At 37.4% G+C, this 72,089-nt stretch overlaps 1 protein-coding gene and 1 long non-coding RNA gene across 5 annotated transcripts; one reads left to right on the plus strand and one right to left on the minus strand.

The window, feature by feature from the left end:
• The first annotated feature begins 16,039 nt into the window (after positions 1-16,039).
• On the plus strand, positions 16,040-18,558 carry LOC110928167. Its single transcript, XR_002586180.2, has 3 exons — positions 16,040-16,159; positions 16,840-16,908; positions 18,331-18,558. It is a non-coding gene; the product is annotated as an uncharacterized LOC110928167 (long non-coding RNA).
• A 13,825-nt stretch (positions 18,559-32,383) lies between these two features.
• Positions 32,384-35,558, minus strand: LOC110930317. Of its 4 annotated transcripts, XM_035987692.1 has the most exons (10): positions 35,349-35,558; positions 35,163-35,239; positions 34,074-34,117; positions 33,922-33,962; positions 33,432-33,479; positions 33,140-33,195; positions 32,964-33,063; positions 32,815-32,875; positions 32,654-32,725; positions 32,384-32,582 (listed from the first exon to the last, which is right to left on the minus strand). In XM_035987692.1, exons 1-7 carry the CDS (start codon positions 35,442-35,444, stop codon positions 33,051-33,053), a joined length of 375 nt encoding a protein of 124 aa, XP_035843585.1. In that variant the 5' UTR covers positions 35,445-35,558; the 3' UTR covers positions 32,384-32,582; positions 32,654-32,725; positions 32,815-32,875; positions 32,964-33,050. The 4 variants fall into 4 exon arrangements, 1 of the variants encoding a protein (XP_035843585.1); XR_004888793.1 differs by lacking the exon at positions 35,349-35,558 and having other exon boundaries at positions 33,428-33,479; positions 33,617-33,962; positions 35,163-35,329; XR_002587746.2 differs by lacking the exon at positions 35,349-35,558 and having other exon boundaries at positions 32,964-33,195; positions 33,617-33,962; positions 35,163-35,330.
• Positions 35,559-72,089: the final 36,531 nt, after the last annotated feature.

Raw genomic sequence — 72,089 nt, forward strand, 5'->3', positions numbered from 1 at the left:
GTCGCTCACTACTGCAAAGAGGCATTCCGAACTGCACACTATGTTTTCCCATGCGAACCTCAGCACTTGGTCTCCTGTGATCGTTCGGAGGGGCTTACTTCAACCCATTTAGTAAAGTAGTCGATGGCGACAAAGTAGAAATCTTACTCCTCCGGTGGAGACGGGGAAAGGACCTACGATTCAATTCCCCATTTCTGGAATGGCCAAGCCGAGGTTACAGGTACGAGATTGTTTTTGGCACGATGACTCACAGGAGCGTGGCGTTGGCAGTCTCGCATGACTGGAGCTCGTTACTGCGCTGATGCATTCCTGTCACACCCCGATTTCCACGTGTCTCACCAGTGGGCCCGGTGGGGGATTACCGTGACGATGTTGGCAACAATATAGTCAAACCACACAATTATATAATGCACAGCGGAAGCTTAAAGATAAATATATACTTCAACCTCTGGTTGTAATATCAAATGTATTACAGAAGTCGAATATATCCACAGCGGATCAAAATAATAATAAAATATTGTTCCATCAGATACTGCAATCAAGCTTGCGAGACTTATCACGACGCTAGGGAGCTAATACCAGCCAATTTACGTTTAGGTACCTGCACTTAATCTTTTTGGGGAAAATACGTCAGTTTACACTGTAAATACATTCACCGACTCCTTTGAAAAGAGTTGGGAAAATTGATTTGAATGCACAAGGCACAAATATTTGACACGTTGATTAAAATGCCCAAGGCAAAATTTATATCTTTTATACTTGGGACAATTTTGTTAATAAAAAATCTTGTAATCCGATTTAATGGTTGTCCAACATTTAGGGGCCGGTGATTATACAATACAAGCCGACAAGATTAATCGACACCCACAAATATAATCTCACAAGAAGAATACTCTCACGAGTGAAGTATACGTTATAACATATGCAACAGGGAGGTGTTTGCCTACACCTTGTGCTTACGTCGTGGCCATTCACTTTTTAAAATGAGCCAAGGATATCCAGGACACGGTCATTAACCCCCAATGTTATTTGTTATCAATCAATACAGATTAAAACGGGATTATGCAATTTAATCATCTCCGATTAAAAGGTTTCTACACCCGACCAAAGCGGTATATTTAAAATACCGTATCCCAAGCCCGTATAAGGGAAAAATAAGTTAAAAGTATTTACCTTTGCAATGTATATTCCTTAATCAATTAAATCACCGATATCTTTTACTGGGGCTCCTTAATTCTGGAACGAAGATTTTCAAAATAACCTATTAGAATCCTAACGGGTCTTTATATTAGCCGTAGCCTAGACCGGTTGGTTTCAAAAGATTAGATACGGTTTAAATCGCGCGGAAAGGCGAAAACCGTGAATGGAATGTGATTCTGACCCAACAAGTCTGGAGACTTGTTTTATATGGGTTTAATATTCACATTCTGGATTTCGGGGTCGAAATGATATGGTTGACCCGTATCGACTAATTTATGTAAACTAGTTACATAAGCCGAACCGTGCACAGCAATAGGCGTAACGGGTAACCGCGAGAGTCCTACGCTTGCCTCCTAAGTCAATATACCTTAAAGAGGTTGCGGTATCATTAGGATACCTTCCGTGATGCCCGTAACGAGTTTAAGTTAACATTATGCCCCGTAGGGGTTTTTTCGGTCATTTTAAAGACTTTTAAAGAGCTTTTCGAGTTCTACAGGAAATCTGAGTTTCCCGAACAGTTTATAAAGTCTAAAATACTTTATTTATTATTTAAAATTAGTAGCAACTGGAATCGGGTCAAAAGACCTTGTAGAACTCCATTTTATGGCCAAAAAGGGCATATTCGGTATTTACCGAACCATAGCCATAACCGCAGGTTATGAGCGAGGTAAAATTTATTAAAATCTTTAAATTCCAAAATATTATTTTAATACAGTGGGTAGAAGTTTTGGTGACGAAATCTTGGTTTAGATAGGTGTTATGCTAATTGCGCCGTTTATCACAATAGTTTATTTTTATTGCGCTATTTAGCATAAACTCCTATTCTAGACCTCGGATTGACGTGAGACTTTAAGGACATGCTTATAATTTAGTGAGCAAGGTTTTGGTCCGTTCACGTGTCCGAAATACTCGTTTTATTTTAAAAAGGGCGTTACGGTCAACTTTTAGGCGATTAACGGAAATGCGTAAAAGACTCGGACAAACGATGAACCGGTCACAGAGGGTTATACCATCACGTGACCTGGTCCTAAGAGAGTCCTAAGGCATATCTATATCTCACTAAAACGGGTCAGAACTGAAGTCAATGCAAAAGTCAAACTTTTGCGACATTCGGCTCCGAACCGGGTTAATATAGCAAATGGTCGATTCAAACGAGCGCAAACAAGTTTATATACTTAATATCATGTTTTATGATCATCAAAACAGGTTCCATAGTATATACATTACAGATTATGCAAGATTCGCCAAAACGACATTCTGTTGACTTTTTGGGTGCACGTTTGACTCGACATTTGACATAGTTAGAGTGGTGATCAGTGGGAACCCTTTTAGAGGTTTATTACCCACATAATTACCAACAAATAACCATTCTTGATTCGACAATTCACTGAATCATTTGTGAGTTATCGCTAAGTCGACCGTTAGTTACGACGGATCGACTTTTAAGCTAAAACTAAGTTAAAGCTCAAATGGGAAAGGAGTGGAACACTTACTGAGGTCCTATGCACCAAGTGTGACCACTTGAGAGGAAGTTGGAGCTCCAGAAATGACCAAATGATGCAGATGATGGGGTGTGAACTTATGGTTGCAACTTAGGCTTTATATAGTGGTTTCAAGCACCACAATTTATTGACAACAAAGTCTAGCACACACCACAACTGATCAACACTTGTCCTTAGTGTTAGGGGTCGTTTAGGGGTCATTTGGAGGTGTTTTAAATGCAGATCATGGCTCTTGGAAGGCTGAACAGCCAAGTTAAGCATGTTTCTGCATCTGGGGCGCCTGACGCGGCCCGCATGGGGGAATTCATGCTTTTGTACGCGGGCCGCCTGAGTTTTAAAAATCAGGCGAGAAAAAGAGGAGGCTCGCGGCCCGCCTCAACTTACCTTGAAACCTTACGCGGGTCGCGTTAGGTTATGTTTTCAGGATTTTTAAATCCTTTGTAATCATGATCAGAATCTTGCCAAATCTTTCGCAATGATTACCGAATCTTTGTAATTAATAACCTGACCTTTCGGAACCGAAGGGGTAACTTTGAGAATTGGCCCTCGGTTATTTACGATTAAGGGCCTCGCGTTATTTATGTGAATTATTAAGTCCTCTGGTTATTTTCAATATTATCTGAAAGGTCTTAACTTTTATTATTGACGCTTTTAACCCCTCGTACACGGATTTGATCATAACTTTCTCGTTTTAAAACGGAACTTCGCGAGATTTATATATCATATTCTAGTGAGCGTATTTTATTGTTACCAAGCCTCGGGTTCGTTAAATGGTCACTCAGAGGTATAATTAACATGTTGGCACAGTTAACCCCTGTAGCTTGGTAATTTCTCACTTTCTTCTGCGTTCCGCTTCCGTACGATCCGTGATTTATTCGTTTGAAGGTACGAGCATCGTTTAGGGATACTATACAGTATATTTATCTTTGTTTGACATTTATAACCCTCGAATTTATATACTTTCAAGGTTTGTCAACATTAGTCCTTTATTTAATATTAATGCCACGTGTAAACAAATGACACGTGTTAACACATTATTGGACACAAAATTTCGAGGTGTTACATTCTCACCCCCTTAAAATAAATCTCGACCCGAGATTTGCTCAAGTAAATAAGGGTATTTTTTTTTTCATTGTGTCTTCAACTTTCCACGTATATTCGGGACCTCTATGGGCATCCCATTTGACCTTTACAATCGGTACATGCTTTCTTCGAAGCTTTTTCACCTGTCGATCTTCAATTGACAAAGGCTTCTCTAAAAATTTCAAGCTCTCATCTATATGCACATCCGTATGAGGTATCACCAATGATTCATCGGCGAAATACTTCTTTAGATTGCAGATGTGGAACACCTTGTGAATTCCATTGAGCTCTTCTGGTAAGTTCAGCTTGTAGGCAACCAGTCCGATACGTTCGATAATCCTCAAAAGGTCCTATGTATCTCGGGCTTAGCTTGCCTTTCTTACCGAAACGCATCACCCCCTTCCAGGGTGATACTTTAAGCAGCACTTTATCACCTTACTTTGAAGTGAAAAGCTTTACGCTTTTGGGTCCGCGAAATTCTTCTGCCTATTTCGGGAAGCTTTGAGACGGTCACGAATCTGAACAATCTTGTTCGTCGTTTCGAACACTATCTCTGGTCCGGATAAGTGGACCTCTCCCGCTTCCGCCCAACGAACAGGCGATCAACACTTCCTACCGTATAATGCCTTGAAAGGCGCAGCCTTTATGCTGGTATGGTAGCCATTGTTGTGGGAGAATTTGATTAGGGGTAGGTTCTTATCCCAACTACCACCTAAATCTATAGCACACGCGCGTAGCATGTCTTCTAACGTTTGAATGGTACGCTCACTCTGACCGTCCGTCTGTGGATGGTAAACCGTACTGAAGTTCAAACGCGTGCCCAAAGATTTGCTGGAAGCTCTTCCAGAAATGTGACGTGTATCTAGTATCCCTATCGGAGATAATAGACACAGATATGCCGTGTAAGGCTACAATCTTATCAACATATAATTGGGCTATGGTGCCGGAGTTGTAAGTCTCCTTTATGGGTAAGGAATGAGCTGATTTAGTCAGCCTATCGACTATAACCCATATTGTGTCGTTTCCTTTCCTGGTTTTGGGTGACTTGGCAATAAAATCCGTAGTCACCATCTCAGCTATGACTTGCGCATAAGTCGAGCATTTGGTAACATGAGTGGCTACAGACTTTATTAAGCCTGTCCACCAGTAATTTGCCTTTAGATTTTGGCATCTTATGGCAGTTCTTGATTGTTGCTTAATTAGGGTTGCGGTCATTAATATATAGATAATATGAACCGTCTTTCTTATAAAACCTTCAGAATACTGAGTCAGGCTATATGAGACTATATCTTAAAACTTATTTAATCAAGGGTTTCGATTGTTTTATAAGCAATGTGGAGCTTTTCACAATACTCCAGTCCATAGAGGGATGTTAATATTTATTAACTCTACCTGCCTCCCAGGAGGTAAGCAGGGGAACTTATGAGGATGTAGTCAAGATACGAGGAGGTTATAAAGATTTCCATATCTCAGACTCCAGTTCACCCATCATTGCTCGTGTCAATTAAGTGACATATTTATGTTATGAGTCCTCATATTCCGTTACTAGGGAATATTTATTTAGATAACTATATTATGGATATCTTCCTTGAATACTACTAGTCGACTCTAGTACAATATAACCATTGGGATATCTCAGGGGTTCCATGTATTAAACCTCCATACTGATCAGGCATGGAAGTAATCTATGGAACACACTAGAATACGCCAATCCTCATATGGCACTTTTATCAAACATAGTTTGGCATTCGCAGGCGATAGAAGAGAGAAAAATGAAGGAAGAAAATAAAAATAACATATGTTGTTGTACTCTATGCGAAGAAAGAGGACTCTTAGATTTTTCGGAAGGATTCCTTGTCGATACTAGAAGAATAGGTTACTAAGGTTTTCTCGATGATTTATACCTTGTGGCTAATATAAAAGTTCTCTAAGATTACTGTTTATGAAGAATTTACTGGTATCCGAACCAAAATAAACTCTTAGTATTTAAATTACTGATAAAATGCCAAGTAATATACCTGTTGCCATTATTTATGGACTAGCTCAGGCATTTTAGGCGTCTTCAATTTTAGGCTTTAATTCCTCCGCCGCATTTCCTTTGACATTTTTTAGGGCACGTAGTCTTGATGTGACCTTTCTCATTACAGCCGAAACAGACAGCATTCTTCATGTCCTTGCAGTCCAACGTTTTATGTCCCTTAGACTTGCAGATTCCACAAGTCCTGGGCTGTGATTTAGATTTTGGTTCGAACCTGCATTTCCCATAATGGCACTTCTTGCAGGTCTCACATTCTGGTTTCTGGTCGGACTTTTGTTTGTTCTTTTTCTTGGAACTCTGGGAGTTGTCTACGTCCCTTTTCCTTTTTAGTTCATCCTTTGCATCAGAGGCATGAACAAGATCCTCCTTAGGAGTAAGGAAAGGTGGTCCTAGGTAAAACTTGGACCGAGCCACAAGGGGCTCCTTTAACTTTTTCACAGCCTTCTTTACAGCTTTTCTAACGGCTGCGTCTATCATGGTCTGAAGAACATCCTTGGAAATTCTAAGGCTTACAATTTCAGCATCATTAGCATGCGTCGCGTCATCAATGGCGCGATTGACTGTTGTCTTATCCGAGTTTGCCATACTCGATGTGGGTTCCTAATACCAATAAAACAATTTCTTAGTCGCAATCCAACAACTGCTATTCTTCATCCTGATGGCCTTAACATATACTAACCATGGCATTTATAGACCATATTGGTTAATATAGTACTAACATTCTCAATGAATGTTATTAAATATATATTCATTATGTTTAGCCTAGGTCACGAGGGACCATCAACGGCATTTAAGGTTTGGGCCTAATTCATCATCTTGTTGACAGGGGATCAAAATGTCACATCCGTCTTTGTTATATTGATGAATTTTGGATAGCTCGAAAGCTTGCCATAAGGATATTAGAAAAGAGCGATTCCTAATAGATACAGACATCAATCTAGGATTCGTTGGAGTGTTTTCTTAAGTATTAACGACAAATTTTTCACCTCGGATTAAACGATAGGAGTCCTATCAGACGGAGACAATAATTCTCAACAATCATTATTCATTATAGAGTTATATGTGCCAGTGGTAATTAATTTCTGCATACTGTTTGATAAGGAAGGTACCTGCTATATATATATCATACTGCATTATCCCCTGGGCGTTCATCCTGAAGATTCATGCGTTTATTTTCCTGGCCTCTCCCGGCTTCTTTATAAGCTCTGGGCAGCTGGTTTTGATGTGCCCTTCCTCGTTGCAATTGTAACATGTGGCGTTCTTTAACCCCTTGCAATCTAAGGTTTTGTGACCCTTGGTCTTGCAAATTCCACACAATTTAGCACGTGGGTTGATTGTACATTTTCCAAAATGTTGCTTTTTGCAGTTACTGCATTTGGGTTTGTTATCAGGCGGACTCGAGTTCTTTCCAAACTCAGAATCTTTCCCACGCTCCGAGCTTCCCTTCTTCTTCTTGTTAGTTTGATGAGAGTTCTCCTCCTCTCTTTCTCTTCTTCTCTCGTTAGAAGCCTTAACAGACTTAAATCTGATTGCATCTAAGGTGAGAGATAGGGATAAGTCCACCGCGGACCTATATGTGGTTGGCCTAGATGCTTTAACATTTCCTTTTATCTCTGGTGCTAGGCCTCCAATGAAACGCGCTATGCGTTTAGGTTCAGGGGTGACTAAATAAGGGACTAGGCGGGACATAGTGTTGAAACTTGTCACGTATGCCTGACAGTTCAAATTTTCCATGACCAACGTCAGGAAGTCCGATTCTATCCTTTCTACCTCATGCTGAGGGCAATAGTTTTCTTTGACTAATGCAACAATTTGCCCCCAAGATAAGTTGTAGAGTAGAACCTTCCCCGTGGCTTGGAGTAATGACCTCCACCATGCCAACGCTTCTCCTTTAAATGATTGTGAAACAAATTTCACAACATCTTGCTCCGCACAACCGCTGATGTCAACAACAGCGTCCATTTCATCAAGCCATGTCATGCAATCGATGGCCCCATTTTCTCCTGTAAAGTCTCTGGGCTTGCAGGAGACAAAATATTTATATGAACAGGTCTTAACTGATGCCTCTTGATGAAACACAACTTGTCTAGACGGAATACTCCCTTGATTTGACAAGTCATGGACATCGTCCTCCCTTGACTCATGCGTTTTAGGAGTGGGCTTATTACAAGCCATAGATAGAGTCTTGGAGTGGGTATCATTTGGTTCATCATACTGTCGATCAAGAGCTCGAGTAACAGCATAATCTATTATTGCCTGCAGTTCTGCTCCAGTTACATTAATTCTGGTAGCATCATTGTTGCCCTTTAAGTGACTGTTAGCTTCATCTAATCCAGCCATGTAGCTTGATTGCTACATAAATATTAACAATGATTTATTCAGAGATTATTATGGAATCATCATCTTTGCCGATTTATCAACCATGGTAATATAAACCATATTGGTTAACTTGTTAGTTATATTTAATTAGTATTTTCCATTTTAATTTATCCTAGTTATAAAACATTAAGGATATTGAAGTGGCGCATAAGGCCTAGTCACAAGGACAATTCTAAATTTTTGTAAGCCATGATTTCAGAGAATCGAGGCATTTAAGGTTTGAATCACGTTCATTACCTTCTCTTGACAGGGAGTTGTAGACTTCAACTGTCTTTTGTCTTTTTAGGACAATAGGTATAGCCCGTGGGCATTTCCCTTCTGAGGGATGGTTATAATATGATCATCTTCTCAGATGCTATTAGTCGAGATCGTATGGATCCTACCGACCATTATGCTTGGACCTGGTCCAACACTTTCAGACAGGAGGTCACAGACCACCACTGTCGTTGTCTTATCGGACAACAAGTTTAGCCCGTAGGCACTTCATCACTATTGGATGTTTATAACGTGATCATTCTATAGGATGACACAAGCCATGATCTCAAGATCACTAGACTAGATAAGAAAATTGGAAGAATCCAATATAAGGATGACTGCTGTGATTTTATCGAATCACATTTGTCAGGAGTGCTAACACGTTTTTAGGTGTTAACAAGGATTTGAATCCCTTGGGTAGGTTTCACCCTCTTGGCCGCGTAGGCTAGATTTCACCTTTTAAGATTCCTTTTAAAAATGCCTACTGGCAGGGAAGGAAGGATATTTATTTTTATTTAGGATTTTATCATAAATCCTAATTTACAATTTAATATTATCACAAATGGTCTAGTCGCGTAGACAAGTTTTATAAGCCATGATTGTCTGGGATCGAGGCATTTAGTAGTAGCACAAAAGGCTTAGTCACACGGACAAGTTTAATTTATAAGCCATGATCGTCTGGGATCGAGGCATTTAGTAATAGCACAAAAGGCTTAGTCTCGTGGACAAGTTTAATTTATAAGCCATGATCGTCTGGGATCGAGGCATTTAATAATAGCACAAAAGGCTTAGTCTCGTGGACAAGTTTAATTTATAAGCCATGATCGTCTGGGATCGAGGCATTTAATAATAGCACAAAAGGCTTAGTCTCGTGGACAAGTTTAATTTATAAGCCATGATCGTCTGGGATCGAGGCATTTAATAATAGCACAAAAGGCTTAGTCACACGGACATATATAATTTATATGTTATGATTTCAGAGAATCAAAGTATTTGAGGTTTGAACCTAGTTCATTACCTTTTTCTGACAGGGAGTCATAGACCACCACTGCCTTTTGTCTTATATGAAAATTTGCATGGCCCATAAGGACTGAAGGATAATTATGTCCTTATAGGGACTAATAAGAAAACGATTTTCAGTAAGAGGAGTTTCTTCTTCATTATTATTTTTGACTGCATTCTCCTTGGGTGTTCGTTTCATTTTTGTCGCGGTACGAAGCTCAGCATCTCAGGACCCCGAGTGTGGAGAACTCCTATTACGGCTTCTTCTCTTGGCGACGTATCCAATATATATAAAAATAATTGGAAGCAATAAATTTCAGATTAGAGTCGGGAGTAATCCTATGTTAAGTCTAGACTCAAGTATGTGCAATTGTGTCACTGAGATTAAACACATTAGGATAGTGTTTAATTCACTCAATGTTGGCTCTGATACCAACCTGTCACACCCCGATTTCCACGTGTCTCACCAGTGGGCCCGGTGGGGGATTACCGTGACGATGTTGGCAACAATATAGTCAAACCACACAATTATATAATGCACAGCGGAAACTTAAAGATAAATATATACTTCAACCTCTGGTTGTAATATCAAATGTATTACAGAAGTCGAATATATCCACAGCGGATCAAAATAATAATAATGAAATATTGTTCATTCAGATACGGCATCGAGTCTGCGAGACTATTCGTGATGCTTTGGAAGCTAATACCAGCACATTTCGTATAGTACCTGCACTTAATCTTTTTGGGGAAAATACGTCAGTTTGCACTGGTAAATACATTCAACCGACTCTTTTGAAAAGAGTTTAGGAAAATTAATTTAGATGCACCAGGCACAAAATATCTTGACACATTGATTAAAATGCACAGAGGCAAAATTAATCTTTTATACTTGGGACAATTTTGTTAATAAAAATCTTGTATCCGATTTACATGGTTGTCCAACATTTAGGGCCGGTGATTATACAATACAAGCCGGACAAGATTAATCGACACACCACAAATATAATCTCACAAGAAGAATACTCTCACGAGTGAGTATACGTTATACATATGCAACAGGAGGTGTTTTGCCTACACCTTGTGCTTACGTCGTGGCCATTCACTTTTTAAAATGAGCCAAGGATATCCAGGACACGGTCATTAACCCCCAATGTTATTTGTTATCAATCAATACAGATTAAAACGGGATTATGCAATTTAATCATCTCCGATTAAAAGGTTTCTACACCCGACCAAGCGGTATATTTAAAATACCGTATCCCAAGCCCGTATAAGGGAAAATAAGTTAAAAGTATTTACCTTTGCAATGTATATTCCTTAATCAATTAAATCACCGATATCTTTTACTGGGGCTCCTTATTCTGGAACGAAGATTTTCAAAATAACCTATTAGAATCCTAACGGGTCTTTATATTAGCCGTAGCCTAGACCGGTTGGTTTCAAAAGATAGATACGGTTAAATCGCGCGGAAAGGCGAAAACCGTGAATGGAATGTGATTCTGACCCAACAAGTCTGGAGACTTGTTTTATATGGTTTTAATATTCACATTCTGGATTTCGGGGTCGAAATGATATGGTTTGACCCGTATCGACTAATTTATGTAAACTAGTTACATAAGCCGAACCGTGCACGCAATAGGCGTAACGGGTAACCGCGAGAGTCCTACGCTTGCCTCCTAAGTCAATATACCTTAAAGAGGTTGCGGTATCATTAGGATACCTTCCGTGATGCCCGTAACGAGTTTAAGTTAACATTATGCCCCGTAGGGGTTTTTCGGTCATTTTAAAGACTTTTAAAGAGCTTTTCGAGTTCTACAGGAAATCTGAGTTTCCCGAACAGTTTATAAAGTCTAAAATACTTTATTTATTATTTAAAATTAGTAGCAACTGGAATCGGGTCAAAAGGCCTTGTAGAACTCATTTTATGGCCAAAAAGGGCATATTCGGTATTTACCGAACCATAGCCATAACCGCAGGTTATGAGCGAGGTAAAATTTATTAAAAATCTTTAAAATTCCCAAAATATTATTTTAATACAGTGGGTAGAAGTTTTGGTGACGAAATCTTGGTTTAGATAGGTGTTATGCTAATTGCGCCGTTTATCACAATAGTTTATTTTTATTGCGCTATTTAGCATAACTCCTATTCTAGACCTCGGATTGACGTGAGACTTTAAGGACATGCTTATAATTTAGTGAGCAAGGTTATGGTCCGTTCACGTGTCCGAAATACTCGTTTTATTTTAAAAAGGGCGTTACGGTCAACTTTTAGGCGATTAACGGAAATGCGTAAAAGACTCGGACAAACGATGAACCGGTCACAGAGGGTTATACCATCACGTGACCTGGTCCTAAGAGAGTCCTAAGGCATATCTATATCTCACTAAAACGGGTCAGAACTGAAGTCAATGCAAAAGTCAAACTTTTGCGACATTCGGCTCCGAACCGGGTTAATATAGCAAATGGTCGATTCAAACGAGCGCAAACAAGTTTATATACTTAATATCATGTTTTATGATCATCAAAACAGGTTCCATAGTATATACATTACAGATTATGCAAGATTCGCCAAAACGACATTCTGTTGACTTTTTGGGTGCACGTTTGACTCGACATTTGACATAGTTAGAGTGGTGATCAGTGGGAACCCTTTTAGAGGTTTATTACCCACATAATTACCAACAAATAACCATTCTTGATTCGACAATTCACTGAATCATTTGTGAGTTATCGCTAAGTCGACCGTTAGTTACGACGGATCGACTTTTAAGCTAAAACTAAGTTAAAGCTCAAATGGGAAAGGAGTGGAACACTTACTGAGGTCCTATGCACCAAGTGTGACCACTTGAGAGGAAGTTGGAGCTCCAGAAATGACCAAATGATGCAGATGATGGGGTGTGAACTTATGGTTGCAACTTAGGCTTTATATAGTGGTTTCAAGCACCACAATTTATTGACAACAAAGTCTAGCACACACCACAACTGATCAACACTTGTCCTTAGTGTTAGGGGTCGTTTAGGGGTCATTTGGAGGTGTTTAAATGCAGATCATGGCTCTTGGAAGGCTGAACAGCTAAGTTAAGCATGTTTCTGCATCTGGGCGCCTGACGCGGCCCGCATGGGGGAATTCATGCTTTTGTACGCGGGCCGCCTGAGTTTTAAAAATCAGGCGAGAAAAAGAGGAGGCTCGCGGCCCGCCTCAACTTACCTTGAAACCTTACGCGGGTCGCGTTAGGTTATGTTTTCAGGATTTTTAAATCCTTTGTAATCATGATCAGAATCTTGCCAAATCTTTCGCAATGATTACCGAATCTTTGTAATTAATAACCTGACCTTTCGGAACCGAAGGGGTAACTTTGCGAATTGGCCCTCGGTTATTTACGATTAAGGGCCTCGCGTTATTTATGTGAATTATTAAGTCCTCTGGTTATTTTCAATATTATCTGAAAGGTCTTAACTTTTATTATTGACGCTTTTAACCCCTCGTACACGGATTTGATCATAACTTTCTCGTTTTAAAACGGAACTTCGCGAGATTTATATATCATATTCTAGTGAGCGTATTTTATTGTTACCAAGCCTCGGGTTCGTTAAATGGTCACTCAGAGGTATAATTAAACATGTTGGCACAGTTAACCCCTGTAGCTTGTAATTTCTCACTTTCTTCTGCGTTCCGCTTCCGTACGATCCGTGATTTATTCGTTTGAAGGTACGAGCATCGTTTAGGGATACTATACAGTATATTTATCTTTGTTTGACATTTATAACCCTCGAATTTATATACTTTCAAGGTTTGTCAACATTAGTCCTTTATTTAATATTAATGCCACGTGTAAACAAATGACACGTGTTAACACATCATTGGACACAAAATTTCGAGGTGTTACATGATTTAATTTCTTCATAGATGACATACTTAACAAGTACATAACTAAAGTGATTGTCTCAATTTCTGTCCAAAGCTGATTTGTTACAACCACTTTGCACATATGCTTAAATGATTACACTTCTGGCCAAAGCTGTTTTGTCTTCGTTTAAGTAGAATTTTAACTAAGTCTATTATTTTGATGTTAGTAATAGACAATATCACAGCTTCATAATGTAAAATGGTCATTATTTATGCCTGCCTCAGTTTAACGTGCCCTTAGATCACATTAGGACTTCTTCCTTAGTATCATAACTTGCTCATCTTATTTCCACTATCAGCGCCCAATTGCGGGATTCCACCTTTGACCGGTGATAACTATGCTGCATGGAAGGATGCTCTCATGGTTACACTTGGATTGCTGGATTTTGATTATGCTCTAAGAGAGAATAAGCCAACGGACCTTACCACTCAAATTACTGCTGCTGAGCAGTTAACTCATGAAAAGTGGACTAGGTGTAACCGCATGTCTCTCATGTTTATGAAGCAGTCCATAAGCAATGCAATCAGGGGAGCCATTCCTGATTCTGAAGATGCTAAAACCTACTTGGAACATGTGGAGGCGCAGTTCAAAGGGACATCTAAAGCACACTCTAGTACCCTTATCCTCAAGCTGGTGACAACTAAGTATGATGGGAGGAACGGCATTCGCGAGCACATCATGATGATGAATGATATGGCGAATAAGCTGAAGGGGCTGGAAATGGATATCAGTGATGGTTTCCTTGTTCATTTTATCATTACTTCGCTTCCTTCGTCCTTTGAAGCATTTAAGATCAACTACAACACTCAGAAGGAAAAATGGACGATGAGTGAGCTGGTCGCCATGTGCGTACAGGAGGAAGAGCGCATGAGGATGGATCGCACTACTGATGTTGCCAACTTCACCACCTCTAACTCTAAGAAAAGGAAGAACAATCATCAGAGGAAGGATGCTTCAAAAGTCCAAAGGCCTAATCCTAATACAAGTGCACCTTCCAGCTCTAAGAACTCCTTAGGCAGTATCCGCTGCAAGTTCTGTAAAAAGACAGGACACATGCAGAAGGAATGCCCTGACTTTAAGGAGTGGCTGGCTAAGAAAGGTAACGATTATTTTATGATACTTGAGTCCTATAATTTAAGTGTTCTTGCTAATTCTTGGTGGTTTGATTCTGGTTCTATGGTTCATGTTACCAATTCAACTCAGGGATTCCTTTCAATCCGGAAGCTGGAAAGAAACCAAAGAACGCTTAAGGTTGGGGATGATCGAGAATTAGAAGTGAAGGCCATTGGAACATTACAATTAGTTATGAAAACTGGTTTATGTATTAAACTTTATGATACCTTATATGTTCCTGAGGTAACTCGGAACCTTGTATCAGGACCAAAGTTAGACATGGACGGTTTTATTGTTTCCCATGGTCATCGCAAACTCTCTATCCTCTATGATTCTTTTCTTTATGGTACTGGTGTTCTGGATGGTGGTCTCTATAGATTAGAACTAGATGATGGCTTTTCCAAATCTTTGTTGTCATATAACATTAATGAATCACTCACAAAGATGGAAGAGAAACGAGACTTAGAGACTTCATCCATGTTGTGGCATCAGTGTTTAGGCCACATTTCAAAAGAACGATTAAATCGTCTAGTAAAGGATGAAGTCTTACCTCCTCTTGATTTCTCTGATTTTGGAACATGTGTCAAATGTCTTAAAGGTAAAATGACATTAGCGAATAAGAAAGGTGCCACTAGGAGCTCTAATTTATTAGAACTCATTCACACTGACATTAGTGGTCCCTACCAAATCGCTGGCATAACAGGACATACTTCATTTATCACTTTCATTGATGATTATTCTCGTTACATGTACTTGTATCTTATTAAGGAGAAATCTGAATCTCTTACAACTTTTAAAGATTATAAGGCTGAAGTTGAAAAGCAATTAGATCGTCAGATTAAAGTTGTGAGATCAGATAGAGGCGGTGAATATTATGGAAGACATACTGATGTGGGTCAAGCTCCTGGTCCATTTTATGAGTTTTGTAAAGGCCATGGGATTGTAAACCAATACACCATGCCTGGTACACCTCAGTAGAACGGTGTCGCTGAAAGAAGAAACCGTACCCTCATGAACATGGTGCGCAGTATGTTAGCCAACACTAATTTACCATTATTCCTCTGGACTGAAGCGTTAAAAGCAGCTGTTGTAACACCCCGAAAACGGGTTTGGTAATCAAACCCCGTTAGTACTAAAAGACGGGTAAAGTACCATTAGTAGTAAAATTTACCCGGTGAATATTAGGAATTTTAAGTAAGTAAACCTAATATTTAATAAAAGATAAATAAAGGTCCATGGATAAATAGAGTTTACAAAAGGTCTGAGCTAACGGGACCTAAAATAAACTTAGTCGTAAATATCCCCGAAACCCGCTAAGTTAACTAGAAATGTTTAGTTTAGTTAATAAGAGGGAATGTGTATTTTCAGGGAAATCGATAACCCAGTTAGTTAAAAATCTTGAGGTGATATATAATAAGGTTAAAACACCTAAACTATAAGTTAAATAGAGTAAAGGGACTAAATTAGCAAAAACTTGAAACATGGAAGTTTTATTAGTAAATAAAACACCAAACACACACATGAGTGTGTGTTTGGGTCGTACAGAAGAAAGGGGCGACCAGGGAGTGTCCTCCAAACCCTAGATTTCACATAAAACTCACAAATTGAAGCCCTTAATTTGCTCTAAATCGAGTTTCAAACACGGATTAGTGATCACCTTGTTGCGGGGATCAAAAGGTATGTAAAATTTTGGTATTTTGATTCATGTTCAGTTTTAGGTTAATTGAGAAAATCAAAAATTGAGCATGCATGATTGTTGTATTGATGAAATTTGAAGCAAAGTGATGTCTAGAGACAACCCCTAGATGCAAACTTTTAGAATTGTGCCACAAACTAGTGGTTAGCCAATTACCCAAGTATGAGCCAAGTGGGTTTTGTATATTATGATGAACACTTGAATTAGAGTGTTAAATTGATGAATAATTGATGTTATGGTACTAGTACTAGGTGTAATTCACGAACACTAGACATGAAGGGTTGATTTGATGTAAATCTTGGTGAAAATAACTAGTTATGAACTAGTTAGTAAATATGTAAAACTATGCACTTTAGGTGTTTGATAAAATGCCAAGGAGAAAGCCAAATGTTGAAATTTAGAACGAAACGCTTATTTGAATAGTGTGGCTAGTTAAATGAAATACGAAACAATAAGAGTTCTAATCATCATGTTGATTTAGACTTAATATTGTAAACCATGTGATTGAAAGTAGTTAACCTTGATAAACTAAGTTAACTAATCATGAAGTCGAATAATAGCTTCGACATAGAAAATAAGTGAGGGGGAATAGTCGTGATTGTTAATGACTAACTTAACCGCCTTGTAAATGATGACAATAGTTTAACGCTTGACAAGCTAGGTGGGAGCTTGTGGATGAAGCGGGTCAAACGAATCAAGAACGGAAGGAAAAGCATGGCATGGATGCGAGGTAAGTATAGCTTACACTAGTCTTAAATTGTGGAATATTTTCTCATCATATAAAAATTTCGAATGAAATATCTAAACAATTGGAATATGATGTTCCGTCGTATAGTCGAACGGAACAAGATAATCAAAGATGAAAGAAACCGTAATAATGGTTAAAAAGAAGTAAATTGATAAATGGTCAATTCGGCCAAACGGGTCAAAGGGTGTAGACAACACCTTTTGACTATATAAACTGATGATTCTTTTGTCGAGTTATATGCTTACAGGAATAGATATCAAATGGATATTCGCATCGTTCTTAATTAGCGAATATAAAGCAAGGTATTAAAACCGGGTTAATAAGTTGATCCGAGCCAGGTATGTAAAATTGATCAACTCATCATTTAGAACTTGGAGTTCTATGGGAGTTAGGCAAAGAAAAATGGGACATTCGGTTATCTTAAAAGGTAAACCGAAGGATTTAGATTATAGACAGAGTGTTTTGAAAACTAGATTTGGTAGCCCTTCATTGTAAAAGAAGGGTTAAAAACGACCAAAACGCCCTCATAAGCAAAATTAAGCAAACAACCCTTAGAAGTCGCTTGAAAACGAGTTTTATAATCAAGTTAATACTTAGAACAAGTATAAAAGTGAAAGATGTAAATTCTTGGCCAAAAGACTTTATATGAGTCTTTGTCGTAAAATAATAATCCGAGGGGTAAAACTCGGATTATATAGATCGCCACATTTAATCCATCACAATTATAGTTGTGATGGAAGATCATTGATAAATAATGTGGAAATAAGATGCTAGGAATAATCGAGTGTGAATTATGCGTAAAAGTGTTTAAAATGCCCTTAACGGGTCAATTAAACATCTAAGTAAAAACGGGTTTAAGAATGTATATAAACCCGTGATTTGAATCTAATATGATAACAACATGGAAATGATGAGAATTTAGAATCAAACAACATGTTTGTTTGATAAAATCACGAACGGGTCAAAGTTTGGTAAAAAGGGTATTAAGCCGAAAACTTAAAAGACTTAGATTTTGTTAATCCGGATGTTGGATTTTAACCCCATATGATGGAGAATCAAATTACAAACACGTAGGAAGAAACGGTAGGCCAAACGGAAAAGCGGATTAAAAGTTATGAAGGTTTCCGTTTTAGAAAACGGCAAACTTGGAAAATCCTGCAGAGGCCACCGTAAGTTACGGTGGCTACCGTAACTTACGGTAGCCTATATATCTTTACGCCATGAACCCCCTGTTTTACGGTGGAAGAATCAACATTCAGGGGCTACCGTAAATTACGGTAGCCACCGTAATTTACGGTGGACCCTGAACAAAAATATATTTTTAATTAGTTTCGCTTCGTGGACTCGTTTAGACATGTTTTTAAACCCCTAATGATTAAAGCATTTCATGTTTATGAAATGTAGGTACTTTTGGATGCCGGAAGACGATCAAGCTCAACGAGGAACCGAACACGATAAAGATACACGCTTCCGCACTTTGCATCGTCATTAATTTTAAACGACGAATCTGATCACGTTATGTCAAATGACTTTTAATTTGTAAAAGTTTTCTTTAATCCCGTATTTCCAATGTATGTAATCATTAATTACATGAATGTTTTCGCAAAATATACGTTAAACCTTGATTTATAAGAACTGGTGTTACAGCTGTTCATTTACTCAATAGAGTTCCTTCTAAGTCTGTCCCTAAAACTCCTTATGAACTTTGGACAGGAAGGAAACCGAGTCTTAAATATATGAAAGTATGGGGCTGCATTGCTAAAGCAAAACTTTACAATCCTTTCCTAAGGAAACTTGACCCTAAAACAGTTACCTGTTTCTTTATCGGGTATCCTGAGAACTCAAAGGGTTATCGTTTTTATTGTCCTTCCCATGTCACCCGTATTGTTGAAACCAAGCGTGCTGCGTTCCTGGAGGATTTCAAGGTCACTGGGAGCAGTACCAACCCTTACTGTAACACCCCGAAAACGGGTTTGGTAATTAAACCCCGTTAATACTAGGAACGGGTAAAGTACCGTTAGTGGTAAAACTAACCCGGTGAAAAATTAGGATTTTAATAAATAATTTTATGTTAATAAAATTAGAAAGAGAATAAACGCTTTGAGAAAACAAAGCGTATATAAAGCCCGACGGGTTAACGGGACTTAGAAATACTACGGGTTATGACTTCCCCAAACCCATTAAGTAACTAGGGATATCAACCTAGTTGGTTAAGTGTTGTTAAAACAATAAAAGAAACAAGAAATAGATAACCCTTTAAATAACTTGGGTAAATTGAGGGACTAAACCTGGGCAAATGAGATAAGCTTTTATCAAAACAAAATAAATAAATAAAACACACACATACGTGTGTGTATGTCTGCGATTTTAACCAGAGCCAGGAAGGCTCTCTTGCTCAAAACCCTAAAGTGCCAAGAATCACCAAATTGAAGGGCAGAACTAGCTCAAATCAGATGCATGAACACGAATTCATGATCACCTAGTCATGGGGATTACAAGGTATGTCGAATTTTACGATTTGGTGACACTTTGAGATTATGATGAATAATCAAAATCGAAATTCTGGAATGAATGTTGAATCCATGAGTGTTGTTGTGATTATATCTTAGTCTAGAAACAAACCCTAGTAGAAAGCTTGATGAATTGTTGTCAAAACTAGGGATTTGATAATTAACCTATTTTGTGCTAAGTGGGTTTTAATTATGTAGTGAAGATGATGGTTTACACATGTTTAAAATCATCATAGTTGCTAGTAGAAACAAGATACTTGAACAATTTGTAAGTTTGAGTGTTTAACATACATGACTTGAGATGGGTTTTTATGATATGATGATGTTAGTGTCAAACTTGTGATTAGAATCATCATATTAGTTAGTAAGACAAAGTACTTGAACCATTTAGGTGTTTGGGTACATAAATCATATTTACCATGAAATGGGTTGTTATATGATATAGAGGAATTGATGTTAAGATCGTGATATAGATACTTGAAATCATGTTACCTAGTTGTAAAATGTGTAAAAACTATGTATGCACATTAGGTGTTTGTTAAAATGCCTAAATGAAAACTAAGGTGTTTGAAATTAGAGTGAAAATGTGCAATGAATAGGTTGATAAGTCGACTGACTTTAAAAAGTCAAATCGACCAAGTGTATGATCGGATGGTAAATTCGATATAAGAAGAGTAGGATGGAATAGTCGTAAATGATTATGACTAACCTAACCATCTTACAATTACAATGATAGTTTGACGATCAACAAGCTAGGTGAGAGCTTGGGAACAAAGCGGGTCAAACGAAGCAAGAATGACGGGAAAAGCACAATTCGGATGCAAGGTAAGTATAGCTTACACTAGTCATATAGTTTAGAATGTCCTTATGTTGTTTTGATTTCGAACAAGACAAATGGGAAATTGAGATATGGTGTTTCTGGCGTGTAGTCGTACGGAACAAGATAACCAATAAGGGTAAAAAAATTGAAATTTGGACACTTGTTGACAATAATTATCGGTTTTGAAAGATACATATTTCGTAAGCCTTTATAGGCCAAAAAGCGTTATGAGGTGAATTATAGTAAAAACGACCGTGCGGTGTAAATTGGAACGAGTCGTGTAGATGAGATGGCAATAAGCGTTATCTCGCCAATATCATCGGTCATTTAGACCAACGGGTCAAAAGGTGAAAATATCACTTTTTGACAATATCGACTAATGGTTTGATGAGTTGTTTGATTTCAGAAATAAATATCGAGTGGATATTTACATCACAATTACTTAGTAGATATCGAGGCAAGGTACTTAAATGGGTCAATGTAATGATCCGAGCCAGGTACGCATAATAAGATAACTCTCATTTAAATGTAAGATTAATGAGAGTTAAACGAAGTCTAGAATAAGTTTTGATTACCTTAACAGGTAAACCAAATGTTACGGACGATGGTCATTATATTTGAAAGGCCTAGTGCCCTTTCAAATAAAATCATAGTTAAAAGATCGGAGTTTGGGTTAAACAAGTAACTAAAAGTCATTCGTCGTAAATGAAGGACTAATGTTGACCAAAACGCCCTTGTAGGCTAAATTGAACAAGCAACCCTTAAAGGTTGTTTGGAAACGATTTTTTTACAATTAGATAATTACTTAGGATGAGTATAGAAGTTGAAGGATGTAAAACGTTAGTCAAATGGTTCTATTTGAGTCTTTGCCGTAAAATAACGATTTGAAGGGTAAATTTGGATAAATATAAATCACCACACTGAATCCACCACAAATATAGTTGTGGTGGAAGATCCTTGATAAGAAATGTGGACATATATATTTGGAAATGAATGAAAGCAATTGGTGCTTAAAATATGCTTAAATACCTCAAACGGGTCAAAATAAGCATATGGGTGAAAATGGGTTAAAGAAGTTATATAACTCTATAATTGGAACCTAATATGTTAGACATCATTGGATTTGATAGATTTATGAGAATTAAGGGTCAAACAAACTTGTATGTTTGATAAAATCACGAACGGGTCAAATTTTGGTAAAAGAGTAATAAGCCGAAGACTTAAAAGTCTTAAATTTTATTCAAGCCGGATGTCGGATTTAACTCCATATGATGGAGAATTAAATTACAATCATGTAGGAAGAAACGGTAGGTCAAACGGATAAGCGATTTGAAAGATACGAAAGATTTCGTGCCAAATACGGTAAAATGGGAAGCTGGATGCAGAGACCACCGTAACTTACGGTGCCACCGTAAGTTACGGTGGAGATGAAAAAGCTACGGTAGATTCCCCCTGTTTTACGGTGGGAGAATTAACATTCAGAGGCCACCTTAACTTACGGTGCCACCGTAAGTTACGGTGGAGGCCAGGTTGAAATTTTTGTTTTTCTTGTCAATTGTTTCTCGGACTCGTTTAGACACGTTTTAAACCCTGTATGACTAAAGCATTTCATGTTTATGAAATGTAGGTACACCTTGAATGCCGGAAGACGATCAAGCTCAATGAAGAACCGAACACGATAAAGACACATGCTTCCGCACATTGCCTCGTTGTAAATTTTTAACGACGAACCCGATCACGTTATGTAGAATAACTTATGATTTGTAAAAGTTTTAATAAACTCGTATTTTTGTAGTATGTGTAGTCTTAACTACACATCTAATTGTTGGTATTACATATAAAATCGCTTAATAGTAACTAGGGTGTTACAAGTTGGTTATCAGAGCTCATGGTTAAAGAGTAAGGTGTGTTCGGTTCGAGGCTTGATCGCAAATCCGGTAAGTGCATGTATGCTAATGGTCTAGCGTATTAAAGTGTTGTAGACAACACATAGGGTTACCGTGTAAAACACGTTACCCCAATTAAATGATTGATATAGTTGACAAAAATACGCGCGTTGACGTGTATAGTAAAAAAAAAAAAAGCCTTGTACTATAATACAGGCGATTATTGAAGTTGATATTACTAACTTTTGTGAATATCTTGATTGAAGGACACTTGCATTTAAAGATGACAAGAGGTGAACAAATTAAGGATATGATAGAGGAACGGTCCGAAGTATGACGATAGGAGCATGCTCACTAAGGACTAAATCGCGTAACGACCGCGAACAAGGTTAATGGCAAGAAACGCCCGTCGGGGCAAGCATTACCAGGTGCGTGTTTTTAAATATAATCGCACAAATAGCAATATGCAACAAACGAGTAGAAATTGAAAGTTGCATATGTAGATTAAAAACTTGGAAAAACCCGAATAGAAAATGTATTCGGGATATTGTTTCCAAGAGAAACAAATAGAGGTGTTACTTACATAGGGCGTGATGTGAAAAACTATAAAAAGGTCATGTGTGTCATATGTTAATCGCTTACTCTGGCCAAGTAAGTAGTGGCATATGATACCATGAACTTCTTATGGCGGACACGTTTACATCCGATGTAGTAAGGGCAGGGTGAATGGGACTAATTAAAAAGTACCCAAATGAATCAGATAAGCAAAATATTTGATAATAATGTAAACGCACAACCAAGTGACGGGAGCGTATTACATTAGGATAATGAGCCCGGGTGAAGGGACAAAGAAGCATGTAAAATGATTTAGACGAGTATTGGGAAGGAGTGTACTTACACTCGAACCCAGAAAACGCAAGCATGTAAAATGATTTAGACAAGTATTGGGAAGGAGTGTACTTACACTCGAACCCAGAAAACGCAAGCATGTAAAATGATTTAGACGAGTATTGGGAAGGAGTGTACTTACACTCGAACCCAGAAAACGCAAGCATGTAAAATGATTTAGACAAGTATTGGGAAGGAGTGTACTTACACTCGAACCCAGAAAACGCAAGCATGTAAAATGATTTAGACGAGTATTGGGAAGGAGTGTACTTACACTCGAACCCAGAAAACGCAAGCATATAAAATGATTTAGACAAGTATTGGGAGGGAGTGTACTTACACTCGAACCCGGAGAATGTAAACATGTAAAATGATTTAGATATGCATTGGGAGGGGGTGTACTTACACTCGAACCCGGAAAATGCAAATATGTCCCTTAACGGGTCGTTTTTGTAAAACGTCAAACTTAAGGACAAAGTCGGAATATAAAAATGAAACCTTAGACTACGGTCAAGGTCAATTGAAGTTCAAGAGCGAAAATTAACGATTCCAAACATAATAAGAGATGCCTTGAAGCTATATATGTATATATACATTTGAATATAGACAAGAATAAAAGATGATCTACGGGATCATCATAACCTACGGGATTAAACACAGTGTTAAGGTCTACGGGACCAAAAAGAACCTACGGGTCAATAGTGTAAAGCAAGGGAACAAGTTATGATTTCCCGCGTAAAATGAGAACGGAAAAGAATAAATTATGGATTGTCAATTTCCTTAATATGAGTAATTGACATAGTTAAAAAGGAAAAACGTTAAACTAAAATTCAGTTTTAGTAAGAAACAACGTTTTAACAAACATGAATACTATAAGACGAATTTGGAAATAACAAATATCAAAGAGTATGGGTCTTAACATCGATAGGTGCAAGACGATATATTCGAAAAAGTGGTATTTTCGAAAATGAAAGGTTGATATAAGTTAAACATGACGTGACACGATCACGGTCAAGAAATGCAATGTGAAGTGTAATCACATTATCACCAAGCGAGCGGCAAAAAAAAACAAAAAAAAAGAAGCCGGATTAATAAGTCTAGTTAATGAAACCGGTTAAGGTCAGCAATTTAAGTTAAGAAATTTGATTTACTTGTAAGCAGTAAATTCGGTATAACTAAACCGAATAAATAAATTTAAAAATAAAAGGAATTGTTGCTAAAAGTGAAAGATTTCACTAAAGACCTTTAAACGGGTTAAAGTAACGAATTCATAAAGAATTCAATGATATATGAAAGAGATGAATATCGCTAAGTTGATTAAACTAGTGGAAATAACGAGATTACGTTATTCAAGTCGCATTATGTCATGTAAGATACGTAGACAATTATTAGCCAAAAAGATGTTACCATACTTTTCTGGTAATACTAACAATTGGTTAAAAGTATAAGTAATGTTTAAAGGAATTCTCGGCTCAAATACATTGAGTGCAAACTCAATGAATTATGTCATAAAAGGTTTCGAGGACGAAACCTCTTTAAGGGGGGTAGACTTGTAACACCCCGAAAACGGGTTTGGTAATTAAACCCCGTTAATACTAGGAACGGGTAAAATACCGTTAGTGGTAAAACTAACCCGGTGAAAAATTAGGATTTTAATAAATAATTTTATGTTAATAAAATTAGAAAGAGAATAAACGCTTTGAGAAAACAAAGCGTATATAAAGCCCGACGGGTTAACGGGACTTAGAAATACTATGGGTTATGACTTCCCCAAACCCATTAAGTAACTAGGGATATCAACCTAGTTGGTTAAGTGTTGTTAAAACAATAAAAGAAACAAGAAATAGATAACCCTTTAAATAACTTGGGTAAATTGAGGGACTAAACCTGGGCAAATGAGATAAGCTTTTATCAAAACAAAATAAATAAATAAAACACACACATACGTGTGTGTATGTCTGCGATTTTAACCAGAGCCAGGAAGGCTCTCTTGCTCAAAACCCTAAAGTGCCAAGAATCACCAAATTGAAGGGCAGAACTAGCTCAAATCAGATGCATGAACACGAATTCATGATCACCTAGTCATGGGGATTACAAGGTATGTCGAATTTTACGATTTGGTGACACTTTGAGATTATGATGAATAATCAAAATCGAAATTCTGGAATGAATGTTGAATCCATGAGTGTTGTTGTGATTATATCTTAGTCTAGAAACAAACCCTAGTAGAAAGCTTGATGAATTGTTGTCAAAACTAGGGATTTGATAATTAACCTATTTTGTGCTAAGTGGGTTTTAATTATGTAGTGAAGATGATGGTTTACACATGTTTAAAATCATCATAGTTGCTAGTAGAAACAAGATACTTGAACAATTTGTAAGTTTGAGTGTTTAACATACATGACTTGAGATGGGTTTTTATGATATGATGATGTTAGTGTCAAACTTGTGATTAGAATCATCATATTAGTTAGTAAGACAAAGTACTTGAACCATTTAGGTGTTTGGGTACATAAATCATATTTACCATGAAATGGGTTGTTATATGATATAGAGGAATTGATGTTAAGATCGTGATATAGATACTTGAAATCATGTTACCTAGTTGTAAAATGTGTAAAAACTATGTATGCACATTAGGTGTTTGTTAAAATGCCTAAATGAAAACTAAGGTGTTTGAAATTAGAGTGAAAATGTGCAATGAATAGGTTGATAAGTCGACTGACTTTAAAAAGTCAAATCGACCAAGTGTATGATCGGATGGTAAATTCGATATAAGAAGAGTAGGATGGAATAGTCGTAAATGATTATGACTAACCTAACCATCTTACAATTACAATGATAGTTTGACGATCAACAAGCTAGGTGAGAGCTTGGGAACAAAGCGGGTCAAACGAAGCAAGAATGACGGGAAAAGCACAATTCGGATGCAAGGTAAGTATAGCTTACACTAGTCATATAGTTTAGAATGTCCTTATGTTGTTTTGATTTCGAACAAGACAATTGGGAAGGAGTGTACTTACACTCGAACCCAGAAAACGCAAGCATATAAAATGATTTAGACAAGTATTGGGAGGGAGTGTACTTACACTCGAACCCGGAGAATGTAAACATGTAAAATGATTTAGATATGCATTGGGAGGGGGTGTACTTACACTCGAACCCGGAAAATGCAAATATGTCCCTTAACGGGTCGTTTTTGTAAAACGTCAAACTTAAGGACAAAGTCGGAATATAAAAATGAAACCTTAGACTACGGTCAAGGTCAATAGAAGTTCAAGAGCGAAAATAAACGATTCCAAACATAATAAGAGATGCCTTGAAGTTCACCTGTCTCTCGTAAAGATTCATTAAGGATCGTCATGGCCCTAGTAGCTCATTTCGATTTTGAGCTGCATCAGATGGACGTTAAAACCGTTTTCCTTAACGGAGACTTGGACGAAGATGTTTACATGAAACAACCTGAAGGCTTTAAACCTGAAGGTCAGGAGCATCTAGTCTGTAAGTTGAAGAAATCCATTTACGGGTTGAAACAAGCATCACGTCAGTGGTACCTCAAGTTTGATGAAGTCATGAAGAAGCAAGGTTTTATGAAGAATCAAGTGGGTCAATGCACCTACCTCAAGATGAGTGGGAGCAACTTTACTATACTTGTCCTTTACGTAGATGATATTCTATTGGCAAGTAATAGTTTAGACATGTTGCATGAGTCGAAGCGGTTACTTTCGCATAACTTCGACATGAAGGATCTCGGAGATGCTTCTTACGTCATTGGCATCGAAATTCACCGAGATAGACACAAAGGGATCTTAGGATTGTCCCAAAGGGCTTACATAGATCGTGTCCTTACACGTTACAACATGCAACAGTGCAAACCCTCCGTCGCTCCAGTAGTTAAAGGAGATGTTTTCGGTTCATTCCAGTGTCCGACAACAGAGGTTGAGAAGGAGCAAATGAGCCAGATGCCTTATGCGTTAGTAGTCGGGAGCTTGATGTATGCTCAAGTCTGTACTTGCCCAGATATCACTTATATTGCTGGAATGCTAGGCCGTTATCAGACTAATCCTGGCCTAGATCACTGGAAAGCAGCTAAGAGGTACTTCGATATCTGCAAGGGACGAAAGACTATAAACTGACTTATAGAAGAAGTGATCATTTAGAAGTGGTGGGCTATTCTGATTCTGACTTTGCCAAATGCAAAGATGACAAGAAATCCACTTCGGGCTATATCTTTATGTTAGCAGGCGGCCCTATCTCCTGGAAGAGTCATAAACAACAGTTGACCACAACTTCCACAATGATGGCAAAGTACATTGCTATTTATAACGCAACCTGTCATGGAATGTTGCTTAGAAATCTGGTCACTGGACTCAAAATTGTTAATTCCATTTCTAGACCATTGAAGCTTTACTGTGATAATTCAGTTGCCGTTAGTTTCTCAAACAGTAACAGTTCGACTGGAGCTGGTTTATATCTCGATACAAAATATTTGTTCGTACGTGAACGAGTTGAGGAAAATAATCTTTGTATCGAGTATATTACTACTAAAGATATGCTTGCGGATCCGGTGACTAAAGGTCTCCCTCCTAAGGTTTACGAAGAACATGTTCGGAATATGGGATTTAGTAAAGACCTTATTTGAGCATATTGTACTAGCTTATGTTTTATGTTAATGAAATTTCCTCAGTTTGATTTTGTATGTCTCTTAGAATATGTTCAACCGGTATAATGGCATATAGACAAATAAAGTTACAAATCAAACAAATGGCTTATGCGTATTTTGATCATAACGATTAGGTTTTAAATTAAGGATATAGTATGATTAATGGGGGTCCTGAGTCGCACAATGATTCAACGGCTGTATTTCTCTGCTATAGTACTTGTTTAAGGCTAAAATGAGTGTTAACTCCTGATCAGACTTATCTAATACTCATAGTAAATGATTACTCGGCTAAGTGGGAGAATGTAAGATTAAATATATTATGTATTAATATTTAATCTATAGCCATTATAATCATTTACATAATATAGATCAAAATATATAATAACCTATTAAGATAATTAGTTGGTAATTGTTGATGGACCATATTACCCTTATTAACTAATTAGGTTTCCTCCTAGGTGCTTATATAAGGAGACTTATGTGGAGGTTAAGGGGTTAGACAGTTACACAATTAGAGATACCCCATAAGCATAACATCATCACGTTCGACCTCCCTCTCCTACGGTCGATACCCTTTTCGGTTTAATCAGTCACCATCATTAGTCAGCACCCTAAGGAGGAACCAGATCGCACTGACAACTATGTCGAACTCCATGTCGTCTTCTCTCACTGGATTCTCCACTGCACTGTCTGCGGTGACAGGTATGTTTTCATTTTTCCATTATGTTTAAAACAGAACTGAACCAACACGATTTGCTCTACATTTTAATCGAATTACAACACATCTATAGGTTACATTGAGTTTAGTCGGATACTTTGAACGCACATTATTATATGATTAACACATCACATAACGCTTGGACTAATCCGTTCGACGTTTGCGATATACCCGCGCCGCAATGCGCGCGAGTCTTATTACTATTACTAGTTAATAATTATTATAGGTTCGTTAATAGTCTTATAGCGGAAAATGAATTTTGGCCCTACCACTAAAACTAAACAACTTTCCCCGCCACTTCATTTGGATAAATTATAATAAATAATAACATTTGTTTTGTTTTATTTCATTTCTAACTAAAATATTGTGTCCAAGATTAATAAGAGTCACATTGGTATGTTCATGTGTCTAAGTCCTTAAGATCTGATTTACATACAAACTCTGCTAATACAATAGTTTATCTAAAGGTACATATAAAATATGAAATTAGTTAGGCTAGAGGGTGTGGGGATCATGGTTGAGACATGATTTGCCATCTAGAAACATGAATAGAAGGCTACACCACCCCCTTGATTGATCCACCATGGTTTGCATGGATTAAACCATGGCAACCATGGTTCTCCTTTCCATTTTTCAACAAATCATTTCCTTTTTCTTAAGACAAAAATAATAAATAAGGGGCTAATGGTTTGGGTCATGACCACACCCTTAGGGTAGTGGTTTTGGATGGTGGATTAGAGGTGAGTTACATGACACTAACATGGAGGGTCATGGTGGTCATGAGGGTCATGACCACACCCTATAGCCTTTATAATCTTAAAAAAACGTATATATCTCCTTCCTAAAATACACAACTTTTGTAAAAAATATATATGGTGAGAATCCTGTAAAAATGGCAAGTATGTGAGAAGTGTAAGAAATAATATGGTAAGAACATATGTCTTTAATTAAAATTAGAGATTAAGGGTAATAGAGTAATTTCAATAACAATCATTTTAATTAACAAAATCTTCCCATAACTGTTTTGAAAAATTTTAGGAAACAATATATATGGTATCATTCTATTATTCGAATTCTGATCTCAACTATTGTTTAATCCATAAAATTCATATCAACATTTTTGTTAATTCACATGTATAAAACACCATACATATTCCAGAAAACACCACAGCTTGAATCCAATACAGTCATAGTGTTTTAACATCTAGAATGATTTTGATTATTTCGGAAGTATAAAATACTATTCAGATTCCAAAAACACCACAACTTGAATCGTAATACAGTCATGTTGTTTTAACATCTGGAATGATTGCACTGCACATTATGTGTGGTGTTTTAAACCTGCGTTCATGATGTTTTAAACCTGCGTTCATGATGTTTTAAACTTGCATTCATGGTGTTTTAAACCTGCAGTCCGGTATGTGTTCTCCGTATGGTGTTTTAAACCTGCATTAAGGGTGTTTTAAACCTGCAGTCCAGTATGTGTTCTTCGTAAGTTTTTCGCATGGTGTTTTAAACCTGTATTCCAGTATATGTTCTTCGTATGATATTTTAAATTTGCATTCCAGTTAGCTTCATATCATCCTATACACAAATTTTTTATCTATATAAATATAACAGTATGATACTCATATTAAAGATAAAAAAACTCATTATAATGTAGTTAAAAAAAACGTTACGTATAAAAAGTTAGTGGCGTTCAAAAAAGACGGGTGAAACATGCATGTGCATTAAAGTTGATAGCAATTTCTTTATTTAAACAATACAATATAAAACGACACTATTACCCTAATCTAGCCAAATTAGTCAAAAAATAAAACTTAATTACATTTTAAGCTCTCTTCTTGATCTCAACAATTAACTAAAAAATCTAAAGACTTAAAACACTTCTTACATTTCTCACAAAATCACTAATTTTTACACTAACCCCACCCTCTATATAATATATATATCACTTTGAGGCATTTAGAGAAAGTATAAAGTTAAAGAATCTGATAATTATTATATGTTCGTTAGTGAGCAAAACGAATTTTGGCCAAACTAAGCAACTTCCCCCACCACTTCACTTGGATAATAAATTATAATAATAAAGAATAACATATAATTTTATTTTATTTCTAATTTGATTAATTGCATTTAGAAATGGAGCAAATAGCTACTTATATATTTTTAAATAATAAGTTAGAACCAAGTTTAAAAGCCTTTAATTTTGTCACCCTATATTACATATTTTATGTTCAAACTTATATATTTTAAATTATAATTTAAAACCAGTTAACATAGTTTAAGCCTTTATTTTTGTCATCAAATTACATATTTTATGTTCAAACTTATACGAATAGTTAAAATTGAAAAATATAGTTGCTTATTAAAAACATATTGAAGTGAAACTATATTGCTATATAATATAATCATTTTTAATATGATAGCAAGTTTTATTGTAGTTCATATATTTCTTATTTTTCATACAAACTATATACTTTGGTCATGTTTAATCGAGAAAACTGCATAAAAGAGTCATCTTTAATTATGTTAGGTAAATTTTACCTTTATAGTTATAAAACACGTTAACAAGTTCTACGCACCTTCTTTATTCGCATGCATTCACATTCCATACAAAAGTAAAATATTTGAAAAACTATTAGGCAGCGTTTGATATGAAGGAATGGAAAGTGGAATGGAATGGATCATTCTGATGTAATGAAAAGAAACATGTTTGGTTATCATGTGGTAATGGAATGGAGCATTCCAAAGGAATGTAACTCCTTCCAAATATAATAATTTCCATTCCTTGGTATGTAGGTGTTTTTTTTCCATTCCTTCAAGGAATAGAAAGAAATATGTTCATATTCATATTCATATTCGTATTCATATTATTATTATTATTATTATTATTATTATTATTATTATTATTATTATTTAAACTTATACTTTTGTTTGTTTTTATATTTATATTTATTAATATTCATACTAATATTAATATATATCAAAAATCTATTATTAATTTTTTACCATTAATATATTATTATTATTATTATTATTATTATTATTATTATTAAGGCAATTATATTTTTGTCGTTTTTAATACAACTGTGTTTCGTTACTTCATCTTTTTTTGTTTATCAAATTGTACAAAGTAATGATTCATTCTATTCACATATGAGTAACTAAACATCACAATGGAATGAAATGATCCATTTCATTCCGTTGTCCATTCCATTACCTCCTCCATTTCATTCTCTCATCTATTCCATTACCCCATACCAAACAGACCCTTAGTTTATTTTTTAAATCTACTTTTAGCATCTTTTGTGGAGGTGCTTTCATGTATATATCTATTTTCATGTATCTGCTTTATTTATTTTTTAACTTTTTCTTCTTAACAATGTAATACATATATAATGACATGATAAATGAATCAGATATGTAATAAGTATGAAGTTATAACTTTAGAAGTTAGAAAGCATGTAAGTCATAGTTAAAAGTGGTATGTTTATTTTTCTTTACCTAACAAATAAAATATAGCAAGGTTATCAAGTTGTGGACTATATAAGATTATAAGCTGCTTCTTTCATAAAGTTCATTAGAAGTTTCATTATATTTCTTATTACAAAGACATTTTCCCTAGATTTACGGAATGTGTTGGTTTCTACTTTCATATGATATCTATCTATACATATAATAAAAGAAACCATATTAGGACACTTGTCTTATAGATAATTATTAGGCATTCTCTTATAGATAATTATTATTTTAATTTAATCTCTTTTAATTAAAAATTAATTATAGATAATCATCCTATTAAATATTATTTAGTTTAATATCTTATGGATAATTACTATTAATTTAATCTCTTCTAAATAATTATAGATAACTCTCATACTAAATATTATTTAGTTTAATCTCTTCTAATATCTCTTCTATTTAACTATAGATAATTACTAGGTTATTATCCGGGAATGCTTCCCGGGCTTGAGAAAGTTATACATGTCACTTATTATTTATAAGCAATAAATACTTAAATAAAATATATGAAATCAAAAACTAACAGTTTACATTATAAGCTACCAAAGACTTCTTTATGCTTCGGGCCCCAAAGACATAAACGGAGAACCACTGGAAGAGGCCCGCGGGCTTATTAGTACCGTGTTTGATTCTGTGCCATTGTAGCCTGAAGATGAAAGATGACTCATTAGTTATTAAAACATTCACTTATATGAAACTGATGAAAGATTCACTCACAATTAGAAGCTTTCCAGCCCAAAATATTCTTCTCGCGATCATACACTACTCGATAACCCATCATGAAGTTTTCTGAAGAAAAAAATTGCCAACACGAGTTACTTTTTTCCGAAAAGTAACTTTATAAGATAAAGAAAACGAAAGCAATGTCGAATACTTACGCCCGATGATGTTTACATCCTCACTTTTATCGATACCCAAACAGAACACGGTTCCACCATCCTATGTAATCATAATAATTACAAACTTAGAATTAGAATGAGCTAAAATCAAATATAAAATAAACAAAAATAGCAAAACTTTTGCTTACTTCAAGAGGAACAAAGACAAAGGGATTTTTGACCGAATACTTGTCTCCTCCTTCCATGGTTAGATTCATCAAAGGCGCTTCGAAAGTCTACTGATTTGGACTGCACATGATCAAATCCCCATGTCAAACTGCACACCGTTTGAGGTAAAACACAAGCCATTTTTCATAAGTAATACTCGAACGGAATGGCGGAACTTGGTTGACTCTGGGTCTCTTCCGTCTGTGAAGCAAACTGCAACGACATATAATCAAATAAATAATGCCAGTTTAATAAATAAAAATACAAGAAACAAAAATAACATTTTCCAAGTTCGCACTTCTGCCCCAAAGGTTTGACCTGAAAAGTCAATGTTCATATTTCTAATGTGTACAGTTTGATTTCTAGAATCAAATAGACTAAACTTCGAAATTCATTAGCTGTATAGAAAGTTAGTTAAAACAATTAAAATAAAGAGATAACTCACATACCAACTTGAATGAAGACTTGTAACCCAAAATCAGTTGTGTTGTTGGTTCCTGAAAAAAAACACACGATGGAAAATCATAATCAAGTCCATGTCTACACTATTTCAAATCATCATAATCATTTGAAAAGTAAATGAATAACACTATAAAGTCCTAATTTAAAACAAAATTAGCTATTCAGAAGTTACTCGGTTTCAAGTTTTTGCTTGTCTACAAACTTCGTCGGAATGTTTTCCATGTTCAAGAGTCCACAAGGTAGTAGCTAGCATCTTTTTCAGTTTTTGAACCCTTCCTAAACTTCTTCTTCGATCTACCGTGTTTGCCACCCAATCCATGGTCTCGCTTTACAAATACAATGTATTTCTTGATCATAAAGTATACATTAATGTTGAAATTTTTCTCAATTCTGGCTATTTTCTGTTACCCGGCCTGGTAACCAATTCTGAATCCGGCACTGCACTAACACACATACAAAAAAATGTCCTATACATACCACATTTCTTGCAATGGAAGTAGTACTCACGGTCAGCAACTCTGAACACAATAGAAATTAAATCAATAGAAAAAGAATGAATCGGAATATATCAATATGTAACACAATAAAAAGAAATTAATAAGTAGCAAACATAATCTTCATGTACAAACCTATAGATTCCACAATTGTCACAATGGAACAGACCCTTGTCAATCTGCAATAAGATAACCAAAACCCTGAACAACCCAAAATTCGAAAGCCGAATACTTAATGCCTTTTTATAGACGTGTTTTGTTTTAAAGACTTTGGTATTTGAAACATTAAGTTTTAGAACTTTGAACATTATCATATCTAATTGTCAAATAATGTTTGAATTTTGATGATATTTTTAGTAGAATGATTATATTTTGGAAAATATATATATTTTTATTTTACATCTAAACCCGAAACCCGACCAACCTGGCACGAACTAACCCGAATACCCAAACCCGACCGACCCAAACTTTAAATGGGTCGGTTATTGGGTCACTTTTCCCCAGCCAAAAACCTGAACTACACGACCCGAAAAAATCCAAAACCCGGAAAACAATGGGTCGATGTCGGGTTTGTTTTATTTCTAACTGTTCAACTAATTAAAATAAAAAAATAGATAAAAGGGGCAGATGGGTCAAGAACAACACAATAATGTAAGTTGAACCATAAACCTCCTAGATCTTTGACTCCAATTTTTGCCAGTTTAGTTGCGTCCACTTTGATCTATTTTGAGTCCACTAAAGAGAAGTTTCTTTCATGTCCTTCATCAAGTTTTGTTGAGTTTGTGAAAATTATCATATATATATAGATATATGCCGAGCATACATAATAATATTAATTAATAATACTTCATTGTAAATTGGATACATGGACTTTGCTTTAAAATTAATGATGTTTTAGTTCTGATATGACCCAATCTATAAATAAATTAAGAATATGATGCATACGAAAGACTTTTTAATTGATTTTGAAGCTATTTTCAAACAATTAAATATAGGGTTGTCAATCTTCCTCAACCTCACATATATACATGCATATTGAAAAAGGATGTCAAATTGTCAAGCCCACTGTACATCAAAGGGCAATAGTTGTTTCTAAGAAGAAATGTTTCTTTTAATTTATTTGTAATGCAACATGCAACAACTCATTTTAGAAAATTGGCAAACCCACTATGCATCAAAGGTAAATAAAATTAATCTGAAGGTAAAAAGAAAAAAAAAACTTACGGGGATATTGTTGAGGAGATGAAAAGTAAACACACTTTAGCCGATACCCAGAGTCCGTCTCCAAGCCTACAAGAAATCTGAAAATAAAAGCGCGTAACTAAAATCAGAGGCCTAAGTCGTAATTTATATTCGATTTTTTTAATGTTCGGTTGAAATCAAAGAGAAGCGCAGAAATAAGAATCTGACCAAGGCTGTATTTTGGGAAAAAAATCTGACTAACTTCATGATGCGCGCATCCAACCACATCATGTGAGGGACCACATTATGCGATATTCGGTGCATCACTCTCGCATCATGTAACCATGGTCTTTTTTTAAGTATATATAGATTCAAGCTTACTGCAGATGCTCTTCCACTTTGAAACTATTGTTTTCCAATAACTTTCTTTTCTTTGGTCGTTACAAGTGCCGGTAAAATCCTGGTTTTAATAAAACCCAAGAATATATTTATAGTACAAAGAAAAAACAAAAAAGATAAAAAGTGTTTAAAATAACCTGCAACATTTGTGTTGACTCTAGTTTTATGTTTTCTTCTAGCTTCGGAAGCGAGCACCTAAACAAAAAATAATGATAATAGACGAATGTTATACAATATAACTATATAGTTCTTTTACGCATAAAAAACTTTAATTAATGAATGTATTAGCTTTAGCCTTTGTTTAAGGCTCATTAATTACACGTAAATAGCAAGTACACGCACATACATAATTAACATGTATTAAGCTTTAATTAGAAATCCATAGAGAAATAAAAGTACACTATGGCGGAAAATCCCCAAATCTAATTTTTAGTCCAGAATTAAGAAAAAAAAAACCTACTTGTTCATCTACGAATTCAGGTTCATTTATTGGAAGTGTAACTTACATAAAAAAAACTGATTAATGAAGCCTCGTGCCACCCACATCTCTTCTCCTTCATAAAAATCCGGAAGTTGAGGATCGTTAATGGACTCTCTTCCTGAACCAATGAAACAGAAAATCAACCATTTCGACCAATCCATCTACTTGTACGGAGGCTCCAGCAACTTAAGTTCAGTTATATTTGAGCTCTAACTATCAAACCAAAAATGACACAATAAAACGACTAATATAACAACTACAACCTCTAACTTCTTTTCTAGTAACTTGTAACTAATCTGTAATCAATTAGGAAGGCAGGTTGTTAGGGTTTTAGTTACCTGGTAGTATCGAATAAAGTACCGCCAGAGAGCACGACGGAGAAGGAACCCATTGATTTGGCAGACAGATCGGCGATGTACTTAGCAATAGCAACGACGACCACTTCTTCTCTACTTAATGATTGCGTATCCTTCTTGCAGAAAATCAAGGATCCAATATAGAATAAAAATATGAAAAGGAAAAGGATTAAGATTAGCACTTACAATTGATCGATAAATATTATTCAAGGATTCCTTTGCATCTTGCCTTGCATCTTCAGATATGTCATTAACATCAAACCCTAACATCCATGGCACCAATTTTTAGTATTATTATTACTTAAAGGTTTATAATACATAATGATCTGTGTTGAATCTGAATTAGAATCGAATAAATGATGCGTCTAACAGAGAAAATTAGATTAACAATAAAAATCATAGAGGAATGAAGCTAAAAACATACCTTCTATTAGATGATTGTAGAGTCTAAATCATTGAACAATGAAGACGAAGAAGAGCAGAGCATCGAGAAATCTACAAGAAAAACCTAAATCCAAGTTAGCCAGCACCTAATTTGTTATTTATATAAGAAATCTACAATAAAAACCTAAATCCAACATATAACATGTTAAGACCATTATTAAAAACATTAGAACTTAAACTTACAACACTAATGATAGAAGGAAGCCATCCTTTGTATAATGCATGCAAGCCTTCTTCACGGAGTACTGTAGCAAGAGCATGTGCAATTCATCCATACTGGCTAGTGGCTAGGAGATTTATAAGTCTGCAAGTAAAAAAAATATAGTGAAAAAACTTAATCTAACCTATGTTGTCAAAGGCGCAAGGCGGACTCAAGGCGAATAGGCCTTGCCTGGAGCCTAGACACAAGCTGCAAAAAAAGCGCATGCCCGAGATAAGTAAGGCGCAATAATATATGTGTATATATATATATATATTACGTATATAAAACTGTTATGACTCCCTAAACATATTTAAAAAAACTAATATAATTAGAAATTATAATCATCTAACCTATATCAAAAACTTTAGAACCCGTTTAAAATATCTGATTCGAAGAACCACCTTGCATTACATTTCAATTTATATTCGTCATATCTCTAGTCTTAAATCCATTGTCCATATTCAAACCAACATCTTCAATCCAACTAAAGTTTGCAATGTAATTAATAAAAAACATACAAAATATGTAAATTAAAATAAAATCTTTAATCGGAAAAACTGATTTACTAACAAAAAGGGTATATAACTGATACAAACGATGGTTTTAGCAAAAGGTATATAACAACAATTCAACCTAATAACCTAAAAAAGAGGAAACAGGAGCATACATCGTAAAGAAAAATAGAAGACTCAACGACAACCATAATGGAGAATCAACATATACTCTTTATTAAAAAAAAACACAGACCTGTTAATAGAGCTGGCTCCAGATCAACTTGTTGGAACCCTAGCCGTGAATGCTGGGGGTGGCGGCTAGCGCATTCTGTCGTCGAACCAATTAACCAAAGCATGGATACAGTAGATAAAGAAAAGGATTAACAATCCGAAAAAGAAATTCTTACCTGATGCTTGAATCCGTGGATGTTTTCGTAAAGTTGGATGTTTAAACGGCATGCGACATCTGTTAGCAAGCAAGAGTAAATGCATATAATTCAAATCAGTTTTCGTAATGAAATTTAATTTGAAATGTATTGGCATTTGTACATAATGTACCTTCACTTCATCCATCTTCAAGTTAGATTTCATGGCATTGTGCAATATCCTAGTTTTAGGGGATCGTTATAATTAGTTTCCCCTTTGTACAACATACCAATTCCACATCCAGATCATCAATCAGCTATTCTGCACAAATTTTCTATAAATTTCAGGCCATATTTTCTTTAATTTCATAACATTGTTCTAAAATTGAAAGTTGAATCTTTGGATAAACATTTTTAATTCTTCAATTTAAGCGCTTAGGTAGAATAATGGTGAAACATGATTACCATTATGTGACATTTGACCCACTTGAAATGAACTACAAAATTTGAAATGAAAAAAAAAGAAAGCTAAACGTGGGAGCCAAGGAGCCATATACCTTTTTTGGAACTTTCTCATAAACTCAATAAGAAACTTCCAACAAACCTTCTCTGTTGCTCGCTCTTACGCTGCAAGAACTCATGGATCAGTAATTTAAAGAAAATCATGTATATTTTTTCTCACGGCAATAAAAAGGTTTAGAGAGTAAATGATCAGTCATTATCTTTCCATCATTCCAAAATCAAATGATATACCAGCCTTCCACCATCATGTCATCAACAACTATATTACCAGGATGCTAAATCAAAAAGGGAGATTATTTTAATCATTTTCTACATGTGAACTGTATGTACACATAGAATTTAATATATGTAACTTTAAAATAGATTTATTTTGAGTTCTTATGATTTCACACAATCAGGGTTCAAAGACTATGAAGTATCTAGTATTAAGAAGCACGTAAAATTGATCCATAATCAAAGAAAGAGACAGAGAGAATAATAAAACATTTTACTGGTGGCTCCATTATTTCACCCTGAATCGTAAAAAATTATTGCAGCACTGAATCACCGATGCCTCCATAGCAGTTCCAACATTTTGACCCATCTAATGACCTGCATAAAAATATATATGATGCAAAGACAATTCCGCCAAAACAAAAACATGACTCCACCAATCAAACACTTATAATAAATCGATTAGACCGGAAACATCGACTTAAATGAAACACGAATGATAATTATCTAGAAAAATTCACAATCGATTACGACCAAACTCTAGAAAGCGTCGATGTTGATGAACAAAAACCCTCAAGCGACTCATGTTGGGGATTTTGACCATTACATACAAGAGTATTAGGAATGAATATGAAGAGTTTAAAAATCCAGTACCTGTTTGATTTAATATAATGAATATTAACGATGCTTGACAAGAAGGTTATGATGAAAATAAACGAAGATCGCACGACTGAAATTGAGGAGCACCAGATGAACATCACATGTTGAACTTGGCAACATCGATTGTGATTTGTGAGAGAAGATGGATATTCGGTTAGTAGCTTCTCAAGGAAAAATGAAAAGGAATTAGGGTTACATATATATATATGACCCGAAATCAATGGGTCGGGTTAGAAAAAAGAAAGATCCGCGTGATTTTTTTGGCTGCGTATTGAGTTTCCCGCCAAAACCCAATCCTAGAGGCTCTAATCTAATGCCACATCAGCCCAAATCTTCTTGTTTATTATATATAATAGATTATTTATTTTAAATTTAATGCATACTTCTCATTTATAATATAAACTAGGTTAGAACCCTGTGTATTACATGGGTTGAATAAAATAAATATACTTAGTAACTACATACGTTTTTTGCAATAAGATCTTATTAATTTATTTAATTAAAATTTTAAATTTGAATCCGGAAGTAATGTATGTCACACCCCCAAAATACCACCTAGGGAATGTCCCTGTTAGGCGTGTGACGTACCAATAACGAGCCACTGAATTACATTGAACGCGTACAAGTTTCAAAATAAAATCCTTAACTATTAATGTAAAATACCATCAACGAGTTACATGAAAACCAACATGTTCAGCGGAAGCAAATAGTAAACCAAAGTTAAATTGTTCAAAACCAATGTATACTGTCAATAATCAATCACATGAATCCTTCCAGTCGACCCATGACCACTCCAGCTACTCCAGACAGCAAGTTCCAATGCAAGACATCTAACGATCTACAAGCATGCAAACAAGTGTGTCAGACGACGCTGGTGAGTTCAAAGTTTTGTTAACGCGTTTCGTTACCAGATATGTGTATAAAACAGTTAAACGATTTGATTTGATGTTGTTATTAACTCGATTACCGAAATGGCTACAAGATGTGTTTGCCCAACCCCAATGTCTCTATCAAAACATTGGTCATGCTTTAAGGAAATTAGTTCACGCCCGTCCTCCCCGGTACGGTGTGAGGGTGCCAAACCTAATAGCGCTATCAACTAATAACCTCGTTGCCTCCCCGAAAACTGTCGGTAGATGTAAGGGGTCTTATGTGATAGAAACTGAGTATAATAACAAACATCCCAATAAACAAGCGTTCCTCCCCGGAACGTCACCCCATATCCCTCCCCGGGATGCATGCTTGGAAAAAGAGCAGTGAACTCACCTTTGATTTGCTCGGTAAGATTATTTAATTGTTAATAATTGCTCAAACGCGTCCTATCATGATTTACCAACCACAATCAGTTTTACATTCCCGTTGTACCACATATTTTATCACACAATACACATGCTACGTTCATGAAATATTCACATCTTTTATGCAAGATATAACAGTTAACCATATCACACACGATCCAAGTTAACACAGTTGATCCCGTCCCTATTGTTATTACCACTAATAACTAGAATCCCATTCTATCCGATTACACAAGAGGTGGGCTTGGCTGGTGACCCGAGGTCACGCAGCCCAGCCAGAAATCAAATGGGTTACACAGTCCCCCTTCAGCCCCTCGACCCATTATATACAATCAATTACCCGCCGGCCCACTAACCGAAAGCTCCTCACGTGTTTTACATTATTATTCAGCAGCCCATTAACCATGTGTTTACCCTAAAGTGTGGCCCAATAACATGCCCCTCCCAATACCTCACCAAGGCCATACTCACATGGTATGATCACAGTTCCGTAATGGTCAAAACAACTTGTATAATGTATATTACTGTTTTAAATTCTCACTAGTGACCTTATTTGTTTTACTCAATCTCAGGTTAATCAGGAATGCATATGCCACGATCAAATATAACCTATCATAGAATATAGATCATACCTCTACAAAGTCATCACATCATATAAAAAAAACATGGCACCTTGGTTCGGTTATCATATATCATCAACATCACTTATTTAACATTCAATTACAAGTACCCTTCTAACGTATCAATTTCGTGTCACGTAATTATCATTCACATAACATAAAACTATCAGACCGTTTCCTAAAGCAACACTATCAAGACATAGTTCATGTGGAAACAAGATCATGGATTGATGACAACAACACTACATAATCAACATAATAATCGATACACTAATCATATCATATTTTCACTACCCAAACCTAGTACGCATACTACCCTAATCATTCATGTACATCACATTCATGCAATCAAGATCACACACACAAACACGATTATTAATACAAATCAAACTTGAGAAATCACTAACCCAACAAACTTGATCCACTAGAATGATGTCACGAGAGAGGGGGGGGTATCCACTGTCGTGCATAGAAGATATAAGAGAGTAGGAGATTGTTTGAGTTTTATGATAATAAGAATATAATACATATACATAAAAGGTACTAGTTTGGGGATGTTGCTCCTGTTGACCGAACTGGGCCTAAGCCTTTAGAAAATTTGTGAAAGATGCTCTCAAACTTCGTCCAATATGCTTCTGATCGACCCAGCCTCCCTTTAAATATAATTGGTTGCTTGTTGCCTACTGTTTGAAAAATAATAGCCTGCCTCCCTAATTGCTTGCGTGAAAGTTAATTGGGCCTAAGCCCACACACTTGGAATTCCACAACCAAAGGTAAAAGTGATGGGTTGGGCTCTAATCTAGTTGGGTTCTCTTTGTGCTTCAAAGATTTGGGATGCGACCCAATTAAAACCACCATTTTAAATGAAAACACGATGACGTAGCCCAATTATATACACGGCACAGGATTCGGGCCCAATTTACACACTTACACTGTAACACCTTGAAAATTCATGTCCAATAATCTATAAACACGTGTCATAAGCTCTGAACGTGAGAAAGAATACTTAGAGGGACTAAAGTTGACAAACGGGGGAAACTATGCGAATATAAGGGTCCAAAGTGTCAACAATGGATAAATATATTCAAAAATAGCACTACATAATGCTTATACCTTCAAACGAATAAATCATAGATCATACGAAGCTAAATACGAAAGAAAGTGAGGAATTACAAACCATAGGGGCTAAAAGTGTCAACATGTGCAAAGTATACCTCTGAGTGACCTTTTGGCGGACCCGAAGCTTTGTAACGATAAAATATACTCACTAGAATATGTGGCTAAAATTTCATAAAGTTTTGTTATCGTATGAGAAAGTTATGATCAAATTCGTATACGAAGGATTAAAAGCGTCAACGTTGAATTTTAAGGCCTTATGAGTAGTTACAAAGTTAGTCAAGGACTTAACTAAGTTAGTAAGAGTCCCAAGACCCTTAAAAATAAGGTTAGAGGGCTGAAAATGCAATTTAGGGACTTAAAACCACGTTACAAAGGATCAGGGACCAAAAGTGCAAAGTTTAAACTTGTTTGGTAGGTTCTGACAGGCCAGGCGGCCCGCGTAAGAGCCCCTTATGGGCTTACGCGGCCCGCGTCAGAGTTCCAGCGACAGAAACTTTTGCACAGCTGCCTGTTAAGGCTGTTAACCGACTTAAAACGTTTGTTTTACATACCAGGGGCTGCCCCAATGGTATTTCATGCATAGGGGGCACCGGTAATGATCTTGTATCAGTTGTAGACCATGGTGGCACCATCTTGTGAGATCAAATTTAGTATATAAGGAGCATAAGTTGTGAACAATTTGTTCATTCACTTGCATAAGTTCATAACTCAACTTCTGGAGCTCTCTGATCAGCAAGCCAACTTCCTAGTGGTCCCTAATCCTAATTAGGACTCTTGTAAGTGTCCTTAACCCTTCTAAATTCGTTTTAGCTTAGTTAATTAGCTAAAAGTCAAACCGTCGTAATTAAGGTTTGACTTCGAGATTAGTCAATAATTACTCAGTAATATCTCGAATTAAAAATACCTTTGAGTAGGTAATTATGTGGGTAACAAACCCTTAAAAGGGTATTTCCAGATTCCCACTCTAACTATGTTAATTGTCGAATCAAAGCTTACTTTAAAAAGTCAACAGAATGCTTATTTTCAAATTAATGCATAATTAGCAATGTAGTATACATGCAACCTGTTTGATCATTAAAATAACTTGGTAATTAATGTAAGAACATGTTCCAACATGTTCAACTCGACAATTTTCAGTTTAGGCTCGGTTCGGAGCCGAAAGTCGCATAGTTTGACTATTGCTTTGACTATCAGTTCTGACCCGTTTAAGCCAAGTTTAGGATTCCCTTAAAGCTTATTTTGGACCTATTTACATGTTAGTATAACTCTCTGAGATTATACAACTTGGTTCATTAAATATCCTATTCACATGCATGTTTCCGTTAATCGCTTATATGTTGACCATTATGCCTAAATGACCTTAAAAAGTGATTTTTGAAAATGTAAAAGGGTAGACACCTTAGCTACTGATTTATAAACTTGCACCCAAAATTTGAGATCAGTTTGAGGTCTAGATTAAGAGTTATGCTCATTAGCGTAATTAAGAGCTTTTTTATTAATTAAAAAGCATAAATTGCATATAGCCTATATACCAAAATTTTTATACAAAACCTTATACCTACTATTATAAAATAATATTTTGGGATTTTTGGAGATTTTTATTTTTTTTTTAGGCTGAGCATAACTTAGTGTTCTAAGCTTAATTCGGTTTATGTCGGTTTTGCCCCTTTTGGCTATAAAATGAGTTTTATAAACTCTATTGACCCCAAACCTTTTTTTACTAATCTAATATGTTAAATAAAGTATTTTGAGCCTTCTGGAATTTTAAAAATATCATCTTTTTATACAAAACCCGGAAATGGCTCCAAATCGCCTTTTTAAGCGTTTTTAACGCATAAGTATGTACTAGAACCTCTTTAAGCATATAGGGTTGAAACCTACTGATGTACTTAGCAAGATTTTTATATTTTACCTGTAGGCAAATATTTCAAACTCAGAATTACAGTTTTGACATTTTAGACCTATGTGAAATTACCAAAATGCCCCTACGGTGCATAGTATGGTTATAAGTTATAAATTTCACATATATTTGATACCCTACTGTTATAACTTAGTAAATTAAGTATAATTGCTGATTTAATCAGACCTGTACCTCAGGTTATCATTTAAATTTTTATACACCCTTTAAAATAACCAAAATGCCCTTATGAGGCATAGTTTTGGTTTAAAACCATTTGGGGCATGATGGAAGGTATCATTCTGATATCGCAACATATTTTAGGCATATTAACTTCAGAAACATGTATATGACTCTTATGGTTACTCGTTACGCACTTTACGCGTTCGGATCGGCTTATGTAACTAGTTTACCCATTTTAGCCGAAACGGGTCAAACCATATTATTTCGGTCTCAAAATCCAGAATGTGATTATGTTACCCATATTAAACAAGCATGCAAGCTTGTCGGGTCAAAGCCACATTCTAAAACGGTCTTCGCTTTATCGTGCGTTTAAAACCGTAATCTTTATATAAAACTAACCGGTCTAAGCTTAAGACCCGTTAGGATTCTAATAGGTTATTAAAACCTTAATTCCAGATATAGGAGCCTAGTAAAAGCTATGTGCACTTGCTGTATTTGATTTATACTTTGCTCAGGTAAATACTTTTAACTTATTTTCCCTTATACGGGCTTGGGGTACGGTATATAAAATACCGCTTGGTCGGGTAATTGACCTTAACCGGTCGGTGGTTAATTGTTGTCAAAAGAATCCGTTTAAAAATGTTGTTTTGTTTGTTTAACGCCTTTGGGGGTTTAATGACCATGTCCCGGATATCCTTGGCATCATTCAAAGAACGGCCACGACCTTAGCACACGAGTGTAGGCGTACACCCGTAGTGCATTTCAATAAAGTATAATCGTCAGTCGAGAGAAGTCTCGCGGCGGAATTATATTAAGTAGTGTGTCTATTAATCTTTAACCCGGTACGACCCGGGCAACTGAACGCATAACAGACATGTAATTCTTTTACAAGATTATAAGCAAATAATTATCCCAAGTTATAAAAAGTTTTGTGCCGCGGGCATACAAATCAATTTTAAACATTTTTCAAAATGAGTCAGTTAAATTGTATTTACCAGTGTAAACTGACGTATTTTCCAAAAAGGCTAAGTGCAAGTACTACGCGTAATAGGCTGGCCACTCCTTAGCATCAGTATAAGTCTCGCAAGCTTAGGATGCATGAAGTCTGTTGAATAAAAGTCTCATCTTTGTTTCGGATCCGCCTGTGGATCTATTTCGACTATTTTGTGATACTTGGATATTACAATATTATTAAGTTGAAATAAATCTTTCTTTTGCTTCCGCTGTGCATTTATATATTGTATGTTTGACTATGACGATATCAACTACGTCACGAAACCCCCACCGGTGACACGTGGAAAATAGGGGTGTGACATACACACATTTACTCAAATACATAATACATTTAGCAATTATATTGCAGTCACAAGCGTTTACCAATTTTATCGTCGCAGGGAAAATACGAAAGAGAAATAACGAGAAACAAGATCACGTGACTAAGAGATACTGACCTTGAAAGTTAGGGTTGTCACATCATCCCCAACTTGAAAGAAATTTCGTCCCGAAATTTGACAAGTAAGCACAGAGAAATGAAGTGAGAAATCAAAATTGTTGTGGATTTTCCTCAGGTGCCACATCATCCCCAACTTGAAGAGGAATTTCGTCCCGAAATTCACCAGTTTTACCAGTATTAGATTGGTCGTCAGGAAAAAAAATTGAGGATACTTGAGTTTCATCTGATCTTCACGCTCCCACGTGAACTCCGGTCCATGTCTTGAGTTCCAACAACTCTCACAATTGAAATTCGACTGTATTAACAATGTGTTCCTCACAACGGTGTCACGAGTGTTGCGTCGAACAGACGCTCCTTTAGGTTCGAGACATAATTGACATCGTGTACATTACCAAATTCGTCAGGTAACTCGAGTTCGCGAGCCATATCGTCAATCCGTTCCAAAATCCAAATGTCCTAGTGTACCGCAAACTAAGTTGGCCAAATTTTCCATAGTGTACCGCACCCTCCCAGGGTGAGACTTCCGCTACGTTCGTCTTCAGTTAACTCCCAGTGTTCCCTAAGCTTATCAGCTTCCATGATGGTCACATGTTGCCGCCAAACGATTTCCGATCTGGACAATCTTCTCATGAGGTTCGAGTACAAACTTTGAATCGGTGATTAGGTTGTCACCCACCTTAGTCTAATAAGGAGGTTGGCATTGCCATCCATGAAATGCCTCAAACAGAGCTTGTATGCATACTAAAACGGTAACGGCTGCAATAGAGCTTACCCAAAGATAAGTGTCCTTCCCAATTTTTTACTATAGTCAATCACGCGCATGCTCGCAGCATGTCTTCGCGTGTCAGGATGGTCCGTTACTCTGCCCGGTTGCCCTACAGTGATAAGTAATGCTCATGTCCAGGTGTGAGCCAAGGGTGTTGCGTATTGCCGGTCATAAATCAGGTATAGCTCGAAATCAAAAGGTAACAGAAGCTGGCACCTCGTGTCTAAAAGTCGCCTCTCTCAGAGGATCATTCACAGCTATGAAGTCTCGTCAGTTTCCTTAATTGAAAGAAAATGTGCTGATAACGTGAGACAATCAACGATCACCCTGGTGACACTGTTTCCATTTTGAGTTGTAAGTAGACTAGTGCTAGATTCCACGACAATCTGTTCTCATTTCCATAAGGGTGTTTCTGGTTGCTGATACTGTACCTTGACTTTCCGACCAGTCAAACATCATTCCCATGCATAGCTAGGTGGGCCTTCATGCCCGATTACCAATACAAGGCTTATAAATTCTAATGTCTCGCATCAAAACCCAGACGATTAGAATATCAAGGCCGGGGTGCTTTGCGTAATACAAATTCTCTACAGTTACTGAATAATGAGATCCACATTCGTTCGATGAGATAGCGAATATCGTCCGGCCTGCCAAGGTTGCTTCTCCATGCCCCGCATGGGTTCAACTTGAAAATTTTCTCCCTTCAGCTCTCCAGCTTGAACAGAGCGAATCTGATCAGGTAAGTTAGAGTCGATAGTGAGCTACAAAGCTCATACACGTTCAAGTTCCACTGTCGTAATCCTCTCAAATGTTCCATCCAGCGATTTCATTTACTGATTTAGCTCTTTCGAAACCTGGGTACACGGGAGGCCCTTGTGATTGGTCTAAGTAACGCATTCGGTACCGTCCCAATAATGTCTCCAAGTAAACCCAAAAAAAACCATGGTTTCCACCACTGGTTGTGTGTCGTGCAATTACCCTTTGGAACTCCATTACGTAAGTCTGTCGACGTGTAACTGGGACTCTGATTCGAACCATAATGATATACCATCGAATCACCCGCACCCTCGGGTAGGGACGATGCTTCAGCGCCTTGCAGAGTTGGGATTCGGAAGCTGAAAAGACGTCCTCTTGTCCTGTCTTTCACGAACACAGCACCCGGCTGTGGTAAAGAGATTTAAGCTGCACGACTTCCAAAAATCCTGCGATTATCTGGGATAGCATCAAGCGAGACCAAGAAATTGTTGTATCCTCAAACGGGTCTTAGCGAGATCCACGTGCATTCCCACTTCGTTGATTATATGACCCAAAAAGGTTACCTCTCGAATTCAGAAGTTACATTTATTAAGACTTCGCGCGGTGTGGCTCCTCCCTCAGGAGCTCTCAAATAAGATACAAAGCTGTCCATGATGCTCTTTTATCCTGGAAAGGATTCAAAACGTCACCCAATATGTAACACCTTGAAAATTTATGTCCAATAATGTATAAACACGTGTCATAAGTTCTGAACGTGTGAAAGAATACTTTGGAGGGACTAAAGTTGGCAAACGGGGAAACTATGTGAATATAAGGATCCAAAGTGTCAACAATGGATAAATATATTCTAAAATAGCCCTACATAATGTTTATACCTTCCAACGAATAAATCATGGATCATACGAAGCTAAAATAAATGAAAGAAAGTAAGGAATTACAAACTACAGGGGCTAAAAGTGTCAACATGTGCAAAGTATACCTCTGAGTGACCTTTTGGCAGACCCGAAGCTTGTAACGATAAAATATACTCACTAGAATATGTGGTTAAAATTTCATAAAGTTTCGTTATCGTATGAGAAAGTTATGATCAAATTCGTATTCGAGGGGTTAAAAGCGTCAACATTGAATTCTATGGCCTTATGAGTGGTTACAAGGTTAGTCAAGGACTTAACCAAGTTAGTAAAAGTCCCAAGACCCTTAAAAATCAAGTTAGAAGGCTGAAAATGCAAATTAGGGACTTAAAACCACGCTACAAAGGACCAGGGACTGAAAATGCAAACTTTGAAACTTGTTTGGCAGGTTTTGCCGGTCCAGGCGGCCCGCATTAGAATCCCCTATAACCTCAAGCGGGCCGCGTCAGGGTGCCAGCGACAGAAAACACCTGCAGGTGTCTGTCCAGCCTGTTTAACCGACTTAAATGGGTTGTTTTCTTATACCAGAGGTTCCTCCAATGGTTTTTCATGCATAGGGGCACCTGTAAACATCTGGTAACAAGTGTAGACTTGTTTGGCATCATCTAAGGGACTTGAAATTGTTATAAAAGGAGCCTAATGTTGTAACCATTTGTGCATTCATTTGCAAAGTGTTGACAACTCAACTTCTGGAGCTCTCTGGATAGCAAGCACTCTTCCTTAGCATCCCTAAGCATAATTAGGACTCTTGTAAGTGTCCTTAACCTTTCTAAATTCGTTTTAGCTTAGTTAATTAGCTAAAAGTCAAACCTTCGTAATCAAGGTTTGACTTCGGGATTAGTCTATAATTACTCACTAATATCCCGAATTAAAAATACCTTTAAGTAGGTAATTATGTGGGTAACAAACCCTTAAAAGGGTATTTCCAGATTCCCACTCTAACTATGTTAATTGTCGAGTCAAAGCTTGTTATAAAAAGTCAACAGAAAGGTTATTTGCGAATTAATGCATAATTAGCAATGTAGGATACATGCAACCTTTTTCATCATTAAAATAACTTGGTAATTAATGTAAGATCATGTTCCAACATGTTCAACTCGACAATTTTCAGTTTAGGCTCGGTTTGGAACCGAAAGTCGCAAAGTTTGACTATTGCTTTGACTATCAGTTCTGACCCGTTTAAGCCAAGATTAGGATTACCTTAGAGCTTCTTTTGGACCTATTTGCATGTTAGTATAACTCTCTGAGATTATACAACTTGGTTCATTAGATATCCTATTCACATGCATGTTTCCGTTAATCGCTTATATGTTGACCATTATGCCCATTTGACCTTAAAATGTGATTTTTTGAAAATGTAAAAGAGTAGACACCTTAGCTACTGATTTATAAACTTGCACCCAAAATTTGAGGTCAGTTTGAGGTCTAGATTAAGAGTTATGCTCAATAGCGTAATTAAGAGCTTCTTTACTAATTAAATGGCGTAAATTGCATATAGCCTATCAAAACCCAAATTTTTATACCAAACTTTTTACCCACTGTTATAAAATAATATTTTGGGATTTTTGGAGATTTTTATTTATTTTTAGGCTGAGCATAACTTAGTGTTCTAAGATTAATTCGGTTTATGCCGGTTTTGCCCTTTTTAGCCATAAAATGAGTTTTACAAATCCTTTTGACCTCAAACCAATTTCTACTGATTTGTTATGATAAATAAATTATTTTGAGCCTTCTGGAATATTAAAAATATCAGCTTTTTACTGAAAACCCGGAAATGGCTCCAAATCGCCTTTTTAAGCGTTTTTAACGCATAAGTGTGCACTAGAACCTTATTAAGCTTAAGGGATTGAACCTACTGATGTAATCAGTGAATTTTTATATTTTTAAACAGTAGGTAAATGTTTTGAACTCAGAATTCCAGAATTGACCTTTTAGGCACATGTGAAATTACCAAAATACCCCTACGGTGCATAGTAAGGTTAAAGATAATAAATTTCACATAGATTTGCCACCCTACTGTTATAACTTAGTAAATTAAGTATATTTACTAATTTAACCAGACCTGTAACTCATGTTATTATTTTAACCTTTTTACACCTTGTAAAATGACCAAAACGCCCTTAGGAGGCATAGTTTTGGTTTAAAACCATTTGGGGCATAATGGAAGGTATCATTCTGATATCACAACATATTTTAGGCATATTAACTTCAGAAACTTGTATTTGACTCTTATGGTTACTCGTTACGCACTATACGCGTTCGGATCGGCTTACGTGACTAGTTTGGCCATTTTTAGCCGAAACGGGTCAAACCATATCTTTTGGTCTCAAAATCCAGAATGTGATTATGTTACCCATATTAAACAAGCATGCAAGCTTGTTGGGTCAAAACCCCACATTCTAAAACGGTCTTCGCCTTATTGTGCGTTTAAAACTGTAATCTTCCTTTATAACTAACCGGTCTAAGCTTAAGACCCGTTAGAATTCTGATAGGTTATTAAAACCTTAATTTCCAGATCTAGGAGCCCAGTAAAAGATACGTGCACTCGCTATATTTGGTTTATACTTTGCTCAGGTAAATAGTTTAACTTATTTTCCCTATACGGGCTTGGGGTACGGTATATAAAATACCGCTTGGTCGGGGAATTGACCTTAACCAGTTGATGGCTAAGTGTTGTCAAATTAACCCGTTTAAAAATGCTGTTTTGTTTGTTTAACGCCTTTGGGGGTTTAATGACCATGTCCCGGATATCCTTGGCATCATTCAAAGAATGGCCACGACCTTAGCACACGGGTGTAGGCGTACACCCGTTGTGCATTTCTTTAAAGTATAATCGTCGGTCGAGAGAAGTCTTGCGGCGGAATTATATTAAGTGGTGTGTCTATTAATCTTTAACCCGGCACGACCCGGGCCACTGAACGCATAACGAACATGTAATTCTTTTACAAGATTATTAAGCAAATAATTATCCCAAGTTATAAAAAGTTTTATGCCACAAGCATTTAAATCAATTTTAAACATTCTCAAAATGAGTCAGTTAAATTGTATTTACCAGTGTAAACTGACGTATTTTCCAAAAAGGCTAAGTGCAGGTACTACGTGTAATAGGCTGGTCACTCCTTAAGCATTCATAGAAGTCTCGCAAGCTTAGGATGCATAAAGTCTGTTGAAATGAAGTTTCCTTTTCGACTATTTTGTGATACTTGAATATTACAATATTTAAAGTTGAAATAAATCTTTCTTTGCTTCCGCTGTGCATTTATATTTTTGTATGTTTGACTATGACGATATCAACTACGTCACGGAATCCCCCACCGGTGACACGTGGAAAATTTGGGGTGTGACACAATAGCATGGTCGGTTCACATGGTCTATAAAGCTGCTGGTGTGATAATTACCCCAATGGTCATGGAATACAAAGTCGTATGGCCGAATTGCGTCTGAGAAGCCACTTTAAGAACATTCCCCCCTTGGACTTGCATCTGCTAATAGTTTGTTCGTATATCAATCCTTGAATGAAAGTTCGTCCCTTGCAACTAGTTGACATGTTGTCAATACATGGTCGAGGCAAACAGTTCCCAACTGTCGCCTTGATGAGTTCTCGATAGTCAGTACCCGCACAAAAAGGCTTATTTTCACGAATGAAACTGGGGCTCCCCAAAGCGAAAACTAGATTCCTGTCCAACAGTTCTCGTAGTAGCTTATACAGTTCTTGCAACCCTCTCGGTGCAAGACGGTAAGAGTGTGAGTACTCGGAGCTGCCTCTGGCGTGAGATCAACTGAGATTCCGACTAACAGTTGTGGTAGTAAACCTGAAAGTTCCTCGAATAACACACTGAGATGAGTCACAACAATTGGTGGATCCTCGATCCTATTTTCCTTAGACTTATCATCAGAAACGGTTGCTAATATAACAGGGTCATCCCTCTGTAGACGCTTCTGGGCCCTCATAGCCAAAATGGTGCTAGCCCTTGCACCAGTCTAACGCTTTAGAACAAATAACAATTCACCACGCAAAATTTTCTCCCCACTGGGTACATTCACGCGAGTTCTGGATAACCAATCCACACTAACTACTGCATTGTAGCCATCAAGGTTAGTAGAAAGAAGATCGGTGTCGAATACCTGTCCCACAAGGTCGAGTTTGCATTCCAACTAACATATGCGGTTTCATCTAACTTGCCATCAGTCGATTCCACAGCAGGTTCGGTTTCAAGAAGCATCAGGGTTAAGCAAAGCAGTGACGAAGCGATTAGTTACTAAGAATGTGTAGGCCACCATGTTGCTATAATCCTGGCGTCGCCCTCGCCAATCCTAAATGTCCTTCGCGAGTACCATATCCAGTGTTGTTGCTACTGCTACTAGAATTCCCGAAACTGTCACTGCTCCTTGGGTTGTTGGCATCTTGCCTTAACATCGGCCATTCCCTGTTGAAGCCACCATCATTTCCATACCGAAAGTCATGATTTGCGAGTACCTTGATGTCATCGTGACTGTTGCTTCTAATGCTGTTGCTCGAAATGGAGTCCTGCGATCTTTCACCAGCAATGTCCATCTCTTCACATTCCGTGCCACGTTCCAAGGCGCTACTCATTGTGCTGGCAGTTACACATTCCACATCATGGTCAATTGTCATCATTTATGTCCTGATTGATTCGTAAAAGTCGGCTCCCATAAGTTGTTGACTAGGGCTTAGGATTCGTTTGGAGTCAAATCGTTGATGTTCGTTGTTAGTAACTAGAGTCGTTCAAATGCTGAAGTCGGTAGAGTACTACATTTACCCTCTTGTCCATCGTTCTTCCAAGTTGATTAAATACTACACGGTTTGCTGCGAGAGTGTTGCAAAAGTGATCGCACCTCTGGATCTAATGCGCCAAATCTTTGAGTTCCACCATACGATGAGAAGTGAGAAAGGTTAATCATGGACGTTGCAACACCCAACTCAGGGACGTTTGTACCAGCATCTAACATTCTACACGGTTCGCTAGGCATTCAGATGGGTGTTCGGGGAATACTCGATAGCATCGAGATTCGAAAGGATTCAGAGAGAGGTGAAAAGGTCACATTCTAGTAGGAGACGATCACTGTTATGACTCCTATAAATATATTACGTTTCACACTGATCAAATAACAGAGGGGAACCCCTTCTTCACTTGTTAAGCCTCACTGGGACTCACTTACACCCCACATTATTATTATGTGTGCACCCACAATAATATTGTGATTTGCATGTTCATCTCAGTTCCTCCTAACTCATGTCGAATGGTTCCTCAAACTCGAGTAGCAACAAAGAGCATCATAAAACGTGAGTCATGAATGTTTAGGGAAATACCACCCTATCAGTCATATAACACGTGCAAGTCATACGTAAATTCATACTGTTGTGTTAAACGTGCAATCACATGTAATATCATATGTAAGTGTTCACTAGTTACACAGTACAATGAGTACACAAAAGGCAAACCTTGCAATCTGGAGCTGAGTGTCATGGTCGTATTCTTTGTTGTAAAAAATGTTCGGTTATAGTCTGGTTTTATAAAAACATTTTAAAACCAAGTTCACTATAACCAGTGGCTCTGATGCCAAACTGTCACACCTCCAAAATACCACCTAGGGAATGTCCCTGTTAGGCGTGTGACGTACCAATAACGAGCCACTGAATTACATTGAACGCGTACAAGTTTCAAAATAAAATCCTTAACTATTAATGTAAAATACCATCAACGAGTTACATGAAAACCAACATGTTCAGCAGAAGCAAATAGTAAACCAAAGTTAAATTGTTCAAAACCAATGTATACTGTCAATAATCAATCACATGAATCCTTCCAGTCGACCCATGACCACTCTAGCTACTCCAGACAGTAAGTTCCAATGCAAGACATCTAACGATCTACAAGCATGCAAACAAGTGTGTCAGACGACGCTGGTGAGTTCAAAGTTTTGTTAACGCGTTTCGTTACCAGATATGTGTATAAAACAGTTAAACGATTTGATTTGATGTTGTTATTAACTCGATTACCGAAATGGCTACAAGATGTGTTTGCCCAACCCCAATGTCTCTATCAAAACATTGGTCATGCTTTAAGGAAATTAGTTCACGCCTGTCCTCCCTGGTACGGTGTGAGGGTGCCAAACCTAATAGCGCTATCAACTAATAACCTCGTTGCCTCACCGGCAACTGTCGGTAGATGTAAGGGGTCTTATGTGAAAGAAACTGAGTATAATAACAAACATCCCAATAAACAAGCGTTCCTCCCCGGAACATTACCCGATATCCCTCCCCGGGATGCATGCTTGGAAAAAGAGCAGTGAACTCACCTTTGATTTGCTCGGTAAGATTATTTAATTGTTTAATAATTGCTCAAACACGTCCTATCATGATTTACCAACCACAATCAGTTTTACATTCCCGTTGTACCACATATTTTATCACACAATACACATGCTATGTTCATGAAATATTCACATCTTTTATGCAAGATATAACAGTTAACCATATCACACACGATCCAAGTTAACACAGTTGATCCCGTCCCTATTGTTATTACCACTAATAACTAGAATCCCATTCTATCCGATTACACAAGAGGTGGGCTTGGCTGGTGACCCGAGGTCACGCAGCCCAGCCAGAAATCAAATGGGTTACACAGTCCCCCTTCAACCCCTCGGCCCATTATATACAATCAATTACCCACCAGCCCACTAACCGAAAGCTCCTCACGTGTTTCACATTATTATTCAGCAGCCCATTAACCATGTGTTTACCCTAAAGTGTGGCCCAATAACATGCCCCTCCCAATACCTCACCAAGGCCACACTCACATGGTATGATCACAGTTCCGTAATGGTCAAAACAACTTGTATATTACTGCTTTAAATTCTCACTAGTGACCTTATTTTTTTTACTCAATCTCAGGTTAATCAGGAATGCATATGCCACGATCAAATATAACCTATCATAGAATATAGATCATACCTCTACAAAGTCATCACATCATATAAAAAAAACATGGCACCTTGGTTCGGTTATCATATATCATCAACATCACTTATTTAACATTCAATTACAAGTACCCTTCTAACGTATCAATTTCGTGTCACATAATTATCATTCACATAACATAAAACTATCAGACCGTTTCCTAAAGCAACACTATCAAGACATAGTTCATGTGGAAACAAGATCATGGATCGATGACAACAACACTACATAATCAACATAATAATCGATACACTAATCATATCATATTTTCACTACCCGAACCTAGTACGCATACTACCCTAATCATTCATGTACATCACATTCATGCGATCAAGATCACACACACAAACACGATTATTAATACAAATCAAACTTGAGAAATCACTAACCCAACAAACTTGATCCACTAGAATGATGTCATGAGAAGGGGGGGTATCCATTGCCGTGCATAGAAGATATAAGAGAGTAGGAGTTTGTTTGAGTTTTATGATAATAAGAATATAATACATATACATAAAAGGTACTAGTTTGGGGCGGTTGCTCCTGTTGACCGAACTGGGCCTAAGCCTTTAGAAAATTTGTGAAAGATGCTCTCAAACTTCGTCCAATATGCTTCTGATCGACCCAGCCTCCCTTTAAATATAATTGGTTGCTTGTTGCCTACTGTTTGAAAAATAATAGCCTGCCTCCCTAATTGCTTGCGTGAAAGTTAATTGGGCCTAAGCCCACACACGTGGCCTTCCACAACCAATGGTAAAAGTGATGGGTTGGGCTCTAATCTAGTTGGGTTCTCTTTGTGCTTCAAATATTTGGGATGCGGCCCAATTAAAACCACAATTTTAAATGAAAACACGATGACGTAGCCCAATTATATACACGACACAGGATTCGGGCCCAATTTACACACTTACACACATTTACTAAAACACATAATACATTTAGCAATTATATTGCAGTCACAAGCGTTTACCAATTTTATCGTCGCAGGGAAAATACGAAAGAGAAATAACGAGAAACAAGATCACGTGACTAAGAGATACTGACCTTGAAAGTTAGGGTTGTCACAATATATTAGTAAACTTAATACATAAATCAAAAGTTAATAACAAACTCGACCGTGAAATGAAATCGATGACCATTTTGAACGGTTTTCACGATTTTAAATTGAATTGTGAACATCCTTAGTAATAACTAATAAGGTTAATTTCTGTTTTTTTTATAATAAGTTATTAAAATAACTTTTGAAAATATTGTAAAACCACAAAGTTTGAAATATATATATATATTTTTTGTTTGATGAAGATATAACTTAATTAGTTTTATTATATATTTAGAGTTTGAACCTGGGTTATAAACCTGGTTAAATCAGTATTTAGAGAGAACAAGTATACTTTATATACTTTAATATTTCATTTCTTAACTATTTCTTTTATTTTCTCTTCTTATTACTAACTATTTAATATTTCATTGATTTAACTACGTGTCCCCATAGTATATAATCTGAAAGAGAGTGAAATAAGAGGGGAAATAAATCTTTGACTCACTAAATTATTTTATTATTTAGTATATAAAATTTATTTATTCAACCCGTATAATACACGGAGTTATAACCTAGTATTTATATATTTAATTCAACAATTTGTGGCCTAACCTTTTCTTTTCTTAACATAAAAAGCCATCGTTATAAGATTTTTTTTTTTCAATTAAAATTATAATAATTTAAATAAAATGTAGAAGAAAATCATTGTATGTTTTTAAAACACTTTTTGTGTGCATGAGTCCCTTGCGTAAAAAATAAACCTTAAAAATCAATTTGTAAGTTTAATCCTCAAAATTCAAGGTGAAAATTTCAAAAATAAATAGGTAAGTTATCGTGTTTTTAGATTTTTTGTTACTTGAGAAAATAATATATAATTTGCAATATTAAAAAAATAAATTAATCAATGTCGATAGTGTTAATTGTTATACCACCCTTAATGCTAGCTCTTGAGAAAATAATATATCATTTACAATATTAAAAAAATAAATTAATCAATGTCGATAGTGTTAATTGTTAAACCACCCTTAATGCTAGTTCGTAGATTAAGATTAGTGATCGTTAATCAGACCTGTAATTTTCCGTATTTCAAAAGTGTTTGAGCCCGTCAAACATTTTTTATTTTTTAAACAAAGTATATAACTTTAAACATTAAGTGACTGGCCAATGATAAATTTAATAATCTTAAATTAATCTTGTCAAATATTTAATAATGACTACAACTACCACCACTAACAATTCACGTGTTAACCTTTTAATTTTATAACCCTCAAAATTTGAGAATGCTAATTGTTATTGGAAAATGAAGCCCAACACTTAAATGGACCTTACTAAACAAGTCAATGGGCCGGACAAAGGGAAAACAAAATCTCCTTTTTTTTTTTTTAACGCAAACACCGGCTAGCCCCTTGCTAGCAAGAAACCATCAAGCAGCAGCACAACAAACAAACAACAGAGGAAACAAAATCTCCCAGTTAGTCATTTAGAATTTAGAAACATACTAAACAAATAAACCTATACATTGATGTGAATATTTATAATGGTAACAAGCTCTTATATGATTATAATTCTTTAATCGTGAGATTTTGATATAAATTACAAATTTATTTTAACAAAATTCGTTTATATGTTAACGTGACAATAAATAGTATAATGTGACAACTGATTTTATGAAGAAATCATTAAGCAAAGAGCATAATAACGAAATTTCTATGACTCTATACACCCATGAGGCTAATGTCTTTTAGTCGGGTAGATGGTACCGCATAGAAATGAAAGATACCTACAAAATGAAAGTTTTATTGGATTTTTTGTTCTTCTATTTAGGCCCATCGATTTCATCCATACCCGATTTCTGATTTAGGCTTGTCTATGATAGAGTTACAACATCAAAGGACGGTATCGTTGATCTCAAATGGATGGTTTGGAGGACTAAAAGTATTAATTCAGTTTAAACTTGTAAATTAAGTTTCATGTTTAAAGTTCGAGTTAGATTAGCCAAGTTGCATTCATATTATAGTAGGATTGATATAATGAGAAAGAGTCGAACAAATTTGTTCAATCTTGTGGGTAAAGTTGTTAGCCTATATAGTGCATTGTGACAATTTTATTAATGAGGAAGGGCCGGACAAATTTGTTCAACCATGTGCGTGTTCATAGTGTTGCGATTGTTAGTTGTGATAATTGCTTGGTAGTTCAACAGTCTATAGGTATGCACCCGTGTATCAAGAGGCCAACTATGTTTCTAACATAAGAATAACCTTATATCGGGATTCAAGAATTTCAACCAAGCGTAGGGCTAGGTTTCTCCTCTTCTCTTCCCTTGCTTTTAGTGGACTTGTTAATGAATTTGTGTGTTCTGAATTGAGGCATAAGAACCATGTTAATATGAATAAGATTTATTGTGCAATACGTAAACATTTATTAATGTTCACAACAATAAACAACTCCTAGCAAACATATTGTAACCCAACATTCCAAGAAATGCTTACTTGCCTGCCTAACATCATCGAATAAATCATGTTTGTATCATCATTATGTTTGTAAATATATATGCATGTAAGGTAAAGGCATAGATGATATGTACGTCAAATATTGAAGACGGGGGTAGGCCCACCACCAACCTCCCGGTCCGGAAAAGATAAAAAGTCATATCCTGGGTAAGGAACTCTAAATGCAACATCACTCAACAGAAGCATTCAAGGGAAGGATTACACGACCTTTCCCTAAAGACTTTGGGACCAATGACTAACAAGACAGCCAGGGTGATTCAGAAATCGCAACCTAAAAGGTGTCATATACATGCGGACAAAAGGCGAAGTCCAAGGTGTTATTGTGCGGCAATCACATCAGAGTCAAATGTCAAACCTTAACCCGATTAGGAAAGGATGGAGGTTCCTAGGCCTGAAATGATGGAAAGGCAAAAGCAACATATCGGATATGGATATATACATTCAAACCCGTTACACAAAAGAAGAGCGGAAACTGGCTATATAAAGGAGGCAAAGGGTTCATTGGTAGACACACTGATCGAATAGATCTCCACTTTTTTCACTTCATTACTCTCTCGTTAATTTTATTTTGCTTATCCCTATCCCTATAAGGGGAAGCATTTTACACGTTTCCTTGTTATTGGGCAACCAACAACAAGCCTTTGATCAATTAATATCAATCATAGTCTTTCTCATTATTTTTTGGATCAACAAGTGGCACCCACCGTGGATTTCAATCAACCATCACCAAGAAGTGTGCTCTTTGATGATCTATTTTCTTGTTTTGTTGCCACCTTTTTTTACAAAAAAAAAAAAAAAAAAAAAAAAGAACCATGTCTGTTGATGATCCACTGACAACGGAATAAGGGTTGGGACCTGAATCTCCCGATGATGTGGTGGAAGTCTTGGATATGAGGGAACTCACTCTTGATGGAGTTCGAGAGAACTTCTTGAAGCTTCAACAGCTGATGAGTAACCATGTAAGGGAAGAAATAATAAAATGGGTAGCAGTCAGGTAGTCCTACAAAGAGGAGATAGCGGGCGGACCCTGGACTACTGTTCCTCGGCTAAGGGGCCGTCGCATCTCTGTGCTAATTACAAGCTGAGAGACTCATATAACCACCAGACCAGTGTCACACCCAGACCCGCAACGAAATAGGTGATCAAGGTATGATCCGATTGTTCAGGCTTATGACACAGTATTAAAAGTTGAATACTATTAATAATCAATTTGTCACAATACATACAATTCAAATAACGATGGAAGTACAACACAAAATCCGGTTTATGTCTCTAAGGCATCATCCCTAAATGTTATCATCAAGTCTTCAAACCTTGTAACCTGTATCATGTGGAAAAATGGTTTCTGGGTCAATATAAGTTTGTGAGTAAATCTAAAAGATTTTTTAGTAAAAATATTTTGTTTATTTGTTTTTAAGAAATTATTACATGTGAATACAATGGTAATCAAATGATAAGTTGAACAATAGGTAACAACCAACAACAATAATGTTTTGTAATGTCATGAACGTAACTAAATCTGTAATGTAAATGAATGTAACTGTAATGTAAATGAATGTACTATATCTGCAATGTAATGTACTATATCTGTGATGCCTTGTACTGCATCTGCAATGTGAGACTCAAGCCCCGAAGAGCGAGTCTTATGTGCGGTGGGGTACTAGTTACTAGTCAGCTTATGGATCCATGTGTAATGTATATCTGTATCCTAACTTGAAATGCAACCAGTGAAACAAACAAACCAATGCATAATTAGAAATGTAAACAATGAACCAATCAACACATATCACGTGATCACACATTGACTTGCATGTAATTGTAATGAAATTTAGATCGCAAAATGTTGTAAATAATGCACATGATATACCCCAAAACTTGTAAATGTAAAAAGGGGAATTAGGAAAGATCTACTCACCTCAATGATGCTCGAGCAAGCTAGCATGATGGAAAAGAATCAAGATCAACAACTATATCAAGTTAGATGCCATAGGTTTGAATGTATGTGATTAGACATCAGTTCAAATGAACAAGTGAACGATCCGAATAACAAGCGTGATTCAACCTAGACAAACTATAACCTTTTAATAAAAATAAATTACCTAACAAAAACGAACATTTTATTCTCTTAATTTTATTATGGTATTACTATAGTTTTTTTTAAATTGTATAAGAAACTTAACATGTTACGTGATTACCCGCTTTACCAGTGTATGTGTCACACCCCAACTGATGACGGAATCATCGGGGCGCGGCACTGAGCGAAACAGATTGTCCAGAAGTTTCCATAACAACTCAAATTACCAATTATTTAAAGCATCATGTCCCAAACCATGACATAAAAGATAACATAAATATTACAGACAAGATCCAGTCAAATTGTTCTATTCCGACAACTCAGATTTTCAAATACAGACAATTGTTTATTGGTTTCTAGATCTTTCCTAGCCTCGATTTCACAGCAAGCCAAGCATATAAACATCCTATGCACCTGTCACATACGTTAAAGTAAAAGTCAATACACATAGTGTAAAGGTGAGCATACAAGTTTAATAGATATAATAGAGTTCGAAATCGTTACGCATAACCAGCACGTACACAGTGTAAAATGAGGCATGTTAGTTATCGCCATGAACCTATCGATACCAATGACTGCGGGTTGACTGCCCAAGGCAGTTCGTAATACACACTCACCACTGTGAGCCATGTAACAAATTGTCCTTAACAACCCCTGAGTGAACAGGTGCTGACTCCAAACTATAGTACTATCGTTGCTAAGACAGGTAGACAACATTCCATGTGTAAACATAACAAACAAGCATTCATTAAGTCACGTATATCATGCGGTAACGGTTAGCGTTTAAAGTATTGCGTAGTGTGTTCGATGTGATTCAGAATAAGTAACGTATGTAACACCCAAAAGTGCGTAAAGCAAAAAGGGTTCGAGTATACTCACATCGATTGATGGATTGAAGGGAGCGCTAGAGAGTAAGATAGCCTGATCAGAACGATAGCATAAACGATGAGCGGCGCGTAAAACGATACAAGTGTCAGAGGATCGAACAGCAATCCGATCGGTTGGTAATCCGATCGGGTGGCCAGTCGATCGGATGACAATCCGTTCGGGTGGTCGCTCGATCGGGTGGCCACTCGATTGGATGGTCATCTCATTTGGTATGGATGTGTTTGTGTATGATGGCTTGTCTTTTGAAGTTTTCGTTGTAGCATTTTGAAAACAGAGAAGTATCTCTACCCTTCAGGTCGGTCGATCGAACGGCCGTTCGATCAGACAGAAATCCGATTGGCGAGGCTTCTCAAGTTGAGAACAAGTGCACCGCAGGACGGTCACTCGATCGGTTGGCAATCCGATCGGCTGGTAATCCGTATGCATGGAACATGTTGAAAATTGTTTAAGTGTTGAAGCCAGAACATCACATGGTCGGGTGGTAATCCGATCGGGTGGGAAATCGATCAGACGGCAATCCGTTCAATGTTCACAACCTCAAAATATTGAAATACAAGTTAAGTGTGGAGTGTAGGTCCCACACTGCAAGTCGATCGGGTAGCAGTCCGGTTGGGTGGCAATCCGATCGGACGGCAATCCGTCCCAGATGACCTGGTCGTCTTTTTCCTTGGTTGTTTTGATAGTTTGTCGTTCTCTCGAGATGATTTAATGACGTACAAAACAACAGAAACCTCGTCAAGACTTAGTAACCCGATTGGACAGGAATCACCCTAGTCCGACCAGTTAACTGTTCGAGGCGGTGTTTCGTGTTTAACCCGAAATCAGTATTCTCATGGATAGAATCCAGATCTTGAACCAACACATCGACAAGATGGAGTAGAAGATCGGAACAAGCTCCGATTCTATCGGTTTTGAGTGCATTGAGTGTAAAAGAGTTTGAAAGAAAGTTGGAAAACCATCTTTCAATCCTTTTCACCATGAATATGTTCAGATCTATGAAAGATCTTTGTTTATTCATGTGGAAATCGTTCAGATCTAAGTTGTTCTTAGTGGATTGAAGCCAAGACATGAAGTTCATAAGAACACCATGATGACATCATCCTAGAACACCTCAAATCTAGTGATTTCACGGTTAAAAGTTAAGATTCAAAAGATAGAAAGGTGTAGGAGTGCGTGTAGATCAAGAAAGTACAAGATTTAGGTGGAAAACTTGCAAGAATCGCGAGAAATCTGAAGAAAAGCGAGCTGGAACGAGTAGGGCAGAGAGAGCTGTCAACATCAAATGATGTTGACATAGGGGGTATTTATAGGGTTTCTATAAAAGGAAAGGGGCATAAGTGGCTGGTCGATCGGGTGGCAATCCGATCGGGTAGCAGCTCGATCGAGTGGCACCTCGATCGAGTGGCAACTCGATCGGGTGGCAGCTCGATCGGCTGGCCACTCGATTGGAGGGCACGGCGCGATGAGTTTTGTGATTTCGATTCGCGTGCTGAGCGCTGCGATGCGATAAGGTTTCCTATTCAAATTACTTTTAATCTTAACTACTATATCAACATACAATCATCCTAATTTAACTTGCGTTTAGCGTTTGCGATTCGATTGCGATTGAGTTTGATTGCGTTTCGATTAATCACCACAACATAAACACAAATAAACATGCAAAAGTAACACATAATGCACACACACACGTAAAACAATATCCAGAACGTGTAATTCGAGTTGCGAGTGCGATTGCGGTAAGCGATAAGACATGCGATAAATATCGATTAAACTTCGATTATTAATAAGTACTCCACATAATACAACTAACGTAAAGCATAAAATAGACTATCTACAAGTTAAAGAAGTCAAAACAGGAATTGAGCAGGGAGTGACAGATCGCAATTAGCAATCTTGTTTCCCTTTGACTTCAATCTTGACTTTGACTTTGACTTTCGAAACACGGGGTGTTACAGCCCCCCTATTTGAGGGAATTTCGTCCCGAAATTAGGCCGAAGCCGTAACAAATAACTGTGGGCACTTCGCCTTCATGTCGCTTTCGAGTTCCCAAGTGAACTTTGCGCCTCGTTTGCCTTCCCATCGAACCTTCACAATGGGAATGCGCGAGCGTCTGAGCTGCTTGGTTTGGCGATCCATGATCTCGACAGGCTTCTCCACGAAGTGTAGTGTTTCGTTTATTTGAAGATCATCAAGAGGTACAATTAAAACATGCTCAGCCAGGCACTTTCGGAGGTTCGAAACATGGAAAGTCGGGTGAACGTTGCAAAGTTCCTCCGGTAGTTCGAGTCTGTAGGCGACTTTTCCGATCCTTTCCAGAATCTTAAAAGGTCCAACATATCGAGGCGCTAGTTTCTCTTTCTTGCCGAATCTGACCACACCCTTCCAAGGTGATACCTTTAGGAGTACGTAGTCGCCAATGTCAAATTCAAGGGGCTTGCGTCGTCTATCGGCGTCACTTTTCTGACGACTCCGAGCTTTCAGCAGATTGTCTCGAATTTGGAGGACTTTGTCAGTCGTTTCTTGCAATAGCTCAGGACCGGTTAATTGCGAGTGCCCGATCTCGTGCCATACAATATGCGATCGACATTTTCTTCCGTATAGAGCCTCAAACGGTGCCATTTGAATGTTGGAATGATAACTGTTATTATACGAGAATTCGACTAGAGGCAGGTAAGCATCCCAATTACCACCGAAATCTATGACACACGAACGGAGCATGTCTTCAAGGGTACGAATCATTCTCTCAGTCTGACCGTCCGTTTGAGGGTGGAATGCGGTACTTAGATTAAGCGTAGTACCGAGAGCCGTTTGAAACGTTTCCCATACACGCGAGGTAAACCGAGCATCACGGTTAGAGATGATGTCGCGAGGCGTCCCATGTCGACAAATGATCTCATCGGTGTAGATTCGGGCTAATCGTTCTACCTTGTAGTCTTCTCGTATTGGCAGAAAGTGAGCAGATTTGGTCAAACGGTCAACGACAACCCAGATGCTGTCGTGACTGCGTGCGCAGAAGTTTCGTTATGAAGTCCATAGCTATACTCTCCCACTTTCACATAGGGACCGGGGGTTGTTTGAGTAAGCTAGAGGGTCTTTGATGTTCAGCCTTAACTTTCGAGCAAGTCAGACATTTTCCGACGTAGAGAGTGATATCCCTCTTCATGCCCGGCCACCAGTACTTGTAGCGAAGGTCCTGGTACATCTTATCGGCACCGGGATGAATAGAATACCGGGATTTGTGGGCTTTGTCCATCAAAATCTGTCGTAAATCGGTCCGCTTGGGGATCCAAATTCGGTCCAGATAATGGAATATCCCATTCGACTTATTAATAAGATGGGCTCCATCGTGGTAGATTCTTTCCTTCTTCAAAGTTCGTTAAGTAAAACACGCATGCTGGGCTTCGCGGATGAGGGTTTCGAGATGATGCTGGGCTGGAACATTACGAGCGCTATGCAAATAGCTTCGTCGGCTTAAGGCATCGGCAACGACATTTGCTTTGCCTGAGTGATAACAGATCTCACAGTCATAATCGTTGAGAAGTTCTACCCATCGGCGTTGACGCATATTAAGTTCCTTTTGGTCAAAGATATGTTGTAGGCTCCTATGATCGGTGAAGATCGTACACTTGGTACCATAAAGGTAGTGTCGCCAAATTTTTAACGCAAAAACAACTGCGCCTAGCTCGAGGTCGTGGGTTGTATAGTTCTTCTCGTGGATCTTGAGCTGACGAGATGCGTAGGCGATAACCTTGTCTCGTTGCATGAGAACACAACCAAGACCAAGGTTTGAGGCATCGCAATAGACGATAAAGTCGTCGTTTCCGTCGGGTAAAGTGAGGATAGGAGCATTGCAAAGCATATTCTTGAGGGTTTGGAAAACAAACTCTTGTTCAGTTACCCAAACAAAAGGCTTGTCATTATGCGTGAGAGCGGTAAGCGGCACAACGATTTTAGAGAACCCTTTGATAAATCGACGATAATAGCCCGCTAGTCCGAGAAAAGAACGGACTTCAGACGGGTTCTTCGGTGTAACCCAACTCTTAACTGCTTCAATATTCGCGGGATCGACATGAATACATTGACTATTGACAATGTGACCGAGGAATTGAACCTCCTCCAGCCAAAATTCGCACTTGGAGAACTTGGCATAGAGTCGATTCCCTTGGAGTAGTTCGAGAACCAAACGTAGATGTTGCGCGTGTTCGGTTTTCGACTTAGAATAGATCAGGATATCATCGATGAACATGATGACGAAGCGGTCAAGAAAAGGTTTACACACCCGATTCATCAGATCCATGAAAACCGCGGGTGCGTTGGTTAAACCAAAAGGCATAAAAACGAACTCATAATGGCCGTATCGAGTGCGAAAAGCGGTTTTGGGTATATCCTCCTCTTGGATGCGTAATTGGTGATAGCCTGAGCGTAGATCGAAAGTCGATATCACGTCTTGGCGGAAGACCATGAAGATCATCAGGAAACACATTAGGAAATTCACGAACCACATGAACATCTTTCACTTCTCTCTTTCCTTTCTTTACCTCCTCCGTTACTACAATGTTAGCCAAGAAAGCTCTATATTCCTTGCGGAGATACTTGCTAGCTTGGAAACATGACATGAGCTTAAGACCTTTCGAGGGAGTTTCACCATAAACACATAATACATCACCATTAGCGAGCACGAATCGAATCATCTTATTAAAGCACACAACTTCAGCATGGTTTTCATGAAGAAAGTCCATGCCTACTATGATGTTAAAACTTCCGAGCTGCATCGGAATAAGATCAATCGGAAAGATGTGATTGTTGAGTTCAAGAGTACAATCACGAAGAACAGAATTGACGGCGACAGTTCTTCCGGTGGCGACTTCGACATCGAACGTCGAGGGGAGATGGGAGCGCTTACGATTTAGGAGCTTCTCGAATTCAAACGACACAAAACAGTTATCGGCTCCAGTATCAAACAAACACGAAGCATAAATACCATTCACAAGGAACGTACCATTAACCACATTGTTGTCGGCTTGGTCTTGGCGCGCATTGATGTTGAAAGTTCGGGCGCGGGCGGCTTGTTGCTGTTGTTGTTGAGGTTGTTATTGCTGTTGCTGCTGCTGCTATTGCTGAGGCTACTGCTGCTGGGGCTCTTGTTTCACAACCCTATTCGGGCACATGTTCGCGAAGTGGTTGGGATCACCACACGCGAAGCAGACTCTGGCGCTGACCGCGGGTGCCTGAGTCGCTTGTTGGCCTTGAGGAGCTGGAAGTAGAGCTTGATGAGCAGTAGCTTGAGCTGGTGCTTGTCGGGGACCAGTACGGCAATTAGCGGTGAAGTGGCCGTACATATTGCAGTGCACGCAAAATCTATCACACCCCAACCGATGGCGGAATCATCGGGGCGCGGCACTGAGCGAAACAGATTGTCCAGAAGTTTCCACAACAACTATTATTACAAATTCAGTTAAATGATACGTCCCATACCGTATCCCAAATAAATAAACAAGTTATCATAGAAAGCAACTAAGCAAATAATTCCACTCCGACAACTCAGATTTAATTATTATTACAGACAATTGTTTATTATTTCTAGACTCCCTAGCCTCGATTTCATCACCACGCGCCTAAGCATCCTAGCAACTTAAGCACCTGTCACATACGTTAAAATAAAGTCAATACATAAAATGTAAAGGTGAGCACACAAGTTTGATATTAGCATATAGAGTTCGAATAGTTTACGCATAACCAGGCACGTACACAGAGGAAAACGATGCATGTTAATTATCGACATGGGACTATCGATACCAACGACTGCGGTTTGACCGTCCGAGACGGTTCGCAATACATGATTACCACCGTAATCCATGCAAGTAATTGTCCTTAACAACCCCCGTGTGAATGGGTGCTGAGTCCAAACTATAGTACTATGTTGCTAAGGCAGGTAGATAGCACTCCACATGTAAACATAATAAACAGCATTCATTTAGTCAAGTAGCACATGCAATCGGTTAGCGTTCAAATAGTTTGTGTTTAGTTGTGATTTGATAGGTAACGTATGTAACACCCAAAAGTGCTAAAAGCAAAAAGGGATCGAGTATACTCACAGTGATTGATTGTGGATTGAAGGGAGCGTTGAGAGTAAGATTAGCCTGAATAGTTTGATAGCATAGCGATAAGTAACGCGGAAAAGTAAACAAGTGTAAATGGGTCGAATGGGCTGGTCGATCGAACGGCAGGTTCGATCGAACGGGCTGTTCGGTCGGCTGGTATGCCCGGTTGGACAGTCCTGTTCGATCGGCCGGTAGGCTCGATCGGCTGGGCCATTCGAGTGGATTGTTTCTTCCTCTGGTGTGTTTGTGTTTGAGGATTTGAACTTTTGAAGTTTTTGTTGCAGCATTTGAGAACACTGAAGTGTTCCTACCTTTCAAGTCGGTCGATCGAACGGTTCGTTCGAATGGCTAGCTCACTCGATCAGCTAGCTCACTCGATCGGCTAGGAGCTTCAGAATTAGTCCTCAACTGAATGTCACTCGATCGAACAGTCTGTTCGATCGGCTGGCATTCCCTACTACGAACGAGTTGGAAAACGATTAAGTGTTGAAGAGTAGTATCTCATGATCCGAAGAGTAATGTTTACCAAACGCAGTTCGATCAAACATCCCTTCCTCGATACTATGCTTCATGAAATTTTAAAGTGTGGGACCATGTGCTAGTCGATCGGCTGGCCCGGTCGATCGGCTGGCATGTCCGATCGGCTGGGCTGTTCGAACAGCCTAGCCGTTCGGCTAGCAGGTCTGACCTGGTCGGCCTTTCGTCTAACACTTGGCTGTCTGATTATTTGTCATTATATCGAGGTAGTTTGATGACGAGTTGAACTATGACACCTTCGTTCTTACTCGTCTCTCCGGCTCGGACAGGAATCACCCAAATCCGTCTGTTGCGCGGTTCAGGACGTCGGCTTAGAGTTTAACCCATTTTCGGTGAACCTAGTAGATAGAACCCGAATCTTGAACCTTTTAACTGTTAGAATGACTAGTTAGCCGGTTCAAGATCCGTTTCTAACGGTTTGAAGGCATTGAGTGTAAAAGAGTTGAAAGAAAGTTGGGATTCCTTCTTTCAATCCTTCACAACTGTCACACCCCGATTTCCACGTGTCTCACCGGTGGGCCCGGTGGGGGATTATCGTGACGTAGTTGGCAACAATATAGTCAAACCACACAATATATGAATGCACAGCGGAAGCATAAAGATAATTATATTTCAACCATTGTTTGTAATATCAAATGTATTATGAATAGTCGAAAAGTATCCATAGGGGATCAAATAAAAATATAAGTGTTGTTCAACAGACGAAGGCATCTTAAGCTTGCGAGACTCTTTATGATGCTAAGGAGAATATCCAGCCAATTACGCATAGTACCTGCATTTAGTCTTTTTGGGAAAATACGTCAGATTACACTGGTAAATACATTCAACCGACACTTTTGAAAAATATTTATTAAAATTGATTTGAATGCACAAGGCACAAACTCTTTTATAACTTGGGAGAATTATTTAAATATATAATCTTGTGAACGAATTACATGTTCCTTATGCGTTCAGTAGCCCGGATCTAGTCCGGGTTAAAGATCAATAGACACACCACAGCGACTATTTATGCACTGATGAGTGTACGCCTACACTCCGCGCTTAGGTCGTGGCCATTTCGTAAAATGATGCCAGGGATATCCGGGACATGGTCATTAACCCCCCAAAGGCTTTTAAGTAACAAGACTGTTTAAACGAGCCGATCAAATTTATTCAATTACCCACTCAACTGTGGAGAATTTGATGCCCGATCAAGCGGTATGCTATATACCGTAACCCAAGCCCGTATAACGGAAAATAAGTTAAAAGTATTTACCTTTGCAAGTATAAATCCTTAATCGAAATAAATTGCAGATAGCTTTTACTGGTCTCCTATTCTGGAATGAAGGTTTATTATTAGAATCCTAACGGGTCTTTTAATTTAGCCGTAGCTTAGACCGGTCAGTTTCAAGGATAGATACGGTTTAATCGCGTGAAAGGCGAAAACCGAGAATGGAATGTGATTTTGGACCCAACAAGTTTGAAGACTTGTTTATATGGGTATAATAACCACACTCTAGATTTTGGGGTCAAAACAATATGGTTTGACCCGTTTCGGCTAGTTTATGTAAACTAGTTACATAAGCCGAACCGTGCGCGCAAAAGGCGCAACGGGTAACCGTAAGAGTCCTACACTGGTTTCCTAAGTCAATATGCTTTAAAGAGGTTGTGGTATCAGTAGGATACCTTCCATAATGCCCGTAACGAGTTTAAACCCATTTTATGCCTCGTAGGGGTATTTCGGTCTTTTTTAAAGATTATAAAGGAGGTTTCTGAGTTCTACAGAAAATCTGAGTTTCCCGAACAGTTTATAAAGTCCAAAATACTTTATTTATTATTTAAAATCAGTAGCAACTGGAATCGGGTCAAAAGACCTTGTAGAACTCAAGTTATGGCCGAAAAGGGTATATTCGGTATTTACCGAACCGTTGCCATAACCGCAGGTTATGAGCAGGTTAAAAATAATTAAAATCTTTAAAAATCCCAAAATATTATTTTACATCAGTGTGTAAAAGGTTTGGTGTCAAAATCTGGGTTTAGATAGGCGTCATGCTAATTGCGCTATTAAATTACTAAAGTTTCCGTAATTTGCGCTATTTAGCATAACTCCTATTCTGGACCTCGGATTGACGTGAAATTTTAGGGACATGCTTAGAAATCAGTAACAAATGTTACGGTCCTTTCACATGTCCGAAATTCTCGTTTTGAATTAAAAAGGGCGTTACGCTCAACTTTTAAGTATTTAACGGAAATGTGTAAAAGACTCGGACAAACAACGAACCGGTCACAGAGGGTTATACCATCATGTAACCTGGTCCTAAGAGAGTCCTAAGGCATATCTAAATCATACTTTAACGGGTCAGAACTGAAGTCAATGCAAAAGTCAAAGCTTTGTGACTTTCGGCTCCGAACCGGGTCAAAACAGTAAATGGTCGGATCAAACAAGCTTAGACTAGTTAATATACTTATTATCATGTTTTATGAGTGTTTAAACAGGTTACACATCATCTACATTACTGATTATGTATGAAATCACAAAATAGCATTTATGTTGACTTTTTCTAAGCACGTTTGACTCGACATTCGGACTAGTTAGAGTGGGAATCAGAGGGTGCCCTTTTTGGGGTTTAAAGCCCACATGATTATCAACATATAACTATCTTTGATTCGACAAACCACTGGACCATTTGTGATTTATCGCAAAGTCAATCGTTAATTACGACGGATTGACTTTTAAGCTAAACTAAGCAAAAACTAAGTCACAAAAGGGTAGGCATACTTACAGAAGCTTGGTGCACGATTAGGAATGATAGAAGAATGCTTTAAAGCTCCAGAGATGAACTAGAATGCAGATTTGAGGTGTGTTTCAATTGTGTGCAAGGCCTTGCCTTTTATAGTGAATTATGGTGCACAAGATCATTACAACTCACTCTAGGATTTCTCATGGATGATCAGCAGGTGTCCTAAGGTGCTAGGGGACATGTAGAGGGCGCCCATGCTTCAATTAATGCCTAAATGATCGTTCACAAGCTCAAACATTGAATCTGTCCAAGAATTCTGCATCTGGGACTCGTACGCGGCCCGCATTAGGATTCAGGCCACTTGGACGCGGGCCGCATGAATCCTAAAGTCAGTAAACGTATCTTCAACTGGCGCGCGGCCCGCATTAGCTTGCATGTTACCTTAACGCGGCCCGCATGAGGGTTGATTTCCAAGATTTTCAAATCTTTTGTAATGATTAACCTGACCTTTCGGTTTCGAAGGGGTAACTTTGCGATTTGGCCCTCGATTATTTACAATGAAGGGCCTCGTGACTTTTACCCGCATTGTTAAGTCCCCGGTTAGTTTAATTACTATCCGAAAAGCCTTAACTTTTATTGTTGACGCTTTTAACCCCTCGTATACGAATTTGATCATAACTTTCTCGTTTTAAAACGGGACTTCGCGAAACTTATATCGTATATTCTAGTGAGCGTATTTTACTGTTACAAAGCCTCGGGTTCGTCAAAGGGTCACTCAGAGGTATAACTTAAACATGTTGACACAATTACCCCTGCAGCTTGTAATCTCTCACTTTCTTCCGCGTTTTGCTCCGTACGATCCATGATTTATTCGTTTGAAGGTACGAGCATCATTTAGGGTTACTATACAGTATATTTACCCCTCGTTGACATTCTTAACCTTCGAATTTACATACTTTCAAGGTTTATCAACTTT

The sequence above is a fragment of the Helianthus annuus genome, chromosome 3, assembly GCF_002127325.2.
Source record: "Helianthus annuus cultivar XRQ/B chromosome 3, HanXRQr2.0-SUNRISE, whole genome shotgun sequence".
Taxonomy (NCBI): Eukaryota; Viridiplantae; Streptophyta; class Magnoliopsida; order Asterales; family Asteraceae; genus Helianthus; species Helianthus annuus.

What these genes read in the sequence shown, in the direction of transcription:
- LOC110930317 (XM_035987692.1), bottom strand. Translation starts at nt 35,444, where the DNA reads ATGCACCGAATATCGCATAATGTGGTCCCTCACATGATGTGGTTGGAT. An exon ending in TTTCCCAAAATACAGCCTTG is followed by an intron (nt 35,240 to 35,348) that starts GTCAGATTCTTA and finishes TTTTATTTTCAG; the next exon opens with ATTTCTTGTAGGCTTGGAGA. An exon ending in ACAAGTCTTCATTCAAGTTG is followed by an intron (nt 33,196 to 33,431) that starts GTATGTGAGTTA and finishes ATGTCGTTGCAG; the next exon opens with TTTGCTTCACAGACGGAAGA.